Source organism: Phaseolus vulgaris, chromosome 10 (genome assembly GCF_000499845.2).
Source record: "Phaseolus vulgaris cultivar G19833 chromosome 10, P. vulgaris v2.0, whole genome shotgun sequence".
Lineage (NCBI taxonomy): Eukaryota > Viridiplantae > Streptophyta > Magnoliopsida > Fabales > Fabaceae > Phaseolus > Phaseolus vulgaris.
In genome coordinates this window covers 5,678,652-5,750,066 of record NC_023750.2, presented here as the reverse complement: position 1 = coordinate 5,750,066, position 71,415 = coordinate 5,678,652, and the positions used below count along the sequence as shown (strand labels likewise).

The window sequence follows — 71,415 nt, the reverse complement described above, 5'->3', positions numbered from 1 at the left end:
TAGCGTCGACAGATATAAGGCGCGCCTTGTCGCAAAGGGGTACACTCAGATTGAAGGTGTCGACTATTCTGAAACTTTTTCACCAACAGCAAAATTAACAACTTTGAGGTGTCTCCTCACCATTGCAGCAGCCAGAAATTGGTTTACTCACCAGCTAGATGTGCAAAATGCCTTCTTACATGGCACATTGCATGAAATTATTTACATGGACTTGCCACCCGGACATCATCGACAGGGGGAGAACATTGTATGTCGACTCAACAAATCCCTTTATGGTCTCAAACAAGCATCTCGAACATGGTATCAGAGCCATTTCGAGCCTGTCCTAGCGAGTATTTGTTGGGTTTATCAGTCCACCCGCTATCGGGCCGTTACCGGACCACCCATAACATATATCTCCACGCACGAGTTGGTAGCCTCGGCGTGAAGGGGGTGTGTTGGAAATCCCACATCGACTAGAGATAAGGACATTTCATAATATATAAATGGGTGCAAACCTCACCCCATGAGCCGGTTTTATGGGGTTGAGTTAGACTTAAAGCCCACTTCTTAACACAATTAGTATTAGATATTGGAATGGATATGTGCCTATGATTATCTCATGGAGCCACCATTCAATCATATTTTTGTTCTACACATATTCGACCATTTCAGCTAAGAATTTTTCTTGCCTTCCACTTCCATCTCCACAGAAATTATCTTTGTACTTTCTCATTTCTTTTATGACAAATGAAACTTTAGAAAAGATAAATAGAATAATACTATCATATATTTAGTTAGGATTACCCTGCATTGAAAGGAAAAATATCTTTCCTTTTAAATGTCTTTTTTGTTTCTATTTATTTACTATTTACAAAATTATCACGTTAATTACTCTATTATGCTTCTGCGTGTATTTTTAATTTTTAAATAATTTACACATCTATTTATTATATAATTAAATGGAGAAAAAATAATAATAAAATGTATAATTACTTTATTAAAGTAAAAATTATATTATATTTCTTAACTTTTGAAAAAATAATATTAAAAGATAAATAAAACTAAGTATTATATATTGACAAAATTCAAAAGAATGCATGATTAACTTCCATTTTAAATTTAATTAAAGTGACAAGATACAAGCATGAATATTGCACAAGTCAAACCATACCAAAATTTAATATATATATATATATATATATAAATAGAAATTAAAACGTAAATCATAATGCTTTAAAAGCCTAAATTTAAACATATTAAATTTTTATTTATTAATAGAACATTATTTTAACGATGGTTTGTGTCGAGTTTTTTAACAAAATAATGTTTACTGTCGACTGAAAATCGAATTAAATACTTAACAAAACTAAAAATCCAATTTAATTGTAGATAACTTAAGAAAAGGAAGAAAATACAAAGATTAACTTAATTTAGTATACAGAAGTTCGTAAGACATGAATGGATAAAACTCATACTTTTGATTTTTGTGCTTTATTTATAATAAAATACCTGAAACGAAGTTAGATGCATGAGATATCTTTGGCCAAGACATGGAGGCTGCAAGAATACATACCATTAGTGGAGTTTTGTATTATTTTGAAAATTTTTTCTTTGACTCAATTAAAGGTTTGTTCTTGATTTTTTTTTAAAAAAATTCTCTGTTCCATTAGGGGAGATTTTGTATAATTCTGAAATTTTTTCTTTGACTCAATTAAAGGTTTGGTCTTGATTATTTAAAAAAAAATTCTTTGTTTTTCTTTTTCTATCGTCTTAATCCTTTAGTCTTAGTCGGTCTTTGTTGACTTTAGTTTGGGCGTTGGAGTTTGTTTTCTTGACATGATTAGTATTTTAAGTAGTTGTCTCGAAGGTGTTATGTTGTTAGGTTATTCTGGTTTCTTTGTAAATGGATTTAATCATCTTGGAGTTTATTTTCTTGACATGATTAGTATTTTAAGTAGTTGTCTCAAAAGTGTTATGTTGTTAGGTTGTTATGGTCTCTTTGTAAATGGATTGAATCATCTTTAAAATTTGTATATATTATTTATTGCTGATAAAAATAAAAATTATCATCAAAATATTAACATGATGGACATTCATGCTTATAAGTTCTAACTCTATATTGCATCATTATCATCATCAAACTTCACTCTCTTGCGAGTGCTTTCTGCATAGTGTATATCAAGCAACCATTACATTGGCTTATTGGAAGTTTGTCTTTTCCTTATACCATACCACTGTCATTCTTCCATGTCTCAACCACAGCAGACACATGCATCATTTCCTCGTACATACATCCAAAGCTTTCTTTTCTCAGTTTTTGTTTTCAGTTCAGTTTCCTACCTATAAATATCACCACAAACTGTAACATGCACACCACACCATAAACAGCTACCCTTTTAGTTTCTTCCCAAGCCTTCTGAGTCTTCTTTATTCCCTTTGACTTTCCACATCCTTCATTGTCATTGCAGTATAAATGGCACAAATAGTTTTGCATGCTTTGCTACTATTCTTGTTCACATTTACACCAGCAACAGTGGCTGAGGGGGCAACTCCGAATGTTGTCAATTTTGGGGCCAAGCCAGATGGTGAAACTGACTCCACAAACGCATTCTTGAGTGCATGGGGTAGAGCATGCAGCTCAACAACACCAACCACCATTCATGTGCCACTAGGAAGGTTCTCAGTTGGTAAAGTAGTGTTTAAGGGGCCATGCAAGAACAAGGGCATCACAGTACGCATTGATGGTGCCCTGGTTGCACCTTCAAACTATGATGTCATTGGAAATGGTGGAAATTGGTTGCATTTTGATGAGGTTGATGGAGTTGCAGTGTTTGGTGGTGTTCTTGATGGGCAAGGAATAGGTCTGTGGGAATGTAAGAGATCTGGCAAGATTTGTCCAACTGGTGCTACGGTACGCAACCAAATTATTTTTCAAATTACTTTTCAAAAATAAAAACTAATTTTAGAGACTATAAATAATTAATTGTTATATTAATTAAATTATATACTATTTTAAAGACTAAAAAATTATTGATTTCTAAATTAGTTTTTATTATTGATAAAATAGTTTCTAATTGGTATCTAATTAACTACTAAAATTCTAAATTGACCTTCGAGTGCAAAGGCAGAAGGAAGCTTGACTGCAAGACCCACCCGTCGAGCAGGGACAAAAATCGACCTTAGTGATCCGACGGTGCCGAGTGGAAGGGTCTTCACTCAACGGATAAAAGTTACTCTAAGGATAACAGGTTGATCTTCACTCAACGTGGAACATCGACGAGAAGGTTTGACACCTCGATGTCGGCTCTTCGCCACCTAGGTTCCAAGGGTTGGGCTATTTGCCCATTAAAGTGGTACGTGAGTTGGGTTTAGAACATCGTGAGACAGTTCGGTCCATATCCGGTGTGGGTGTTAAAATATTGAGAGGACCTTTTCTTAGTATGAGAGAATCGAGAAGGACGCACATCTGGTGTGTTAGTTATCGTGCCCACGGTAAACGTTGGGTAGCCAAGAGTTAGGTTCTAAATTTGGTAGTAAAAATCTTGATAGTTAATTAAATACCAATTTAAAAATTATTTATCAATAATAGAAACTAATAATTTTTTTAATCTCTAAAATAATATCTAATTTAGTTAATATAACAACTAATTATTTTTTGTCTCTAAAATTGGTTTCTATTTAATGGTTTTCTTCTAAAATTGGTTTCTATCTAATGGTTTTCTTTTATTCATTCAAATTTGATTTGTGTGATAGTTTTTAGTATGCAAATTGTTGTGTTTTGTGTATACATGATTGCAGAACTTGGGATTTAGCAATTGGAAGAACATTGTGATGAATGGAGTGAGGTGTGTGAAGAGCCAAATGTTCCAGATAGTTATTGATCGATGTGAGAATGTGAGAGTAGAGGGTGTTAAGGTATCAGCTGCAGGAAACAGCCCTAACACTGATGGCATTCACGTTCAACTCTCATCCAGAGTCACCATTCTCAACTCCACCATAGCAACAGGTGATGATTGCATCTCAATTGGTCCTGGAACTACTAATTTATGGATACAAAACATAGCTTGCGGACCTGGTCATGGAATAAGGTATTATTTACTCAAATTTATGTGAGCCATACCAGTCAGATCTAAGGGTTTTTTCACCAAATTAGAGTAATTTTTTCACAAAATGACTATTTTTTTTATAATTTTTTTTTACAAAAATGGGTAAGTCATATATGATTATGTGAAAGTTGAGTGGAATTAGTGGTATATTATTACAAGAAAATCATGAAATAGAAACTAATTTTAGATAAAAAAAAAATAATTAGTTGCTATAGTGATTAAATTAGAGACCATTTTACAAACTAAAAAAACTTTTGGTTTCTAAATTAGTTTTTATTATTGTTAAATGATTTTTAAATTAGTATCTAATTAGTTACCAAGGTTTTTCCTACCAAATTTAGAATCTAAATAATTGATAGTTAAAACATTGGTAGGTAATTAGATACTAATTTAGAAACTATTTATTAATAATAGAAATTAATTTAGAAATCAAAAGTTTATTTAGTTTTTAAAATGATATCTAATTTAATCATTATAGTAGGTAATTATTTTTTATCTCTAAAACTGGTTTCTATTTCATGATTTTTTTCAGCGAATGATTTGTATGACTTTAGTTTAAATATAATTAAAGTTGTAAAGAGAATTACAATTTCAGTTCTATTATTTTACAATTAAATTGTAAAAGTCATAGGACTCGACTTAAAATTAATTTCAAATTTTAAATAAAGTTGAGAAAGTGTTATATGATTTTTATTTAACAAAATTTGATAAAGTGATATTATGGTTACAACTTTCACGTATAGACCTTTTCAACCTAAAGTGGTAGACTTTCACTTTAAAATCGTCTTTGATGGTATACAACTTACCATTTTCATAAAAAAAATTACCAAAACAGTAATTTGCGAAAAAGATTGCAGTACTTGCAAAAACCTAGGTCTAACATAACTCATCTGCTAAAGAATGTGTGGGAGAACATGCTATTAACCTTGTTTTTTTTTTTTATTTGTTGAACATTGGTTGAACATGGATGTGGCAGTGTGGGGAATGAATTAGAAGAGGCTGGTGTGGAGAATGTGACAGTGAAAGCAGTAACATTTGCTGGAACTGAGAATGGTGTGAGAATAAAGTCATGGGGGAGACCTAGCAATGGGTTTGCAAGGAACATCCTTTTCCAACATGTTACCATGCTTAATGTCCAAAATCCCATTGTGATCGACCAAAACTATTGTCCCCATCAAAACAATTGTCCTGGTCAGGTGAACCAAAATTCTTCTACACATAACAGCATAAAACTTCGTGTAAAACTTGAAACTGAAGTGGAAATGTGGAACACAGGCTAACTGAATTCTCTTGTTTCTTGTGAGAAATGAAAAAACAGGTATCTGGGGTTGAAATCACCAATGTAACACCCTAGAAAATACATCTAACTATTACAATACAGGTTCTACATATTTCTATACAAGCATAAAGTTTTTCAAAACATTCCTAATACATGATTAAGACATATAGAAATATAAATATTTACAATATAAGTTTCAACATCAACACCTTAAAGCTCTTCAGATCCTTAAACAAACACCTGTAAGATCATCTGCTCATGTATGTAGTACAGTCATCGCAGTTCAAACACAACAAGAAAAGCAAGGGTAAGCTAGTGAAAATAGAATTTTATAATATACACAATTAAATCAAAGAGAAAATCAAGTTACATGATCAATTTCTCAAATTATTCAATCTTCTTCAAATCTCAACAATAAAACAATCACATAGATCTCACATGGATCTACACATCCAGAATATTCAACAAACAACATCTTCCGGAAGACCCGTATTAAGTAAGTCCTACCAGAGACTAACACCTGATCCAAAGATTAACAGCGAATCCAACATAAAGGATCAGGGTAAGTTCAATACAACCCAAGCCGTGCATCTCATATGTCACGGTGTGCATGAACTCCCCCATCAGTTTCTCACCACCTGATATCTTAGTCTATGTGACTTAGATCATCAGTGAAGCTCGGAGATCTCTGTTACCACATAGGCATCAATACTTAATACACAACAAACATCAGTCCATACATTATCCCAAATGTATGAATTCAATTCCATACCATTCCGTCATACAATATCATTCAAAAAGTGATCCACAATATTCAAAAGTCTATTTGACATAAAAAAAATAACACTTTAATAATAAATCATCAAAACCTAATATTTTCACAAATTTAAATAATGTAAACAAACAACCCAATATATATAACACATAACATCCCTGCAAGAAAAATTGAATATTGGGACCACGTCCCTTCCGCATTCAGATCTTCTATCCTAGGGTGCTATTAAAAATTAAATTTAGCTTCCCTTACCTCAATTGCTTGCTTTCCAAACAACTTTTAGAATTTTATTCCCCACCGTTTGGATAAGCTTCAAGATTTACGGGCCTACTGCAAATTATCCAAATAGAACAAAATTTCAGTATATAATAGAATAAGTTGAGAGGATTAAACTTCTCAACTGACCCCACAAAGATTGATGACTAAATCCTAAGGAAAAACAGAGAACAAAGGATATTTAGAGTAAAAATGAACTTACTCTGTTTGAAAATCTGATCGGGTAGAAATGTTCCTTAACTCCTCTGCTACAGCGTGGTATGATCAGATTCTAAAATAGATGAGGTATGAAGTAAGAAATTAAGAGAGAAGGGAGAGGAGAGAAGTTGGTAGAGAGAGAAAGTGATTTGGAAGAAAGAAGAAGAAGAAAAAGAATGGTGGGGGTGGGGGTCTACTGCTTTTTTTTTAAAAAAGCGTTGTTACATTATCTCCAACTACAAAAATTTTCGTCCTCGAAAATGAATTTACCAAGATAGAGATTAGGGTATGATGCTCGTATCACCTCTTCAATTTCCCAAGTGGAATCTCCAGATGTGAGATCCCACAATACTTTCACCATGGGAATACTTCTTCCACAAAGTTGTTTCACTTGTGAATCTAAAATTCTGATTGGCTTCACTTCAAACGACAAATTTTCTTTCACTTGGATGAAATCAGACTCTAGAATGTGACTGAGATCAGGTACATACTTTCTTAGCTGAGATACATGGAAAATATTGTGAAGGTTAGCTAAAGGAGGAGGCAAAGCAATTTCATAAGCCACAGGGCCTATTCTCTTGAGAATTTGATAAGGTCCTATGAACTTAGGAGTCAATTTCTTGGATTTGAGTGCTCTTCCTACACCAGTGAACGGTGTAACTCTCAAAAAAACATGCTCGTCCGCAGAGAATTCTAAAGGTCTTCTTCTTTGATCTGCATAAGATTTTTGCCTACTGAGAGATGTTTTCAATCTTTCCTGAATAATTTTGACCTTCTCATTAGTTTGTTGTATTAATTCTGGTCCAATTAACACACTCTCACCATCCTGAAACCAACACAGAGGTGTTTTACACTTTCTTCCCTCAAAAGGAGCCATTCCTATGCTAGCTTGGTAACTGTTATTGTAAGTGAACTCTACCAAAGGTAAAATTTCATCCCAACTGCCCAAATGATCTAACACACAAGTCCTAAGCAAATCCTCTAAGGACTGGATAGTTCTCTCTGATTGTCCATCAGTTTGAGGATGGTATGCTGAACTAAGTATGAGTTTAGTCCCCAAAGCTTTTTGAAGTGTTTGCCAGAATCTGGAGGTGAATCTAGGATCTCTATCAGAAATTATGCTAGAGGGTACACCATGCAATCTGACTATTTCATCTATGTAAATCTGGGCTAACTTCCGCATAGAGATTCTCAAGTCTATAGGTAGGAAGTGTGCTGTCTTTGTCAGTCTGTTCACTATGACCCAAACAGAGTCATGCTTCCGCAAAGTACGTGGTAAGTGGGTAACAAAATCCATTGAGATACTATCCCACTTCCACACTGGAATGTCTAACTGAGTTAACATGCCTCCAGGTCGTTGATGTTCAATCTTTGATTTCTGACAAGTCAAGCAAGCAGCTACAAACTTGGCTACATCATTCTTCATGCCCTGCCACCAATAAGAATTCTTCAGATCTTGATACATCTTGGTCATTCCTGGATGTAAACTAAGTTTACTTTTATGACCTTCAGATAACACTGTTTGCTTTAGTTCATTATCCTCTGGTATACATATTCTATTTTTGAATATCAAAATACCATCCACTCCTAAAGAGAAGTCTTTAGCTTTGTCAGTATTTAATAAGCCCATGAAGTTCTTCAATTTTGAATCTTCCAACTGCTTCTCCTTTACCTTCTCTAGAAATTCATTAGTTATAACAAGTGTATTATAACTAACACAATTTGAAGACATGGAAACCTCCAAATTCATACTCCTGAAATCGTCAATCAATTCTAGCTCTCTAATCATAAGCGACGACATTTGTATCTTTTTATGACTCAACGCATCTACAACAACATTTGCCTTCCCAAGATGGTATATTAGCTGGAAATCATAGTCCTTTAAAAATTCAATCCACCTCTTCTGCCTCATATTAAGTTCCTTCTGATCAAACAAATACCTCAAGCTTTTACAATCACTGAACACATTAAAACTAACTCCGTAAAGAAAATGTCTCCATATTTTAAAAGCAAAGACAACGGCCCCATGCAACTGATCCATCAAGTCATCAATTATAGGAAGAGGATATTTATTCTTTATTGTTAACTTGTTTAATTGTATGTCATTTATGCATAGACGTGACGAACCATCTTTCTTCTTCACTAATAGCACTGGAGCTCCCCATGGAGAAACACTAGGTCGAATGAATTGTTTCTCTAATAAGTCTTCTAATTGTTTCTTCAATTCAGCTAACTCTGCTGGTGCCATTCAGTATGGAGAAATTGACACGGGGCCTGCTCTGGGAATCAAGTCTATTGCAAACTCTATCTCTCTTTTAGGTGGAAGTCCAGGAATCTCATCAGGAAATACATCCATAAACTCCTGAACTACAAACATATCTTTTTGTACTTTATCAATAACTATAGAACAAGCCAAGAGCATAAAAGATTCTGCACCTTCTCGTATCTCTCTCTCAAACTGATGAGCTGAGATAACTTGCATTCCTTCTAATTTAGGGGAAATTAACTTCTTCCGAGCACAATATATAAGGATATGATTAGCAGACAACCAATCCATTCCCAATATAACCTCCAAATCTTTTAGAGGTATACAAATCATGTTGATCTTGTATCTCTGCCCATCTATAATTACTGGACACTCAGCACACATGGAAGAAGTTACTATAATACCTTCTGTTGGTGTGGATACCACCAACTCAAATTCTAATTCTCGGACTGACAACTTAAGTTTCTTAGCACAATCAAAAGATATAAAAGAATGGGTTGCCCCAGAATCAAACAATACAGATAACTGTGTTCCAAGGATAGAACAAATACCTCTAACAAGGCTATCAGAGTGTGAAACTTCAGCTCCACTAATAGCAAAAACTCTGCCAGCAGCTTTGGGTTTTTTATTACTATTTTGTTGTACTTGCTGCACTCCGCCAGAATTTGGAGCTCCCAATTGGACACGACAATCTTTTGTTGCATGACCATACTTGTGACATCTATCACATGTCACATTTGACACTGGATGAGGGCAAAATCTAACAACATGTGGCCCACCGCATCTAAAACATCTGAAACTAGGTGGTGATTGAGAATTGGATCTTCCGCTGTTATAAGATTGAGGTCTGAAATAAGGTTTCTTTCTATCTTCATATTTAGGCATGCTTTTAGAAGGTCCTCCCACTTGAGGCTTAGCAAGTCTGCTACTATTTTTCAAACTCTCCACTACTTTTGTTTTCTCCACTAGAGCAGGGAAATCTCTAATAGACATAGGAATCACCACTTCTTTAAGTTCTTGCTTCAACCCAAACTCAAATTTTCTACATCTCCAAGCCTCAGTCATGGTCTGGGTGTAGAATCTAGCTAGGTGTTTGAACCTAGTAGCATATTCAGTGACTGAAAGATTTCCTTGTTCCAACTGCATGAATTCAATTTCTTTTGCATACCTGACACTATCAGGAAAATACTCCTCCAGGAATCTTACTTTGAAGTTCTCCCAAGTGGCATCTTCTCCTTTGTCTTCCATCATTTGCTTCATGCCTATCCACCAAAACTCAGCTTCTTCAATAAGCATATAGATGGCATAAGATAACTTTCTCTCTTCAGGGCATTGAGTAGCTTCAAAGATCCTTTCTATGTCTCTCACCCACTGGTCTGCTCCATCTGGATTTACCTTGCCATTAAACTTGGGTGGATTGTGTCTCAGAAAATCCTCCAGACTAAAGGTATGGGGTTGTTGATGAAGCTGAGATGCTTCAGCTGCTAATCTAGTAGTTTCTAATTGATGAAGGGCGGCCTGATGCTGTTGTGCCATAGTAGCACTTTGTTGTTGCAAGGCTGTTGCCATCATCTCTATTGCCCGAGCTAAGTTGGGCATATCTACTGGTGGAGGAGGAGTAGGTGGTCTACGTGCCATCTACTAAGCACATAAAGAATTGGGTTAGAAATTACTAAAATTTCCAACTACATCTTTAAGACAATTCAACTTAAAAGAAATAATCACACAAAATAGATACAAAACCAATTAAAACTTATCGCTAAAATGTATTCTAGCTACTTAGAATTAAGATAGAAAATAATCTTGATCTAGTCATGAGTGTGCACCCTCACCACTCTATCAAGCTTTCTTTCATTCTTAATACTTTCATCTTTATTCATAACAACTAATTTGACTCAAGCACAAACAAAATTTCAAGAAAACAACTTTGTGAAACATCCTATTAGAAACTTTTAGCTAAGTCTTGAAGCTAAACTTAAACAAAATCTACACGCAGGAGAAACACAATAAACCCACTACCCTCAGGTTATCCTAAGGATAAACTGCTCTGATATCATTAAATGTAACACCCCGGAAAATACATCTAACTATTACAATACAAGTTCTACATATTTCTATACAAGCATAAAGTTTTTCAAAACATTCTTAATACATGATTAGGACATATAGAAATACAAATATTTACAATATAAGTTTCATAATCAACATCCTAAAACTGACACCTGTAAGATCATCTGCTCGTGTACGTAGTACAGTCATCGCAGTTCAAACACAACAAGAAAAGCAAGGGTAAGCTAGTGAAAATAGAATTTTATAATATACACAATTAAATCAAAAGAGAAAACCAAGTTACTTGATCAATTTCTCAAATTATTCAATCTTCTTCAAATCTCAACAATAAAACAATCACATAGATCTCACATGGATCTACACATCCAGAATATTCAACAAACAACATCTTCCGGAAGATCCGTATTAAGTAAGTCCTACCAGAGACTAACACCTGATCCAAAGATTACCAGCGAATCCAACAGAAAGGATCAGGGTAAGTTCAATACAACCCAAGCCGTGCATCTCATATGTCACGGTGTCCATGAACTCCCGCATCAGCTTCTCACCACCTGATATCTTAGTCTATGTGACTTAGATCATCAGTGAAGCTCGGAGATCTCTGTTACCACATAGGCATCAATACTTAATACACAACAAACATCAGTTCATACATTATCCCAAATGTATGAATTCAATTCCATATCATTCCGTCATACAATATCATTCAAAAAGTGATCCACAATATTCAAAAGTCTATTTGACATAAAAAAAAATAACACTTTAATACTAAATCATCAAAACCTAATATTTTCACAAATTTAAATAATGTAAACAAACAACCCAATATATATAACACACAACATCCCTGCAAGAAAAATTGAATATTGGGACCACGTCCCTTCCGCATTCAGATCTTCTATCCTAGGGTGCTATTAAAAATTAAATTTAGCTTCCCTTACCTCAATTGCTTGCTTTCCAAGCAACTTTTAGAATTTTATTCCCCACCGTTTGGATAAGCTTCAAGATTTACGGGCCTAATGCAAATTATCCAAATAGAACAAAATTTCAGTATATAATAGAATAAGTTGAGAGGATTAAACTTCTCAACTGACCCCACAAAGATTGATGACTAAATCCTAAGGAAAAACAGAGAACAAAGGATATTTAGAGTAAAAATGAACTTACTCTGTTTGAAAATCTGATCGGGTAGAAATGTTCCTTAACTCCTCTGCTACAGTGGTATGATCAGATTCTAAAATAGATGAGGTATGAAGTAAGAAATTAAGAGAGAAGGGAGAGGAGAGAAGTTGGTAGAGAGAGAAAGTGATTTGGAAGAAAGAAGAAGAAAGAAAAGAATGGTGGGGGTGGGGGTCTGCTGCTTCTTTTTAAAAAAAGCGTTGTTACAAGCAACATTAAGTACCTAGATATTCATGGAAGCTCGGCATCAGAAGTTGCAGTGAAAATGAATTGTTGTCCGAAGCAGCAGTGCAGTGGAATAAGTTTGGAAGATTTGATGCTTACATATGAAACCAAACAAGCCCTGGCTTCATGCAACCACGTTCGAGGAATCGTGTCTGGTCTAGTTCAACCCAACAACTGCTTCTAATACTACAACTTAATGCCACATCTTCATAACTCTAATGTCATACCCAATAAAATACACTATGCATGCAAGTGTGTGCTCTCTAGGATTTCATATTTCCACACCATTACTAGAAACAACTAGCTAGATCATGATTGTTTAGAAGAAGGATATTTATAGGTAGGTAAACTATGAAGCTCGAACACTTCTCTTAAATGGGGACATTGACACTGGTATGATACTTGTAGGACACGTATCCGTGAAGTGTCCAATTCAAAAAATATTTGTTAGATTTCTGACAATTCTAGTACGGTTCTAACACAATTTTAAAAAGGAAGGAAAAATACATTAATTTTCTACAAATTCAAACTTTATTGTATAAATTGTTATTATGATTATAAAAATAAGAAACAAATCCTTGTGAACTAGTCATGAAAAACATCTTTCTGCTCCAAAAAATAATCTGGAACATACTTATGCATGTAAATCTTTATTGTGTCATTGTGTCCTACATTTTAGAGATTTTACGTATCTCCGTGTCCGTGTTCATGTCGTATCAGTGTCGTGTTAGTATTTGTACTACATAATAGGTAAAATAGTTTTGATTATTGATATGTTGAGAAATCTAAATTAGATCAAAAGGAAAAAAATTGATTGCAATCATTATTATTGATTCAATTAATGTGGTGATAGTTAGACAACATATTTTTTTCTATTTTTATTTAATAATAAAATATATTATTATTTTATTTTAAAATTTTGTTTACATTAATTTTGTTAATTAAATACAATATTTATTATTGAAAGGAGTTCTAAAGTGAAAGTAAGAGAGAAATATTGTGTAAAAGGATAATTTTTCATTAAGATTCAACCGTAATTAAATTATTAATTTTGACCAATTAAATTATAACAATTATATATTAAAATAGATATATTGTAGAATTTTTAAAACTATCAGACTTTGTTAAAACAAAGTTATTTCACTGGTAAGCAATAGAACCATCATGGTATCATTTGTTTTTTATTTTTCAATTTTTAAACTTGTCGACCACTTGCTGTGATAGTTATAAAATAAACCATCATTGGAAGTATATGTATAATTTGTCGAATATGTATAATTTATTTTCTAATATTTGTTCTGTTTTCTATGACTATCTTAATCCACATTCAGTTAAGTACCATCAGGGTGCATAATTATTCAGAACTTATTCTGGTTCACATCATTTAAGAAATTAAAAAAGAAATTATCCAACACTATTTTAAATCATTATATTATTTATGCATTAAAAATTATTACGTAGTAAATAAAAACTAATTTTAAAAATAAAAATAATTAATTAATATATTAACTAAATTATATATTATTTTATAAATAAAAAATGATTAGAGTCTTTTGTGATGTTGAGTAGGCACTTGACTATCTGGTGCAATCATTTCAAATTTGATCTATTGTTGGTTCACACTTCTACAACACTGACCTGGTCTTTACTTTGCTCATTGTGTTTCATGTCCTTTCAAAACTTTACTTCTTCTTTTTGTTAATCAAAGTGTATATTCATTAACTGATTAGCACATGCATTGTTCATATACAATCAAATTGAAGAGTATGTTTCATATAATTGTTATTCCATATATTATATATATATTATATCCATCTATCACTAATTATATTAAATTATTGTTATACACTTTATATATACATTTATATGAAAAATATAATAATTTCAATACAAATTATTATATTTTGTTTTTATTTGAACATGTTTTGGTTAAACAACTTTGTATTTTTCAAATTTGTGTCTTGAATTATGGATTGATGTTGTGACTAAATCCTTTTCCTTAACTCATTTCATTAACAAACTAAATGTGAAGATGTTTTTTATTAACTTCTCCCATTCAGTTTGAGGGAGGTTATTAGTCTAATTAAAGTTGTTACTGAAGACTAACAAATGTCTTTTGGTTAGACTTGTCTGTAAAATAGTGTTGTTAAACTTTGTTTCTAAATTATTAAGAATGTTGTGTTGGAATTAGTTATTTAAATGTAATAATGTTTTGAAATTTGAAGTATAGAATTACATTATCTTACTCTTTATTTATTATTTATACATTTTTATTATGATAAAAATTTATGTTAAATTTGTTAAATTAAGTTAAGTATATATAATATATTTTTATTTTTAATGTAAATTAGATAAAATTACACTACCAAAAAAATAGATTTATGGATGAATTTTTACTTACATACCTGAATTTGTAAGTAAATTCAATATTATCTACAGATATTACCTACATATTTGAATTCGTAGATAAATTCAACATATCTACAGATATAACCTACATATTTGAATCCGTAGGTAAATTTGCCATTACCTACCGATATTACCCACGGATATGAATCCGTCGATAAATTCATCATTATTTACAAATATTACCCACAGATCTATACACATAAGTAAATCTTACATTATCCACAAATTTATATATAAAAATAAGCTCAATATTATTATTAATTATTAATATAAATATTTTTATTAACAATATCAATAATATTAAGAGTATAAATAATTTTAAAATTTTTATTAAAATATAAATAATATTAATCATAATAATTATATATCTAAAATTAAAAATATTTTTATAATATAAATAATTATAAAATTATAATAATATTTATAAATAATAATAGTGAAAATAATTATAAATAATAATCATAACTAATAGGTATGGATACTATTAACATTATAAAATTAATAATATTAATATAATAATCTTAATAATAATATTAATATTTTTATTAATATTAATAATAATATTAATATTTATATTTATATTATTTATAATATTAATACTATTTATAATATTAATAATATTTGTTCTCGAACGGGTGTTGGGGCCTAGAGAACGATTGCTCGACTCCTCCCTTTGGTCGGTCGATGTCACTTTAAGCTTCTTACTTCGCCTTCCTCCTCTCGATCGTCTGATCTCACAGGTTGGGACGGTACCTACAGAAGGTACTCCAATGCTCAAGTCAGTTACGGTGTCGGCCCTCAATTGTTAGAATACTGTAGATAATGACGTACCTGGTTCTTGGAATTTGTGCTATTTATATTAACTTAATGAGCCTTCGTTTGTGAGCCAAATTAAGGGGTTGGTTCATGTTTAGGGCTGCACTAAACAATTCTTAATTATGGATTAACCCTACTGACTTGGTCAACCCATAGCTCGTCTGTCACGTGTCGTCACATGACCTTCTCAAGATGGTCGAGTGGTTGAATGGTCGAGTTCCAGGCCGACTCACTAAGTCGTTCGATCGTGCCAGTACACTTGCCCCCCAGGCTCGAGAGCTGATAGGCCGAATAGTCTGAGAGTTGGGTATCATTCGGTGGTGTGATAATGGGTGAACTGACTGGAGGCGGCGCCTGAGCGGGTGATGTGACGTGCATTTATGAGGGATTTTTTGGGCGCCAAACGATGTGGACCGTTGGATCAAGCACATGCAATGACATTTAGGCTTTCGAGACGTCTTTGGGCTATAAATAGGGGCTGCGAACAATGACTTTTCACGCTTCTTGATATCCATTGAGCTCCGATACCCGAACGACTCTGATCGATCTGTGCTGGTATCTTTGTTCGTCCAAGGTTAGTCATGTCTTCTAATTCTCGTCCCACGTCTTCCTCTTTGGTCGCTCGGTCTCCCCTTCCCGAACCCCCTTCTTGTTCGTCTTCTTCATCTTCTTCGTCCACCTCCTCCTCTAGTAAGATTCTATCGGTTGGGGCAATTGAAACCATTGCCCCTGGGATGGAGGAGGTGAGGGGTGATGACGCGGACAATGTGTCAAATCGGTCGAGCGCATCTTAGCGGCCGCACCATCATGAGGGCCCTAACTGGGTCGATCCCAAGGTGTTTGGGATCGCGTCCGTCTTCCATACGAACGCCATCTGTTGCGGATTTTTTGAATAGGGTCCCTGTCCTCAAGGCTTCAACCAGGGATTCTTTGTTGTCGTTCAGTCCTTGCTCGTTGGACAATCGTGTACACAGGGAACGATCATCTACCGAACCCCCTTCTTCTTCATGTATAGCTTCCTTTTTTTTGACTTGCACGTGTCGCTTCCTTTCGACACGTTCACGGTGGGTGTCCTTTAGGCGCTCAATGTGGCGCCGAGTCAGTTGCACCCGAATACATGGGTGTTCATGCACACTTTTCACGTTGTGTACCAAACGTTCGGTGTACGTCCTTTTGCAACTTGTTTTTTACGCTTCTACACCTCTCATCCGTTTGACCCGGTTGGATGGCATTCTTTAGTCAGTCAGGTGGGTAGTGTCTTGTTCAAAGCCTTCACGGCCTCCTACAAGAACTTTAAAGAAAGATTCTTTAAGGTGTTTATGGAGCCGGCAGGCACGCCCCATTTCTTTGACGCAGTCGACCGGTCCAAGTTTCCTTTGTTTTGGACAAGGAATCCAACAAAGATAAAGGATTGGCCACGTCCGGTCAACTCAAGTGTTGGCGAGCGGGAGGTTTTCGCTTTGTTAGATAGCCTTCCTAGAAACCTCCTTCTCGACCATTGATGTCCTTGTACACAGAGTCCGACTAAGAAGCGACATTTGAGGGTATGTTAACACCTTTAGACCTTCGGACGTTTGCTTTGAACCTATGACTAACACTTTGATTTTTGTTGCAGCAATCGCAAAGAGGGAAGTCCCACAACCGAGTGAAATGTTGATGGCCTTTAAAGACCGTGTCAAGCAGAAAAAAGGGGGGCGCGGGCACCGAGGCCCCTCAAACTGAGGCCCGTGCGGGGTCGTCCTCCAAAAAGTCCAAGGAAGAGGATGAGGAAGGGCGGCAACATCGCCCGAACCTATCATTCTCCTAACGAGATGCCAGTTTCTCCTCCAAGTCGGGCGCCCATCAACCTTGACTCCCCGCCACCCGATGACTTCAATCGGCCAATCCCCGTGGTTGCTATGTCGATGGTAACCGTCCAATAGTCACCACTATCGGTGTTAGGGGTGACTTACGTTTTGCAAGGGGGGTGAACTTCAGCCTGCCCCCGAATACTGAAGAATTGATCCAAGCGGTCCCTGAGGACGACCTGCTCAAGGGTGGCATCGAGATGATGTGTCGTGGCCTCATACTGACCCACCATGGGGCAACAGCGCGGGCAACGCGTGGAGGAAGGTTTGCGCTTGGAGCACGAGCTCCAAGAGGCATAAAGCAATTTGAAGCAACTTGTTGAAGCCAACACAACTTATTAGAAGAAGTTGTGTGATCAAACTGTCGAGCGAGAGCTCAATGCCACTCAAATAGCCGAGTTGGAGCGTCTCCAGGGAGATACCGTGACTGAGAACGCCCTACTGAAGAGGGCCTTGGAGGAGGCCGACCTTAGGGAGGCATCTTTGGAAGCCGAGGTTGTTTCCCTGAAAAATAGGAAAAGGGGCGGTGGAGGTCAAACTCGAGAAGACCATGGACGACACCATGGTCTTAATCAGTCAGAGTTTCATCCTTGTCATTCGGCAGGTTGGGGTGTTAAATGGTGGGCCTCCACCTTCTAATCAATTTGACTACGAGATGGAGGTCTTTGAAGGTTGCCTCGCCCCCGCGGACGAGGTTCAAACTTTTCAGAGTGCCGACTAACTTGTGCCGAGCGAGGATGTTGAAGACTGTAGCTTAAGTTTTTAGCTTTTGTAGCCTTGTTCGTTTTGTTCCCTTGAGGTCGGGGTGTGGCCTCCTCCTTTGTTTCGAATGAATGAAAATCAGTCGTTTTCTCTTTTAAAATTTGCACAAGTTAATTCCTTCGATCGGTCTGTGCAGTGTGAGTTAAAAACAACAAATCTAATTAACCCAATTGGTGTATGGTAATCCCCTCGATCGATTAAAATGTCAACCATTACTAGTTGAATTGGATAGGCGGTCGACGATTGAAGCATAATAAGATAATCAAACATTTATTTAGACAAGTTAAAACACTCATTCAGTGTAGCGCCTTAGTCGGTGTAGAGCCTCATTCGGTTATGGCTAGCGATATCGGGATGGACTGATACACTTAAATGGGTGTTGGAAGGAAATTCCGGTTAAGGCTACATCCTGGTCGAACCGTGGAGACAAGGTATTGGGAGGGTATGTCGTTTAAGGCTTCGTCTTGGTCAACACTTGTATTTGGATCTTGGGAGGGTATGTCGGTTAAGGCTTCATCCTAGTTGAACCATGTGTGTGAAGTGTCGGGAGGGTATGTCGATTAAGGCTTCATCCTGGCCGACACTCGCGTTTGGGTCTTGGGAGGGTATGCTGATTAAAGCTTCATCCTGGGCGAGTCGTGGCTCTTAGGTTGATTTTATAGTTTGCATTTTGTTAGACGGAAACGTCTCGTTAAAACCTCTGTGACCGTTGTTGTCGCCCGAAGCTTGCACGCGGCCTCGCGGATCTTGCGCTTATCACGAAGCTCATTGATGAGGTCAAGCCCGACCGTTAGGCTTTCCTAATTGAGAGATAGGTCAAACAACGGTCGCCTTATGGACGGTTTGCCCACTTCCACTGGGATCTTGGCTTTAGTGTTGTATGTCGTCTCTTGTGTCATCGTTTAAGGCGTGCATCGATATGCCCATAGGACCTCAAGTAGTTCTATTGTTCATCTTCCCTTTGTCGCGCCAAGTCTCTTCTTCAACTCGTTCATCAGAACTTTGTTAGCTGCCTTGGCCTGACCATTTGTCTGAGGGTGTTCAACCGAACTGGTCACAGATTTGATGCTTAGGTCATCGTAGAAGGTTTGGAGCCCTCGGTCGATGAATTGTCGTCCATTATCTGACATGATTATGTTCGACAAGCTTAATCGACACATAATATTCTTCCAAACAAAGTTTTGGACATTTCTGGCTGATATAGACGTTAGAGGCTCGACCTCTATCCACTTTGTGAAATAGTCCACTGCAACCAGTAGGTGCTTTGTTTGACCTTTGTCGAGCGAGAAAGGACCGATGATGTCCATTCCCTATATGGCAAACGGTCAGGGCGATGTCATGTTGTGGAGCTCTTCTGGTTTTGAGTGGTGTAGGGGACCGAACTCTTGACACTTCAAGCATTTCTTCACATATTCTGCACAATCGCCTTGCACGGTGGCCAATAGTACCTTGCTCAGATGACTTTGGCCGGCATGGTTCTCGCGCCAGAGTGATTACCGCATGCTCCATCATGGATTTCTTGCAGCACATACTGTGTTTGTTCCTTGGTAAGACACTTCAGGAGTGGCGTTGAGTATCCTCTTCGGTATAGATCATGGCCGATGATGGTGTACCGGGTTCATTGCAGTCTGATCGTTTTCTCATCGCCCGGTTTGCATGTTCCATGCTCTAAATATTAGATGATTTGACTCATCCAAGTATCGGTTTCAGTGATGGTCAGGCATTCAGCCTCCCCCACACTTGGTTACTTCAAATGGATCTAAACGACTGAACGGTGATGATTTTGCTTTTTGATGGATGCAAGGCGAGACAGGGCGTCCACTCGTTCGTTGTCTTGTCGGGGTATGTGTTCGATACCTTATCGAACTTGGCGATTGAATTGCCGACCGTGTGATAGTACCGCTGGAGTAAGGGCTCTTTAACCTTGAATTCTCCTCTGATCTGGTCGACGAGAAGCTGCGAGTCGCTCTTGCATATAACCTCGCGCGCCCTAAGGTCGTGGGCGAGGTTGAGGCCAGCCAGGATGGCTTCGTATTCGGCTTGATTGTTTGTTGCCTTAAAGGCAAATTGCAGTGCTTGCTCAACCAACAGGTCACCTGGTCCCTCCATAATGACTCTTGTGCCGCAAGAGGTCTTGTTGGACGACCCATCAACATACAACGTCTACGTGGTGGAGACATCAGATTGTGGTGCTAGCTCTGTCGATAAGTCTGCCAAGCACTGAGATTTAATGGCACCTCTCGGTTCATACTTGATGTCGAATTCTGACAGCTCGACCGATCACCCTATCATTCGCCCTGTAAGATCAGGTTTAGACAATATTTTATATATAGGGTAGTTGGTTTTTACCGTTATGGCGTTATTTTGGAAGTACGATCGCATCCTCCTTGTGGTCAGCACCAGCGCTAGCGCTATCTTTTCTATCATTTGGTACCTTGTCTCGGTCGCATGGAGCGTGCGTCTGATAAAGTACACTGGGCATTCTTCTTTGTCGATATCTTATAACAAGGCGGAGCGACCGCCTCTTCTGAGACCATTAGGTATACTATGATTGGTAGATCCTGCCTAGGCTTCTGAATGGCGGACGGTGATGACAAAAATTCTTTGAGTTGTTTGAAAACACTTTCACATGTCTCATTCCAGCTGAATTTTTTAGTCTTTCGAAACATTTGCGCCATTGGTCTGATTCATTTGGCTAACCGAGGGACGAACCTAGACAATGTTGTCAACCGATTGAGCAGCTGTTGCACCTCTTTCAGATTTTTCAGGCTCCTCATTTCAATTATGGCTTTACATTTTTCGAGGTTGACATCGATTCTCGTGTGGGTCAACATAAAACCCAGGAATTTTCCCCCCTCGACCTCGAACGCACACTTCTCGAGGTTGAGGCGCATGTTGGTCCTCCTCAGAGCATCAAAGACTTCCTACAAGTCTTTGATGTGTTGGTCGCACGAGTCAGATTTGACCACAATGTCATCACGTAAACCTCCACTGCTTCGGTCGATCATCCCTTTGAAGATCTTATCCATCAGTCGTTGGTAGGTTGCCCTCGCATTCTTCAGGCAGAACGACATTACCTCATAGAAGTAGTTTGAACCGTCGGTCATAAAAGTTGTTTTCTCCCTGTCCCTATGGTGAATGCTTATCTGGTTGTAGCCATAGTAAGCGTCAATATCTTGTGTTTGACCGCCACATCGATGAGTCGATCAATGTTAGGCAGGGGGTAGGAGTCCTTTAGGCATGCCTTGTTTAAGTCCTTGTAGTCAATGCACATCCGTCACTTGTCGTTGGACTTGGTGACCATCACCACATTGGCCAACCAGGTGGTGTACCGGGCTTCTCAAATGAACCCGACTTTTAGGAGCTTCTCGGCCTTTGCTCTTCCCCATGGTTTCTCTTCTTCTATGCGACCGACGTGCTTCTTCGTAGACTGAGAGTCTGTGGGTTATGACCTCAGGGTTGACGCCTGGCACCTCAACGATCGTCCAGGCAAAGGGATCAACATTTTTCTTCAAGATGTATGAGCTCGACGTCAGCAGCTGCCATGGTTGTGCCGACACTTGTGTACCGTTCTTCATCCATGAGCGGGACGTGGCGTAGCTCGTCCTTCTCTTCAAGACTTGGTTCGACCTCTCGTTGGTCAAGGTCGATCATGGCAACCGCATGCTCAGCTGGTCGTGCATGCCTTCGAGGAGACCTCCCTCGCCCAGACATCTTATGCCTGGGTGAGTGATTGTCAATGACCTTCTACCAAGTGGGCTCCACTCACAGGCTCTCTGCGTAGCACTCCCTAAACTCTCTTGCAGGGTTTAGGGTTTAAGTCCTTATAGTCCATGCTCATCTGCCACTTGTCGTTGGACTTGGTGACCATCACCATATTGGCCAACCAGGTGGTGTACCAGGCTTCTCGAATGAACCCGACTTTTAGGAGCTTCTCGACCTTGGCTCTGGCCGCGAGCCTTTTCTCTTCCCCATGGTTTCTCTTCTTTTGTGCGACCGACGCGCTTCTTCATATGCTGAGAGTTTGTGGGTTATAACCTCAGGGTTGACGCCTGGCACCTCGATGGTCGTCCAGGCAAAGGGATCAACATTTTTCTTCAAGATGTATGAGCTCGACGTCAGCAGCTGCCATGGTTGTGCCAACACTCGTGTACCGTTCTTCATCCATGAGCGGGACGTGGCGTAGCTCGTCCTTCTCTTCAAGCCTTGGTTCGACCTCTCGTTGGTCAAGGTCGATCATGGCAATCGCATGCTCAGTTGGTCGTGCATGCCTTCGAGGAGACCTCCCTCGCCCAGACATCTTATGCCTGGGTGAGTGATTGTCAATGACCTTCTGCCGAGTGGACTCCACTCGCAGGCTCTCTGCGTAGCACTCCCTTGCTATCTTCTGATCCACATGGATCGTCAAGATATCACCCGACAGAGATGGGAACTTCATCGCCAGATGTGGGGTAGACACGGTCACTCCGAGCTTGTTCAGATTCGACCGTCCCAAAAGAATGTTGCACGAGGTGTTGGCGTTAATGACCAAATACATGATCTTCAAGGTTTTGCTAGCCTTATCTAGGTCGAAGGTGGTATACAGCTCGATGTACCCCTTCATGCCTACCTGCTCCCCTGAGAAGTCGACCACGTGGTCGTCGTAGGGCGTCATTTCCTCTATTGGAATCCTCATAGCTTTGAAGGTCTTCCAGTAGAGGATATCGACCGAGCTTCCCTGGTCCACCAGGGTTTTCATGATAGTGAAATTATCAATGTCCTGATATAACCATTGGATCATCCTAGGAGGGGTCTACCCCCTCAGTGAACGTGATGGGTGGCATCCTCGGCCGAACGGTCACGGAGTTGACTTGGTGTACTGCCCGTAAATGCTTCTCTTGGCGCTGTTGGAACTTCCTCTCCCCGCAAATCCACCAGCTATGGTGTTTATGACCTCGCGCCCCCTTCTTCAGTCATCTTTCGGAGGGTCGTCCCTCCGCGTGCGACGTTCCTGTCGCTGATCGTCTTCCCTTGCCCTTGGAGGCATATGGTCTCGTTTCCTTGTCATCTCTTCATGTCGTGGGGAGCGGCTTGTGGTGCAATCGCCCTGCACAAAGCGGCGTAAGTGTCCGACCTGTATCATTTCTTCAATCTTGTCCTTCAAAGCTTAACACTCCTCGATCTAATGACCAGTGTTTTGGTGATACCGACATTTCTTGTTGCGGTCAGCATTGTCGGGACTTAAAGCCCTCATGGGAGGTGGTAACAACTCTGCGCTAAGAGCTTCTTGTAAGATTTTCCCTCGATTGGCATTGAGGTGTGTGTATCGTGAGAACCGGGGACCACGATTATCCCGTCTAGGGTCTCCTCATCCAGACCCACACTTTCCTTGTTGTTCCTTATCGTCCTTCTTCTCGCCGCTCGCCTCTACTCGAGCTTGATTTATGAATTCGCGCAACTCCTCCAGTTGCATGAACTTGTCGGCTCAGCGCCTAAGTTCGTCCAAGCTTGCAGCAGGCTACATGCACAAGTTGTCCACAAAAGGACCCGGTCGGAGGGTGGTGAGCATGTATCGCAACATCGGGACTGAGATTGCGGATGCTCATGGCAACCTTCCCGAACCGGTCGATGAGTTTCCTTAGTGACTCTCTTTTCTCCTGACGGATGCTGACCAGGGCGATGGACGTCAGATGATGGGGCCGACTGGTAGCGAATTGGACATCGAACTTGACCTCCAACGTCTCAAAACTGTCAATGGAGTTAGGAGGGAGCTTCATAAACTAGCTCAAAGCACTTCCTTTCAAAGAGGTAGGGAAGACCCGACATAGGATTGCATCATCCGTGGTATACAGACTCATGTGAGTGGTATATGCGTCCATGTGCTCATCAGGGTCGGTTGTTCCATCATAACGGTCCCTGTTGAACCCCTTCCACTTGTCCGGCAAGGGAGCCCCCATGACGAAGTCAGTGAAAGGGTGACGACGATCGGTCATGCCAGTGTCGGTCGTGTTGAGTGACTTATTGGGGTGAGACTCGCCATCCATCTCCAAAGTCAGAACCTTGTTCCTCGGCTCCCTCTTGGCCTGAGGGTCGATAGCGATGGCTAAGGACCTTCCAACCTAATTGGTCGGGTCCACCGACGGTCCTCCTTCCACAAGTTTCTTCATCTCCTTGTTCTCCTTTCGGAGGTTCCTGATCTTCTCTTCATTCTTCTTGGTGGTTTCCTCATGCGCCTTCTTCATCTCGGCCAGCTCTATCTAAAGAGCCATGAGCATCGCCACCTGATTTACCTCTAACATCCTTTCGCTTGTCATGCTACGGGTTGATACCATCTACTGTTGTTTCTTCACACTATCCTCTCGGTCCCATGGTGGACGCCAATTGTTCTTGAACGGGTGTTGGGGCCTAGAAAACAATTGCTCTGCTCCTCCCTTCGGTCGGTCGTTGTCACTCTAGGCTTCCTGCTTTGCCTTCCTCCTCTCGGTCGTCTGGTCTCACAGGCTGGGATGGTACCTGCAGAAGGCACTCCAACGCTCAAGTCAGTTAGGATGTTGACACTCGGTTGTCAGAGTATTGTAGATAATGGCGTACCTAATTCTTAGAATTTGTGTTATTTATATTACCTTAATGGGCCTTCGTTGTAGGCTGGATTAGGGGGTTGGTTCATGTTTAGGGTTGCATTAAACCGCTCTTAATTATGGATTAACCCTACTGACTTGGTCAACCCATGACTCGTCGTCATGGGTCGGCCGGTCACGTGTCGTCACATGACCTTCTCAAGATGGTCCGAGTGGTTGAATGGTCGAGTTTCTGGCCGACTCACTGAGTCGTTCGGTCTTGTCAGTACAATATTTAATAATATTTAGTATTATTTAATAATATTTAGTAATATTTAATAATATATAGTAATATTTAATGATATTTAGTAATATTTAATAATGTTTAGTAATATTTAATAATGTTTAGTAATATTTAATAATATTTAAAAATATTTAGTAATATTTAGTATTATTTAATAATATTTAATGATATTTAATAATATCTAATAATATTTAGTAATATTTAATGGTATTTAATAATATTTAGTAATATTTCATAATATTTAATAATATTTAATAATATTTGGTAATATTTTATAATATTTAATAATGTTAATAATATTAAATAATATTACTAATAATATTAATTATATTATGAATATTAATAATATTAAAAATATTAAAAATTATATTAATATTAATACTAATAATATTATGAATAATATTATTAAAATAATTAACCAAAACAACAATATTATTAAAATAATTAATAATGTTTTTAGTTCGAATAATAATAATAATAAAATTAATAATATAAATAATATTAAATATATTAATAATATTAATAATTTTTATATTATTAATTATATTAATATTGATAATTATATTAATAAGTATAATAATAATTATGAAAATAAAATTTGATTGATGTTATGGTTGAAGTTTTTTAATCACTTAATAAATTTGATTTTGAATATATAGACATAATAAGTGGATCTATTTTAACAATTGATTTCTGATGTTGATCTCTTTCCAGTTTTATATCAAATGATAAAAACACTCTTCAATAGAAGAGAATTGTGGCTCAAAATTTAAAATCTTTTTTTTCAAAATATAATTTTCGATTTGTTTTTTTTAAACATATCTCTTTTTCCTGATATACGTTTTCAGATCTAATTTTTCACAACAAAAAATTTCTAAAATATCATTTTTATATTTTGAAATTATTTTTTTCAGAATAAGATTTTTATTTTTAAATTTTATTTTAGAATTTCACTTCTGAAACCCAATAATCTATTTTAAATTTATCTTTTTATTATATATCTTTTTTATTTCAAAATTTCAATTTTCTATGATGAAAATTAATTAGAAATTAAAATATATATACATATATATAATGCAGGCCACAAGTTTTAGGATAACAATACATGTTAGAGCTTTCACATTCAAAGTGTGGCCACATGTTAAAGTTATGACCTTTTACACTTTGCATCATCATTTGTGGCCATAAATAATAATTTTTGTCTAAATCAAATTAAAGTTAACAACTGTTTTATCTTATACAATAATTAAATTAAGTACTGTAAAGCCATTTTCAACAAATTAATACAAACCAAAATTAATTCTGATCCTAAACAATTATAAATATAATAATCGTTAAAATAACCTAATTTACATTTTTTTTCATAAATATATTTAATTTAATATCATACCAAATAAAATCGTATTCATAATTGTCTAAATCTGAAACTAATTTGAATAATTCTTTTGTAAATGTTAAGTGAAGACTTTATAACTAATAAATTTTTCTTAATTTTTGAATGTCCGATGCGGGACCCAAAATTGAACACGTAGCAATGGTTTGCCCGTTGCAACATTCTACGTCGATGTTCACTAACAACGTTACGTGAGCAGTGATCACACATTTCCCATTTCATCGATTTTCCCATTTCACACTCTGCAATTCTCTCTATAAATGTCCTCGCTGTAAGGGAATAATCTCGAACAATTCACTTTCTCAATTCTAAGAATTTCGATGGCAGAAGTGAGGAACAAGCAAGTGGTTCTGAGAGACTATGTGGTTGGTTTTCCCAAGGAATCCGACATGAACACTGTCGAAGGAAGCATAACATTGAAGGTTCCAGAAGGTTCCAATGATGTGCTCCTCAAAAATCTCTACCTCTCTTGTGACCCTTACATGAGAATGCTGATGAGCAAGATAGACCAGGAAGGATTTGGGAGCTACACACCTGACTCTGTAAGTCATGACAAAAAAAAATCGTTTAATTTTGTGGTATTTAATTCATATTGCTATGTGTTAATGGTATATCATGTCTAGTTTTTCTTCTCAGTGTTAAATATTTGATGAAATTGTGATAAAGACCTAATTGTAAAATTGAAAAAATAAAATATATAGCTAACTCAATTCCATTTGAAAACTTTTGTTATATCTGATTTGGTATGGTAGACTGTAATTAAACGTTGTTGTTTTTGGTTTTGAAAGAGCAGTTCAGTGATGAGAATGCTACTGTTCAATGAGAAAGTAGGTTCTGGTGTAAGTAACAAAGTTTGATTATATGAACTTCTTGATGGATATTTTAAGGAGAAAAAAAAAGATGGAGAAATGGAATAATATTTTTCGTTAGAATCTAAAATTAACTTCCTCTGTAGACATTGTTGTCTTTTATTAACTTTTGCAAAATCTGTAGGTGGCTTTGAAAAATGCATTTTTTAGTCAGAAATTTATGATGGAACTAACAGTTGTGTAAATGCAGCCATTATCAGGATATGGGGTGTCAAAAGTTGTAGAATCTGGACACCCAGATTACAAGAAAGGTGATTTAGTTTGGGGAATTACGAAATGGGAAGAATTCAGCTTGGTGCCTGCAGCTCAAATACGAACCAAAATTGAGAACACTGATGTCCCACTTTCATATTACACTGGTATTCTTGGTATGTATATATTCAAAAAAACTTAATTTTGTGTTCTTTCTTATTCAATCATATATGCTCCTCATGTCAATTTGATGTGCAAGCCTTAAATTATTTTGTTTTTGTTGTTTTACTATTTTCTGTTTGATAATTTTGCTTCTTCAAGATGAATCGTCATGCAAGCTTATGGATGCATGTTGTGTTGGTTTCTTCTTTGAACACAGGTATGCCAGGAATGACTGCTTATGCAGGTTTCTTTGAACTAGGCTCTCCCAAGAAAGGAGAGAATGTTTTCGTTTCAGCTGCTTCTGGTGCTGTTGGTCAGCTTGTTGGTCAGTTTGCTAAATTGACTGGTTGTTATGTGGTTGGAAGTGCTGGAAGCAAAGAGAAGGTATTCATCTAATTGTTGTTATTTTATATGTCTATGCCTGCATGAATGGTAAATCAGCATCAACTTTTTGGTTTATAATTCTACTATTTTGAGTTAGTCTAAATATTTTGCGGATATGCTGTTGCCTATTTCCAAGACAGTGAAAACTTACGTGACATGTTTCATAGTTTTGGCATTTTCCAAGATGTAGAATTTGTTTTCATGAAAGGGATCAAACAATAACCTTTTTTCACACATCAGAAGTTGCACTTGCAAATTTTGTTGTATACTTGATAAAATTGCATCAATGTTGGTTCTTTGCTGAAGTTTGTTTACAGAAGTATCATGTTATGTATCCAATCTGCTTAACCCCAAAAATAAGCCTTTAAAATTTTTTAAGAGAATTATGGCATACACCAGCATTACTAGTCTGATTAAGAGGACCTGAAATGAAATCCTTTGAATTTTTTTTGCTCACCAACTAAAATATATAGTTCTCCTCTCATTTGAACTGTATTTTACAACCAGGTGGATCTTCTGAAGAATAAATTTGGATTTGATGAAGCTTTTAACTACAAAGAAGAGTCAGATCTCAATGGAACTTTGAAAAGGTTAGGATTTAACACTTTTGTGATAGAGAATTTTGAGTTTATCTATCCATACCATAAATGTTAATGATTGCTGCATATCAATGTACACATCAGATACTTTCCAGAAGGCATTGATATTTACTTTGAGAATGTTGGAGGCAAGACACTTGATGCTGTACTCCCTAATATGAGACTCCATGGTCGCATACCTGTTTGTGGAATGGTCTCACAGTACAATCTCATAGAGCCTGAAGGTGTAACAAATTTGACAAATCTCATATTTAAGCAAATTCGAATGGAAGGTTTTATTGTTTCCAAATTCTATCACCTATATTCCAATTTCTTGGAGTTCGTCCTGCCTCATATTAGAGAAGGGAAGGTTGTGTATGTGGAAGACATTGTTGAGGGTCTTGAGAATGGCCCTGCAGCCTTGGTTGGCCTCTACACTGGTCGAAATGTTGGTAAACAAGTGGTTGTTGTTGCTCGTGACTGAATATGCATATGTCTTTGTTGGACATTGCTGAGTTTTTTTAAGTTTTTGATTAATATCCAAACCTCTTTGTATGACTTTTGGAATGATTTTGAATTGTAATGTCTATTACAACAGTGAGTAGATGTCTGTTGAAATGCAATTTTCTCAATTATATAATTCTCTAGCTAGTAAAGAGTTAATAATTGAGAGTTTACAACATCAAATTTTCACATCATTGGCGTTTTATGACCATAATAAAGTTTTATTGTTTTCTATGATTGAAGAGCTTGCTAATGCCTATAAGATATATATCAGAGAAATAGAAGAAGAGAAAATTGATTGCTTTTTTTTCGGATATTACTAACATAATGTTATCTCAGTATGATGCTGATTAAGAATAATTTGTATTGATTAATGTCCATATACTTTTATCATTCAAGTAAAATGTTTGAACCAGTATTTGCATGAAATGGTACGGAGAGGAGGACGTGAAAATGGAAAAGATATGAATTATTTATATTTATTTGAAGAAAAGGAATAGGAGAAAAAGAACTAGGAAAGTAAATTGCTCTTCTAAAATGATTTACATTATTTTTTATTTGTCTCTCTCTTTTTTTTCTAATTAAATATTTTTAACTTTTAATTTATTTTAACATTTTCATTTACCTTTTTTATTTTCATTTATCTATTTTTTCTTCACTTAATATAACTAGACATTCTGTATTTTATGTAAAGAAAAAAACTCACTAGAAAAGTTGTATTATGCTAAAGATATTCCAAACTAACCAGAATTACTTTATGCAGAAGACAGCTGGTTCAGGAACAGAAAGTGAATAATGTATTTTTAAAAGTTTCCTTTCTTCATTTTCACAAAATAATAAAGAATGGTCAAAGGTACTGTTAAAGAAACATTGAGAAATTCTATAAAATAACTGTTGTGTACATCAATTTAAATAAAGAACCCAAACATGTTACAGATAACTTGGACCCAAAGTTCAACAAAAGAAAAGTGTACCAAAAAATAACCTAGGATGGAGTACATGGTCTATGTCCCAAAGGAGTCTCACTCTCAACTTCTAACTTCCAACTGTCAAATGTTAAGATAAAAGCTTGAAAGAGAAAGTTAGCTTGGTTGAGATGTTTGGTATTGGCATTTTCCTGGAAACAAGAATATCTTTGGTTGGAAGCTACCTAAACCAGGGTAGCACACTCTGAGAAAACAAGGAAATGTTTGGTATCATATCATGGCTGGGACAAATCTTCTTCAAGTTACTTGGTATGTGTTCTTGCTTACAAACATCCTCTATACTATGTTTCTCAACAATAAATATAGATGTGCATGCATTCTGCATTTCATTTCATGCTTTTTTGTTGTTTTAAACATGAATAGAACCTGGATCCATTGCTTATACTTTCCTATTTTCCTTCTCAGTTATTCATTTCTTGTCAACTTCTGCTCTGTTGCTTCCATTTTCTGATTTTCTCTTCCTGCACCCTTTTCATCCCCCCACTTGTTTCATTTCTTCACTACTTCAGATCAAGATTCTCTACAGTTAAATTTAACTGCAAAGATCTGCACCCTTTAAAACATGCTCTTTTTATGCACATTTGGATAATATCTTCATGAATTACAGGTCAGTTTTAAGCTCTTTTGGATCTAACTCCGTTTAGAAGGCCTATGACGATGACCATGTTAATGATGATCGATGTCATGAAAAGTATATGTATATATATATATATATATATATATATATATATAGAGAGAGAGAGAGAGAGAGAGGAATACATAGATCTGGGTCATACAACCATGTAGGAATTATCAATATTAGAAGTCATTTAGTGGTCATATGATCACTTTAAAAAGTTAGAAGCATCTTTCTTTTAACCTTTATTGTTCAAATATGATTTAATGGTCTGTTTCTTTGGTTTTCAAGTCTCACAATAAGAAGTATCATTTAATACACATTTAATGTGATAAAAGTGATAGCCAAATCTAGATAAGAAATTGAAACCAACTCCAACCAAAAACATTAAGAAAGTGGATTTATGATCTTCTTTTTAATATGTTGCTTAACTTTCTTAGACTCACAATTGGATTTCTAAATGTCCCATCACTTCAATGTATGCACATCAAACCCTGTGATTTTAAGTTTGGAGTTGGATTTGGCTCCTCAATCATTGACAAATCAACAGTTAAAATTCCAATATATGTATCATTTGTTTTGCTATTAACGGTTAATTTTCTCAATTATGATTGAGATTACTTGGTTTATCTATTGAGAAGCAGATCCCGTAGAGTTTGATTACTTCACATGTTTATCTGTTAAGACTAACTCTTAAATTATTAATATTTTTGTTAAACATAATTGTACTTCATTAAACCCACCCACTTCCTTTATGGTTGAAAACAATCTTAATTATTTCATTTTTCCTGAAAGTGAGGTAACTGGATTTCGTTGTTGGTATTTAGTTTTTATGCCTTAATTAACTGCATGACATTCTTTCATGTGTAACTGTAAGATGCAGCACAATAAACATAGCATACAGTTGTTGTAGTGCTGAATGTCCTTGCTTGTGTGTACACAGGTACGGAGTGGAGGAAAAAGCAAATTAAAAAGATAACAGACCAAGTTTTTGACCAACTCAAGAATGAAGAGCAATCTGATAACTTGAGTTTTCGAGATATCTATATTGCTACTTTACTTGTGTACAAGTAAGAAACCTGTGTTCGATATTTTGGTGGCCTTGATAATATTTTTTTGAAATGCTAAATAAATTTTGAACAATTCTTCTAAAATGAGATGTTTTTACATTGTAGTGGTATCAACAAGTATATTCCTGGTCCCCATTGTGATCCTCCTTCAAAAGACACAGTCAAACAATTCATTAAGGTGCTTTATTGTGGCATAATGGGATCAAACTAAGTATTCTATTTACTTTATAAATATGCAAATTTTAGACTGGAAATAAATCTATACTAAGGTGCTTTCTGTTCTAACCTTGTAATACACTGTACACTGTACACATTTCTTTATCTTTGTAATCATCCGTTACCAATTCATTTGCTTCAATTTAGTAACAATGGATGGTTTGAATCTGAGAAGCAACCCTGCTTCGTATATTAACTTGTTTATGCTAGAGTTTTGGATTCACTTGAGAGATAGTTGTGTTGTTTCAGATGTGTTTTAAGTGTTTATTTGGTGAAATCAACAATTAGAAGAGTGTGATGACTCACATTCTGAGGGAAGGAGAATGTAACAAAGACTATTCTATTATCATGTGCTCAAATTGCCACTAACTTAGATGATTAGGGCACATATGGATGAGTGTGTTGAGCCAGTTTCTGAGGGGAGGAGAATGTAAGTAACCATTTTGTTCAATAGCTTATGGTTTTCAAAAAGATTTGAGTTGTGTACTAACAATAAGTTATAAGTTATTCGGTGAAACTCACAATTTAAAATGTAAATCATGGAATGACAATAGAACACAAAACATTAACTAAAATGCTGCAAAAGAAGATCATCATCACTAGGAGTGAACAAGATCACACAGAAATGCCTTAAAAAACTTGGAATTTGTTACACATAACATTTCAGAACTATGAGTGATTCAGCTCCCACTGGATAGTTTCAATACCATGAATTAGACTTGGCATGTCATTGCACATATCATTTGACATATACTCTGTCAGACTTCATCTTATAAAACTATTTGACATAAACAAAGTTGTCTAATAGATATATAAGTCACAGTTCAAAAGTTGAACAAACAATTTAGACTTCCCTAACATATTCCACTTTCCATTAGAGCTTTACTATATTTTCAACAAGCTAGCTGTTGTAATTCATGCTTTTCAATCAGAATCACCATGGAACATTTTTATCATGAGAGTTCTCATTTTTCGAAGAATCTTCTTTCTTTTTATGCTTACTTAGTGGAGTCGTTTGATATATGGTTATATCAGCTATATGAAGATGAGTTAAATGCACAAATTTGTTCAGAAAAACATAACTTGTCAATAATTGCATAACTGCATTGAATTTTTTTTCCTGTATATTACAATCGATGGTCTATGGAATTTAGTGTAATTCATGAAATAATATGCAGAAATGTGATCACAACAAGGATGATCAAATTGATCGTGATGAATTTTTCGGTTTCATTAAGCAAATGGCACCTGAAACATTCAATGTTGTTCGTAGAAAACTTGTAGCCACTTTGGTTGTTGCACCAACAGTTGCAGCAACAACAAAAAAAACTACTGAACATGTACCAGGTGTTGGGAAACTGGTGCAAAGGTTACCTAAAGCAGTTTATGTTGCCCTTTTGACAATTGCAGCTGTGTGGTTCCAAGAGAACAATCAGGATTCTTAGTCATTCATTGCTCACTTGTGTGTTTCACAGGAAGATAGAATTTTCTTCATTGTTGTACACAAAGGTTTCATTGCTTATAAAGTGGCAGTTGATGAAAACAATGATTCCTTTTGGCATTTTGGACAAAAGTCCAAATATTGATTTTTATGTCAAAGGATATGGTTATGCATGTAAATGAACTGTCTTCAATGAAACTGAAAATTATTTTCTTTCCTTTACTCATATGTCTTCATGATTTCTATCATTACTTTGATCTGACTGATAAATATGTTAGAAATGAAATCTCACATGACTTCATATGAGTTTTTCATAACTTGCATTGTATAGATTTTACTATTCTTTTATCATGTTGGGAATAACATGCATAAGAAGTTGTTTGAGTATATCTACCAATGCCAATTCTTGATAGATAGATAGATAAGATTCATCAGCATGTGATGCTCATGAAAAATCCTGAATGTAAGGATTTTGGTATGTATATTACTTTAAATTATTCTAATTTTCCTTTCAATTTGCTTCCTTCATACAATGCCCATTGTGCACTCAATTGTTTGGAATTTGCTTAGTAGATTCTCAAATTCTCCATTTTATTTTTTAGCTTCACACACTCCTCGATGTTTGAGCCGTTTCTTCCTGCACATCATAGCTTCTCCCGGCACCCATAGGTTAGATGAAAAAACCATTTTATCCTTAAAATAATACATTCTAGATTGTACAATTTGGAAGGTATTTTTAGATCCGAAAATATCTCCAGAATTCTACAATCTGAATTTTTTTTTTTTTTTCAATTTACACATTCTGGATTGTAGAATCCATCAGGTATTTTTGGATTCGGAAATATCTTACGTGCATTCCACAATCCAAAATGGTTTTTTTTTTCTTAAAAAAATACATTCTAAAGTTCCAAAAATAAAATTCGAAAAGTATTTCTAGATCCCGAAATTCTATAATCAAAAGTTTTTCGGATATCCATCCCAAAATGAAAGACATCAATAGAATAAAGAATCTTTTTTTCTATATTTTAAGAAACATGGGGTGCCAAAAGAAGTTATGGATGTGCAGGTAGAAACAATCGAATATTGTTAGACCTTTGAATTTAGTCCGGCCCATTGGACTTCACATAGGGTCAAAAAGTGACTGTTTCTTCCTGCACCTCCATACCTTCTTCTCTCACCTCCATATATTTTCAAATTTTCAAAAATGTCCCTCTATAATATTCTGGATTACTTAATCTGGAAGTCATTTTCAAATTTATAATTAGCTTCTGGATTATGTAATCCAGAAGACTTTTTTCAGATGCATGATTACTTTCCGGATTACATAATCCGGAAGTCTTAATTAGCTTCCAGATTATGTAATACATTCTAGATTTAGAATTTGGAAGGTATTTTTAGATCCGAAAATATCTACGGAATTCTACAATCTGAAATCTATTTTTTTTTTCAATTTACACATTCTGGTTGTAGAATCCATTAGGTATTTTTGGATTCGGAAATACCTTATGTGGATTCCACAATCTAAAATAATTTTTTTTAAAAAAAATACATTATAAAAATCCAAAAATACCTTCTGAATTATATAATTCAAAATGTATTTATTTTTTAATTTACATGTCATGCATTGTAAAATTCGAAAAGTATTTCCAGATCAAATACCTTCTAAATTCTATAGTCAAAAGTTTTTCGGATCATCCATCCCAAAATGAAAGACATCAATAGAAAAAAAGAATTTTTTTTATATTTTAAGAAACATGGGGTGTCAAAAGAAGCTATGGATGGATGTGTAGGAAGAAACAACCGAATTTTGTTGTTAGGCCTTTGAATTTAGTTCGGCCCATAGGACTTCACATGGGGTCAAAAAGTTCATGTAAAAAAAGACACAAAAGAAAAAGTTTATAAAACCAAAATGTTCATAAAAATCTTGTGAATAAGGTCAATTCTTAAGTTTTCCTTTTAAAGTAAAAATCATATTTAAAAATGAAACTTTCAAAATAAACATTTATTTAAAAAAAGTTGATATTGTTAATTTACTCCAAACATTTACATTCTATAGTTTAAATTGATAACACAATCAACTTAAAATAAATTTAAGTACTGTGAAAATCAATTATCTTAAAATTAAACCCTATCATAATTATAAATATTAATTATTATTAAATTTGCATAGCAACATTTTTTAGTTATTGTGTAAATTACGTTTATTATTAAATAAATGAATATATATTGTACACAATAGTTTATATATAACACTAATGATGTAAAATTATATATCTATATGAAACGGAAAATTGTAGTTTAGTTCGTGACAAAAAAAAGAGATTTTTCTAATAAATCTCTGAATAAATAAATTAAAATGAAAACTTAAAAATAGTGGTTTTGCTCTACTTTTTTATATCTTAATTTATTTACTTATAGTTGTGTGTTAGGTATACATCAATATTTTATTTATAATGAAGAAGGAATTAAGTAAAAACAAAGAAATCAAAATCTAATAATAAGAAATATTGGATAAAATATATCCACATCAAATCATATCATATTTCTTTATTTAATAAAATATTGAAATCATATCTCTATCATAATCAAATCATATATTTATAACATTTGTTAAAACTTGAGTATACCTATGAGGCAAGTTTCTTATAAATGTCATTAAATACAAAAATGGTAGAGGGAATCATATCATCAAGTTGATTATTTAAAATAAAGTAATTAATGATAAATGATATTTTTATATTTTTAACAATTTTCTTAAATTGCAGCATAAGTATTAAGTGTCAAACTTTTATAAATAAGTTGTAGTATATAACATTCCATTAACCCTTACATTAGTATTAAACTAAACAATTCATAATATTTGTATTTATTAAAAGAGTTATAACTAGAATTATCACTATCATAATTTTTTTCATCTATATCACTTAAAAAAATTTATTTTTCATTTATCTTTGATGTTTTTTAAAATAATTTTTCTTTTTGTAACATCGTTTTTTAAAAAGCTACATAGCCCCTCGTACCTTTCATTTTCTCTCACTCTCTCCATATTATCTTCTCTCCCTCTCTCTTAATTTTCTCTCCCAATCTTCATCTATTTTAGAATATGATCGGGCCACGTTGTAGTTGGCGAATTAAGGAATATTTCAACCCGATCAGATTTTCAAACAAAGTAAGTTCATTTTTACTCCAAAAATCCTTTGTTCTCTATTTTTTCCTTAGGATTTAGTCATCAATCTTGGTGTGGTCAGTTGAGAAGTTTAATCCTCTCAACTTATTCTATTATATACTGAATTTTTGTTCTGTTTGGATAACTTGCATTAGGTTCGTAAATCTTGAAGCTTATCCAAACTGTGGGGAATAAAATTCTAAAAGTTGCTTGGAAAACAAGCAATTGATGTAAGAGAAGCTAAATTTAATTTTTAATAGCACCCTAGGATAGAAGATCTAAATGCGGAAGGGACGTGGTCCCAATATTCAATTTTTCTTGCAGGAATGTTGTGTGTTTATATATTGGGTTGTTTGTTTATATATTATAAATTTGTAAAAATATTATATTTTGATGGTTTAATATTTAAGTGTTGTTTTTTTATGTTAATTACGCTTTTAAATATTGTGGATCACTTTTTGAATGATATAGCATGACAAAATGGTATGGAATTGAATTCATACATTTGGGATAATGTATGGACTGATGTTTGTTGTGTATTAAGTGTTAATGTCTATGTGGTAACAGAGATCTCCGAGCTTCACTGATGATCTAAGTCACATAGACTAAGATATGAGGTGGTGAGAAGCTGATGAGGGAGTTCATGCACACCGTGACATATGAGATGCACAACTTGGATTGTATTGAACTTACCCTGATCCTTTCTGTTGGATTCGCTGGTAATCTTTGGATCAAGTATTAGTCTCTGGTAGGACTTACTTAATATGAGTATTCCGGAAGACGTTGTTTGTTGAATATTCTGAATGTGTAGATCCATGTGAGATCTATGTGATTGTTTTATTGTTGAGATTTGAAGAAGATTGAATAATTTGAGAAATTGATCATGTAACTTGGTTTTCTCTTTTGATTTAATTGTGTATATTATAAAATTCTATTTTCACTAGCTTACCCTTGCTTTTCTTGTTGTGTTTGAACTGCGATGACTGTACTACATACATGAGCAGATGATCTTACAGGTGTTTGTTTAAGGATCTGAAGAGCTTTAAGGTGTTGATGTTGAAACTTATATTGTAAATATTTGTATTTCTATATGTCTTAATCATGTATTAGGAATGTTTTGAAAAACTTTATGCTTGTATAGAAATATGTAGAACCTGTATTGTAATAGTTAGATGTTATTTTTCGGGGTGTTACACTTTTCATAAATAATAATATTATATTTACATACTTTCAACAATAAAACTATAATTCAAAAATATAATATATATATATATATATCGTTTTATATATCTTCGTCTTATATCTACTGAGATTTTCCTCCTCTAACATTATCTGCTCCCATGTAACACAATATCATCATAGTTGATATAAGACAAGGTAAAATCATAAACACACACACATAACAATCACCTCTCATTCATATATTCAGTCACTCAATCATTTAATTTAAATCAAGTGTTAAACTCTCAGTCCAACTAGCTATTTCTCATGCCATACATCGCAAATACTTGACTTTACTTATGGAAGACATGTGCATTGATTTAGACTCAAAGATTTACACCAATCATATTATCTTCACTAAGTTTTCACTACAATAAAGCTACATGATAGAACATCTTTCCTCTCATGTGGTAGGGTAAATCCCTATGACCTACTAGACAAAGTTTTGTTTTTCACACTGCATACTAGGTCATATAAATCTTCTTCAACTCTCATCCCCTGATATTTTGTTCTATGTGATTCCAATATTAATAGTCAAAATATCTCTAATTCAATACACAACCTAAACATCTCAATATAGTATTTCTTCCCTTAAAATAACTATGTTTATAACTCATCATATCAAAACTCATCACATAAACACATAAAATAAATGTTTCATGTACATGTATAATTAAAATTTACATATAAATCAATTAAAACAATAAACAACTAGCAAAAAGTTTTACAAAAGAAAAATTAAGCAAAAATTATCAAAAAGTAATTGTTTAAATAAAATATGATATAATCTTAAAATTTAGACTTAAGTCTAAGTAAATCCTTTCTAATATAAAAATTACTTTCCACTCATAAGAATTTTAGCTTTTGGTAACTCAATTTTATAAAATGATAGTGTGAAATTTATTTATATACTTTAAAATTTATCTTTAAAATCATTTTTAATTATTGATACTATGAAAAAGTTATATTAAAACTAAATTCGAAAAGTATGGATTTACTATTTGAGTTTTTTTTATTGAAATATATCCTTAAAATTTGTTGGAATAATGAATTTAATAAAATAAATATAAACCTTTATTCGTAAAAGAAATAAAAATGGTAATTAAAAGACATGTATAGATTTAAAAAATTAGTATTAATTAAAATAGATTTGTAAATATATGTACTTTCTCTTCAATAATATATTCAAAAATTTATTATTATAAGAAAAAGCTAGTATTAGAAATTTAATATTTTACCACTTATTTTTATCATTTGCTGTATACAATCTATATATAATTTAATTTAACCTTTAAAATATTTGAATTATACATTTTTCTCACGTCAAGATCATAAAACGCTTAACTTATTTTTTTATTATCATAAAGTGCTTTGTCGTATAAATAATTTATTATTTTCTAATTTAATGATAAACAAATAAACCATTCATTAAAATTATTGAACTGAATCAAAATAATTGATGAATATGAGAATTTATCAACATCACTTTAGCCATATCTAACTTCAGAAAAAAATAAGTCTAAAATTTTGATGCCACTATATCAATTTCTGATAATGTTAAGTGTCATTTTAATTTTGATAAGTGTACTCAAACAATAATTAGAAATACTAAATCAAATGCTATTACTCATTTTAAAAAATAAATATAAAATGAAGTAGGTATATTTAATATAATAATTTTTTTTTATAGTTTTCCATGGTTGACGTTTGCCTTTTAAGAGTTACAAATACAATCGTAAAAGTAAGTAATAATTAGTTTAATACAAAATGTGTATGATATTAATCTTTTTTACCTAATTATAATTATAGTCTTACAAAACATCATGAACTTTTATTTTAAAGTTTCCTAATTAATTTTTACGAAGAAAAAACCCACTCAAGAATTATTAAGTAAGAGAATTTCACGCAGAATTTATTTAAAAAAAAAATTAAATGAGAAAATTGTATGTGACAAAGTCAATTTTTTTTATGAAAAATCTATTTTGGACCAAAATGCCTTGGTATCGCTTGTTTTTATATTTTTTAGTTTAATATAAATTTTAATATTTTGAATATTTTATTTTGATTTCTTAAATTTTTTCTTGTATTAAAATTTTCACTTTTTATTTATCAAGTTAGATGTAGTTTCAAATAAATATTTTTTATTTCAATCGAAATTAATTTCTTTTGGTATATTACCACAACCATAGAGACAAAGATTCAAATGAGACAGAGTAACCTTGTTTCAGTTGGTTGGTATCACACCATGGGACAAGTCTTTGACAAGTTAGATGGTATTCCTTGTGTCCCTTCTCATTTGTTCTTGTTTTTACCTTCTCTTTTCCTTCCATTTTCTGATTTTGAGTTCCTCCACCTTTTTCATTCATTTGTTCTCTTCTTGTTTTTCTCTGTTTTGGAATTTCCCTTTTGTGCCCACAATTAAGGGTCGTTTGTATAGTGAACCAAATATTAATTAATAGTAATAATAACAAGAGATCAAAAGCTTGAAACTTGAAACATAGATTTGTTTTTTATACTGTATAAATCCACTTATCTCTCTCACGGTGATTGAATTTATTGCTGTGTTGTGCTATGGAAGAAAGTATGAAATTGGGGAAGTTGGGGTTTCATGCTGTACCAAATATGGTATTTTTGAAGGAAATGATAGTGCTTTTCAAGTGGGGTGTGGATTAATTTGAATTTTTGATAACTCTGGTAAAGTAGTAACAAGACGGTTGTTCAAGCTGTTCAAAACCCTTATGTTTGGTTTCTGCTGGAAATTAAGCTTTTGAATTGGGAAGTTATGTAAATCCCATTAAAGGGGTTGTTTATTTGTTGAATCATGCTTTGGGGGTGTTTGATGCTGTGCTTTTGAAGTTTAAAGTCATGCCATTTTTTGGGATACGTTGTGGCCAGTGACATCATTTGTTCCCTGTGTACAGCAAAGGCTGTGATTTGATGGCCAGAATGTGAGAAGTTTACATGTGTAAGATTAGAGGACAAGAAAGCTCAGAGTGAGGGAAGACTAAATAAATATTTGGATTTGGTTATGTAACCCAACTTGAGATGTAAGATAGAAAATAAACCATTTTAAGAGAGAAAATGATAGATGGGAAACATGGAAAATGGTTAAGAAAGTATGAGAGCAAGAAAAGTTGCTGTAATATTAGGGTCTCCGTCCAGGAATTGAACACTTTTGAATTTTACAAAGTGATTTTTGACAGCTAAACCAAAAGTAGCCTAAATTCAGGCAGAAGATATTAATTTGATATTACTTCCAGAATCTTTCAAACTTTTAACTGTTAACACAAACCCCTAAATTATTAATTATTCTGTTCAGCATAATTGGTATTTCTATAAAACCACTTTTTGATGGTTGAAAACTTTCACTCTTCAGGAACGTGTGGTAACTGGATTTAATGGCAATTCAGTTTGTATGCCTTCATTAACTGGACATGACATTCTTGCTTATGTAAGATACAGCATATTAAAAGTAGCACATAATTGTGTGGTCAAATTACAGTGCTCAGTTGCTAATGTTTAATAGCTTTGCATTTTACACAGGTAAGGAGTGGAGGAAAAGGCAAATAAGAAAGATAACAGATCGAGTTTTTGACAAAGTACAGAATCAAAAGGAAACTGAAAACTTGAGTTTTCAAGATCTGTATATTGCTGTTTTACTTGTGTACAAGTAAGAAAGCTGCTTCATTGTTATTTTTGACATTTTGGTGGCCTTGATGATATGTTTTTCAACTACTGAATACATTTGATTATTTCTTCTAAAAGAGACCTGTTTCTATGTTATAGTGATATCAACAAGTATATACCTGGTCCCCATTTTGACCCTCCATCAAAAGCCAGAGTCAAAGAAGTCAAAGAGGTACTTTGTTGTAACATAATGAGATCAAACTATTTATTTATATATGTAAAGGTTTTGCACAGTGGAAACGAATCTAAGCTATGGCGCTTTTTGTTATAGTCATGTTATGTACTGAATGAATTTATCTTTTTAATAATAGAATACTAATTTGGTTTTTCCATCATGATAACAAAGGAGAGTTTGAATACCAGTAGGAATCCTGCTTCATCTAATAAATTTTTTGTTTGAGTTTTGGTTCATTTGAGAGATAACCATGTCAGATGTATTTATGGTTAAGTGCATACTTGGTGAAAGTTTAAGTGATAATGAGAGAAATTCAAAATGGCAAATGAAAATTCTGATTGTATTAAAGCATGTTTCAAGTCAAGATATATAAATCATCATTGTATTACAACATATCTCAAAATGGAAGTCAAGTAATGAATCTTAGTATACAATTTGAGAAGGACTTCAACATTCTGGATTTCGTGGCTATTAAAGTTATATAAAATTTAGGAGCACCAGAAACTTGATGGTTGAAGGGTGAAGATGAAAGGATGCCTCCTTGTTTTCACTAGTGCTCACATTGATTTTATGGAACATAATGGAATAATATACCCATTCTTTTTTTTAGATATGTTAAGATATAATAAAAAATATTCTCTTTCCTCTCTCAAATAGGGGAGAATAAAAAAAGGATGGAATAGGTCGCACTAATTTCCTTTATATTTCATACTCATCTTACCAATTCATACAACTTAATGCAATAAATATTCCACTCCATCTTCTTTCATCAACTCAAACATTGCCTGAATGTCAGGGACTTGTAGCGTGTATGACAGACTATAATCTGTGGGCAGGATAACATAACTGACTACTTTGGTTCAAAGCCCATGGTTTGTGGTGTGGTTTGAGTTGTGTACTAATTGTGTGCTATAGTGTTCAGTGAATAGGTTTGTTTTCAATCCCAAAAGACGTCATAAATTGTAATACTATTTTCTAACCGATGATGGATGGGAATACATCACAAAACATTAACTACAAGCCACAAAGTGTGTTGACTTCAATTTTGCAAGTATCAATAAGGTCACTATATTCAAAGTATTGTTTGTTTTGATGTTCAATGCTCTATCATGGTTTTGTCCTTGTTAAAAGGCGTCTTTGTTTATTAGAGGAGGAGGGTATTTTTAAGTGATGTGAAATATTTGTCGTATTGGAACACAAGGAAAATATCTTGAAATTTGATGGATTCAAACATTGACAATTTGCTTATAATGTTTTGAATTGTATCTTTGATATGTTGATCATCATTCTGCCTGGAAGGTACTGATTTCTAACTTAAGAAGCTTATCAGTGTGGTTATACATCTTAGGGGAAATGTAATAAGATCCTTTGTCAGTATTGTTGTGTAAGGTTGCATCATCTGCATGATAAGTGAAAACCAAACAACATATTTCAAATACATAAATCACGTTAGTAGAATGGGGTAAAGTAAAGAAGATAAACTTTTCCTTGGGTGAAGATCATGCAGAAATACCTTAGGAAACTTGAATTCATTCCACATCACATTTCAAAGATAAGTCAAGAGTGATTCAGCAGTGCTACTGGAAAGTTTCAATACCATGAACATGGTTGGAATACAAATGTAAGTTTTGGTGATGCGGATTCTTAAATTCTGTTATTTTGTAGAAGTGCACAAGACACTCTGGTTTGTGAATTTCTGAGTCTAACAATTGTGCTGGACATGCCTTTCATGCAAATTATCAAAGGGGTTCTGCATTTCCCATTAAAGCTTTACTTTATTTGCAAGAAGCTAACTATTTTGATTTATGTTGATTTACCCTTTTTTTTAACAAGAATCAACAAAGAGGCAAAATCTATCATGTGCTAGGAATTGAGAGGCACCTTTTCATTTTTCTTCAAATGGTCTTTTATTGTTTATGCTAAACTATGTTAAATGTAAAAGTACAACTTTGTTCATACCAAAAGAAATTGTCATAATACTTCAGCTACATTTGATTCTTTTTTTTTTCATGTATATTATAATTATTAGTGTGTTGGAACTAAAAAGTGTGATTCATATAACAATTTACAGAATTGTGATATCAACCTTGATGGGGATATTGACCGTGAAGAATTCTTTGATTTCATTCTGCAAATGACAGCTGATACATTCACTGTTGTTAGCCAAAAACTTATTGTCACTTTGGTTGTAGCACCAACAGTGGCAGTGGCAACAAAGAGAGCCACTGAGGGTGTTCCAGGTGTTGGGAAACTGGTGAAGAAGATACCCAATTCAGTTTATGCTTCCCTTGTGACCATTGCAGCTGTGTGGTTCCAGAAAAAGGCTCAAAGTTCTTCACTGTAGCCATTGCTCATCAAGTCTATTACACAGAATGGTAGAATTATATTGATTGTACACATAGGATTGAAACTGTTTCCATGTTAGATATAAACTGGCAGTTGATAAAAACTTTATTTTTTCTGTCAAAGGTTATATAAGATGCATGTAAATAAACTTTGTTCAATAAAATTGTATACAATTATTATCTAAAACCATTTCCTTTCTTCTATTACATTGACTCATCTCTAATATCTTGGTTTCTGTAATGAGCTTTATCTGACTGATAAATATGTTTGAAATGAAAACTCATAGGACCTCATTTGGGTGAAGGCTACCTTATGAGCTTTTATAGGTCATACCATATGTATAAATTTTACTTCTTTTCTTTGAGCATAGAAAGAATAACATGCATTAGTAAAAATTGAGTTTTTTTATTCTCAATTTCTTTTACAACAATGCCCCATATGTCTTAGTGCCCCTTCTTTCTTTTTCATCTTAATCTTTTTTTATTAAGTAAGAGGAGATTTAAGTCTAAGTCAACCTTACTTATTTCATCAATCATGGCTTGACATCGATCAGGATGGGTTAAAACATCACTTACAGATTTTGGAATGGATATAGAAAAAATAGACGAAAAACAAGTATAAAAAGTACTTAATATTCAGCCATAATAGTGAGATATTTTACAGGTTTAAAAGCTTATAAATACCACCACAATGAGTATTATTCTCAAACTCAATATCTCTCATTCATTTATTACTCATATTCTTAAACTCTCACTCACTTGAGCGTCATAAAGTATTCTGCAGGTGAATCATTATTCGTTTTTAACCATAAAAAAACTTGACAATCCTTAAAAAAAAGAGTCAATCAATTTGTACATCTCATACATCCACCTCAAATCATTTGTTATTTTTAATATGTATGCATAGGATTTTTTTTTTCAAAGTGGTATTTCACTAAGAATTGTTTTTTTTTCACTTTATTGTAATTCTTTTAAGTTGAAATATGTACTTAGGTTTATTTACGATGATAATGTTTATAAGGAATTTCTTTAAATTAAGTTTAGTTTTTTTATTGATGTAAAATTAAAACATAAGAAATTTTAAAAAAATATCAATTTTAAGTAATTCTATATTAAAGAAAAAGAAAATAAATTATTATAACATATAATTTTCATATATACTTATCACACCTTCGTTATAGTACAAAAATCATGTATTTGGCATATTTAATTTTTCCATTTTATTATAAATATGACTAATGTATCATATTAATCTGCACTAATATCTAAAAAGAAAGTAAAGTAATATACTATAGTACCCCTTCTTTATAATAACTACTGGAAATACTTATCTACACTGTTGTGTATTTATTTATTTTTATGGTAATAAAAAATAAAAATAAAACTCAAAAAATAGATATTACAATATTTATTAACATAAAATAAAATAATTATTGAAATAAAGTTATAAAAAAATTAATATAAAAAATAACAAATAATTACAAAAAGAAATATTTTTATCAACTTTTATAATATTGCAATTACATAATAATTAAAGATAATTATAAAATGTATTGATAAAAATGTATGCATTAAAAATGGTTACAAAAATTCTTTTTTATTATTAAAATAACAAATAATTATCATTTATGATAAACTATGAGATCAGACACACGTATTGGTGTCGCCACTCATATGACACTCGAAGAACTCTTATTGGTGAAATGTTCAATTCAAAAAATATTTATTCAATTTCTGATAATTCTAACACCATTTTAAAATGGATAAATACAATAATTTTCTAAAAACTCAAATTTATTGTATAAATTTTTATTATAATTATAAAAATAAGGAATAAATTCTTTTGAACTAGTCATGAAAAGCATCTTCCTTGCTTCCAACAAAGTCTGAAACATACTTATCCACATAAATATTTATTATCAATTTATATAATTTATAATTATATAATATATAAATTCGTATTTCCGTGTTTTACATTTTAAAAATTATACGTATTTTTGTGTCCGTGGGTCTAAGAGTATTTGTATTCGTGTGTGTGGTACATAGATGATAAGTATTTTTTTGTAAATTAAAATGTGTATACTAAAAAAATGATTGAAAATTTTTCATTATTAATAATTACAAATGATCCTACATAATGGGTAAAACATTGTACTGCAAAAGATGTTGTTAATGTGAAACTGATTTGAGGAATAGCGCATTTAGCCACTGTCACTGCATGATTGATTTAGCTTTGGTTCTTCTCATCAAAGTTGAATTGTTTCATTGTTCTTTGATTTTCACATAACAATCACTTTCAGAATGCTGATTCCGACACCAAATTTCTTCCTATCTCTTCTCTTAATATCCTCACTCTTTTGCCCAACACTCCTTGCCAAGTCTTCTCACCCAATCTCCGTAAGCCTCTATCCCTCTTTATTTTTGTGTTTTCTGTTACCCTTTTCGTTTTTCGACTGATTTTAATATCTGGGTATCTGGCAGGATTCCGAAGTCAGGAAAAACAAGATGCAGTGCTACGCTGATATCGACGGGTTCGTAAAAAATATAAGGAATTGGGTTGTAGAATGTCTTTTAGAGTGAATTACATTTTCATGCTTAACGATGTTACACTTGTTGTATTGGTCCCAAAAGTTTTGTCTATGCAAAATTCGTATCCAAAGGGATGAACTTGTTAGGTAGTTGAGAATATGGGTAGAGTGACTTTGAAATTGAGAGCAAGTTCATAATTTGTGTTGGGTAAATTTGATGTCAATTTGACAATTTGGGTAGTGAATTTAGTAGCAAGTTGAGAATTAGGGTAGAGTGAACTCAATAGCAAGTTGAGAATTTGGGTAGACTGAATTGATAGCAAGTTGACAATTTGGGTAGAGTGAATTTGATAGCAGTTTGAGAATCTGGTAAGAGTTAATTTGACAGCAATTTGTGTAGAGTGAATTTGATAGCAAGTTGAGAATTTTGAGGACTAATTTGTATAAACAGAAACTTTGGTGTTTGGAGGACCATAGCAAGTAACATATTTTCAGGACTACATTGTATATTTACTAAATTTGTTATTAACCTATTTACCATTATAATTGAAAGCGTGTTCACAGCTATGCTGATATCTATAGTCAAGTGCACTTGGTTTTGCTGTTTCTGGTCTGGTTCTTATTTCGTGGATATTTAATTGGGTTGTAGAATTTTTGTGATGTTCAGCAACTGTTGTTGATACATATTCATCCTTGTTGACTCATTTCTTTTACCATTATAGTTGAACCATATCTGTTTCTAGTTCAGTGCTATTCTTTGTTGTTGTTGTTTGGTGTTCTAGGGTGGATTTTTTTTTTGGAAATTTAATGAATTTTGTAGAGTATGTGTGATGTTTGGAAACTATTGATCTACATTTATGATTATTTCTTTTTGGTGGTTAGTGGGTTGTGGGGTTGGTCGTGCAAATCATCAGCGATAGCAAGGGAGAATTGTGCTCTGCGATGCCTTTCACCAGCTTGTTATGAGCTCATCTATGAGAGTGACCCGGTGAGGAAATTTCTTCGTGTGATACCTTTTTCAATAGAGTTCAGATACCTTTTTCAATAGAGTTCAGATACCTTTTTCAATTGAATTGAATTTTTTTTTTCTTGTAGCTTGAAGAGGGAGAAAAAGACTTAACTCGCAGTCAAGAGTACAAATACTGCATGCATAAGTACGTATAGTTTGTGCAACTCGATGCTTGGAATTTTTTATATTGGAAGGGTTGAAGTTTTGCAGTGCATGGACTTTGATTTTACATTTAGTTGTGGCCCTTTTTCCATTATTGTAACATATCATTGAATTCCCAAATCTGTAAATAGGACACATAATTTGCTTGTATGATTAAGCCAAGTAGTCAACGGAGAGCCTAGGGAAGTAAATAAGTTGGATCATGAATCACTTTTATTAGTTAACTTTAGTTTTATTGTTTGGTTGGGATCCATGTGTTGATACGTTGACTATTGAAAGTAGGGATAGTGAAAAATGGACCTCAGAAGATCATTGTTTCTTAGGAAAGTCATATATCGTTACTTTGAAGTTTTATCTGATTTTGGAGGGCTAGTATAAATTGAAGGACCCTGATATGTTTGTGCAGAGAGGATATAGCCAGAGGGAATTATTTATAGTTGCAAGAACAGGCCAGATTGGCAAGGGACATTGATGAGGGAGGTAAAATAAGCAAAATAATAGTCTCAATCTGGATAAACTTTTTCATAAACAGTTATAAGAGAAGAAAAAGGGAGGTAAAATAAATAAAACTTTCCCCCAAAGTTAAAATCAAGTTATGCACTTCAACTTTTGGAGTAGATAAACAGTGAAGCTTTTAAAAATGTTGAAGTGCATAAGTTGATTCTAACTTAAAAAGAAGTTTGATTCATTTTACTTTTTCATTTTCTTCTCCTACCAGCACTTGTTGAGAAGTTATCTTGGGTTGATGTATAATCAGTAACAGCAATATATGCGTGATAATTATTATAATAAAGAACTTCAACTGTCTGGCGAAATTTAACAGATATTTTTAGGTTGTCGATGAGAACTTGAATGTTTTGCTCAGAGTGGAAACAATAGATTAACATCATCCTTGGCTTCAGGCTAGAAAATTTATTGGTTTCTTTTCTACAGTGCTGTTTTGGGTAAAATGGACAGAGATTTGAAGTGTCATTGATTCTAGTTGTAGTGTTGATATAGGTTGTTGGATGACAGGCAATAAGAGTAATTGGTTTGAAGTTAAATAAGAAAACATGTTTGATTCATGTTTACCTTTTTAATCAATTTTATTTTCCTTTTCAGTATATACATGTTAAAAAACTTATTATAATTTGTTGGTGTTGAGGAATAGAAGGTAGACAGCAAAATAAAGGGAAAACAAAGCAGAACAAGTTATTCTTGTGAACAGAGAATATAACTTTTATTCCACTGTTGCTTTTCAAATGAAAATACAATCTCTCTAAGTAGTCTCACAATAGACTTCTCAAATTCTACTTTCTCTCACATAAAACCTATACTATAAATTACATTTAAAATCATAGTATAAATGACATTCAAAACTAGAATTAAAGATAATAATTATTGGCTATTCAATTTCAAAATAAAACTGATGACGACTTTGAGTTTAATGCTAACATAATTGAACCTTGATATGCTGAGAGAGCTAAATGGCATGTGTGGATGAAGTTTTTAGTCTAAGCATTATTTTTTGTTTACCTTTCAGGTCGTCCTTGGGGGAGAGCCTTGAGGGTGTGAAGGGTGCCTTTAGCAACTAATCATTGTGAAATTTCTGAATTGTACCTTCTCAGCTTTTAATTCACCAATGATCATTGCTCAAGTCAAGGGCACAACAAGCCACTTTCTGGTTATCTTACTGAAATCTTATTGGCTTCTTGATATGTTTCTACTTTCTCTGACATCTCCTTAATGCATTTTGAGCAATTACTCTAAAAAGGGTTTGAGTATAGCTAGAGATACTCTTAACCTCCCAAATACTTGAGATGGGATATTGGAATGGGCAAAAAGTTTATGCCTTTGATCCTCCTTAAGTGCCAATTCCCTTTGAAAAAAAAACTATTGTTTGGTCTTTAAAACCAACATTACAAATAAACAAATTTACCCTGTGAGAGCTCAGTGATCATGATCAAATGTTTTGTCTATTTTGAGTATAAAAATATTGTATTGTTAATCAGATAGAAATCATGTTTTTATACTTTTGAATATAATTATTAACAAAATGTAAACAAGATAGTGTAATCTACTGCAAAGGTATGAGTGAATCTTTAAGCCCCAAAACATTGTTGTTCTGTGTCAATTTGGTTGTCCATTTGGATTAACTTGGTATACAAGAAGATTATATGGTTGTTGGCTTGTCCTTTTGATACCATTTATCAATATATCATTTTTTTTTATGTCTTTTGCTCTCTATGATATGCAGTTTTTAAGTACATGAAAAGCCAGTTACTTAATTTAATGAGTTTGGACATTAGATTATTCAATAATGTTCTGGTGTTGTATCAGTCCTATTGAAAGTATGTTGCTTTGCTTCTTCTGAAGGTATTACTTTTTGCACTCCTTTTTATTTTAATTTAGTTTGCAATATCATTCAACTGAAACACATAAACTAATTCTTCTTTTGGAGACTTAGTGATATGATATCTCAAGAGCTTTTTCATACACATAATCATGAATTGAATCTTGACAACGAATCTAACTATCTATTTTGGGATTTATTTTTGAGAACTTGAATAATTATGTTTTGGAAGGTAAAAACTAAGTGTGTGTATTACATCCAAGATTATATTTTTTAAAAAAAAATTTAATGGATTTATGTATTAAATGTTTTAGATTTTAAATGATTGTCAATATAAAAATATGATTTAATTCCTCATGAAAAGTTATTAAAGTTTCCTAATTAATCATTTTTGTGAGTGTTTATTATTTTCAAGAATCAAAGTGTAAATTTCCAGTAATAATTTTACTAAAATGAAGAAAAAAAAGATGGAAGACAAAATGTAAATAATAATATATTTCCATGTGAAAATATTAAAATGTCTAGTATATAAAATAGATAATATATTTATTAAACAAAAACAAGTAATATATTAAAATACACTATCAATAATACAATGGGTACTTTAGTAAAGTTGCACTATGCTATCTTAATTTTTTAATAAAAGCACATGTTAGAGTTATCTAACTTATTTTCTAACACTAAATTAATAGGAGCTAAGTATTATGTGGGGTTGGGTCAAATAATAATAAGAAATTAACATTTAATATTTTGATATGTGTAAACCTGATATTAGCTATTGATAGTCTCGTAAAATTAATAATGTTTATTTTACAACCTAAAATATTCATTTTAGAATAGTGAAAATCCAAATTGAACAAGTGAGGGGATTGTATAAAATATATAGTGTATAAAGAGAAAGAGATAATGAAATAAATATGCAAGAATTCTTTATTATTTCTAATACCTAGTAAACTAAAATCGGTAATTAAAATTATGTATTTAATTATAATTTTCTATTTAATTATAGTTCTCTTTGATTTCCTTTCTCCTTAACAAAATGATATGTATTTTTTTTATTTAAATACACATTTGGAATTGTTAAATTTAATTGAACTTATAATTAGAAAAATTGCACTTATTTTTCCTCAAATCATATTAAATAATATTCATATATAAGGTGAATACGATATTTGTAGGTGAAGTATGTGATTGATATTAAATAGTTATCTTTAATGGATACTCTTAGATAATAGGTATATGCATTTTAATTATGTGTTTGTTAATGGAATCAAGTGAATTTTATTAGTGAATTTTATTTGAGTATTTTAATAAAATCAAGTGATCAAAATATGGTCACGAGTTGACAAATGTTTTTATTTTTGTTTATTTTAATTCTTCTTTGACCTTTGATCCCTTAAATAGATAGAGAGGAGGGAGAGATAGTTTTTTCATGTTGTTAAATAGTTAAACAATGAAAATATTAGTGTCTTTTTGTTGCTTTGTCTGGTTTAATAATACTACTTATCCCAATGAGTTTTATGGACTCATAGATCCAGATCAAAATATGGTCTTGTTGAGGTGGACAAACAAAATTATTAAAGTTACATGAGGTCGTTGATGGATGGAAGAATGCCAATGAACTCGACATAACTCATTATACATAGGTGGATAAGTACTTTAATTGAAATAAAAAAGTGCTTCTAACTTCTCAAAACACAAGAAACCTAGGAAGGTTGTTTTCGGGGGTGTCCAAAGTGGAAGGTAAAGTTAGGTTTTTTTAATATTGTGTTTCATTTTGTTTATTTTTTGAACTAGTTTTTTTTAAGAATGTGCATTAAAATTATTTTGAGTGAGATAATTTGAATGATGAGAAGATTGATGAAGTTGATAGAATGATTTTGGAAGCATAGGAAGAATATTTGATAGTTGCAAAAGTAACTAAATACAAAGAGGATGAAAGCAAAATATCTCATGTTATCTATTGTAGTTAGTTGAATGGTGAGCATAATAGTTTTGTTTGTATATATTAAGAAATGTAATAGGGTTAATGCATATGAAATGTGATAGGATGAATATGATAAATGAAGTGATTGGTTGTTTAGGACAAACTAATTGTTTCGTGTTCCTTCATATAAATTGTTTTGTAATGGTTGGATGTATATAATTAATGAAAAGTAAGTATTTGAAAACTCATGATTCAATCTCATATTTTATTGTTGTTACGAATTTATTCAATTTGTTACAACGATTTCTTTGAAATGAATATATTTATACGTTCTTTTACGAAATTCTTGTATGATTCTTAAAGTGTGTAAAAAGAAAAATGTTTGTGATTTCTTGTCTTTTTTCTAATTATAATAACTAATAAAAAAGATTTTGAAAAATAAAGGAGTTTGTGAGTCAAATGCTTTTGTGATTGACAACAATTATGGCCCACATGTCTTATATTGAAATAAAGGCAAATAACCAAGTTTGATATCAAATACATTTACAATGTCCAAAATAGGATTAGATTTATATCAGTTTAACATAACCAACATGAAGTAAACTAGATCATTAGACCAAAAAAAGAACTCTAAGAACATTAAATGAAACAAAACCCACAAAAAAGTTTCTCCAACTATAATTTGGAGGTCTTCTTCATCAACTTTGACGTTGACACAACTTTTAAAATCTCATCAAATGCTTTGTAGGACTCTATAATCGCCTTCATGTTATGTCAGTAACAATGTTGGTTCTACTTCTAGTACCTTGAAACCAAACAAAACTATCCAAACAACTTCCTAAGTGCGTGTCATTAAAACTATAAAATTCCAAAATTGAATTATTAAAATGATCATGCTAATTTTGTTCCAGTTTTTACCATTTATGTTATTAGGCTAATTCTTTTTTTTTTTTTTTACTTTAGAACTTATTAGTTTTTTTCACGAGATACCATTATTTATGAACTAGGTACAAATTGCTCTATTCAATAGGTGATAATTTAAATTAACTCTGTCCAAAATGTATTGGTCCACAATGTACAATCCTGTATCGATTTTCTTCGGTTACCTAAATACTGGGGTTAGGTCATGTTAAATTATAAGTAACAATATGTGTAAGTCTAATGAATAATAAAATGCAATGGGCTTACAAATGTTGAAAAAGTTTGACTACTTAGTGGTTGTTCATCATCTAATTCAATTGAAGTTTGTTGTATAAAAGGGACCACAATCTTGTAACTCTTCTACTATAGTTATTGTTGTCACATTTTGTACAACTTGACACACATACGCACACACGCACATACACACACACTCACACTCACACTCACACTCACACACACACACATAGATGGGTGCAAAATTTCATATTTTAGAGTTGATTTTGTGAGGTTAAGTTAAATTTAAATTCTACTTTCTTAACAAAAGTAATATGAATGCATATTTTCTAGTTTTCTCCTAATAAAATTTATTAGTGATACAAATTCCTACATAATTATACTCCACGAATAGAATGCATAAGTCTGTGCTTGCAAATCAACAACAAATTTGTCAATAAATAAGTAGTCAACTACTAAGTGATCCATTTGATTGAAGGTCATCCAACTTGTTTCTTTTAACCTCCTTATTTAATTGATTAATGTGTGCAACAAACAATGATAACTAAATATGTAAAAATAAGAAATATTTACAAGCATGCGTGCCAAATTTCAAGAAGAATTTTAGAAATTACAACTCAATTGTTACTCTCTTAGTAAAGTGAATGATTTCTCACAATGTATACACATTTAGTCTCTAAAAACTTATAACAACAACCTTCGTCATGATTTACACGAGGTATCTATATATAATACATAGATATAACTGAAAGAATATTCACTGCCCCTGGTTGAGATTCTTGGAAGCCAGGAGGGAGTTTCATATAAACCTCATCATCAAGATCACCATGGAGAAACGCATTGTGAACGTCCATCTGATGAAGCTTCCAATCTTTTGCGGCTGCTACTGCTAGAGTTGTGCGAATGGTTACCGTCTTTACGACAGGAGAAAACGTCTCGTTGTAATCCAAACCCTCCACTTGATGATTGCCAAGAATTACCAATCGAGCCTTGAATCTTTCAATTGTTCCATCCGAGTTGTATTTGATTTTGTAGATCCATTTACACCCAAGTGCCTTCTTTCCAGGAGGGAGAGCGGTGAGTTTCCAGGTGTCATTGAGTTCGAGAGTATGAATCTCCTGTGCCATAGCATCATGCCACCGGGGTTCTCGGACCGCTTGAGAAAAGAACAGGGGTTCCTGCTCGGTGTGTAAAGAGGCAAGAAAACTTTGATGATGTTTAGAAAAGGAATCACAATTCACAAAATCATGTATAGGATACGAAACACCTGAGGATTCTGTTGAAGGAGGTGACGGAACAGAGGGGCTTGACGGTATCGTGGTGGTTGCGACAAAATCGCGTAACCGTACGGAAGGCAGCTTCGCGCGATGCCCTCGCCCAAGGGGAACCGCGGCCGTCAGAGGTGGTGAAGAAACCGACGGCGCCGTCTCCGTCGGACGCGGCGGTGGATCCGCGGGTAGCGTCGAGGCTTCTATACACGGATCGGAGTCGTTGATAGTGTGGTCGAAGTCATCTGTGAGGGTAGCATCCTCCTTGGCTGGGATGGGAGATGCAATGGGTTGGTTGACGATGCATTCATCTAGGTTTGAGGAGGCAACTTCATGAAGAAAATGTGGGTCCGTTCCAGTTTCTAAAGAGTTGGCAATAATTGGGTTTTGCAATGGTGGTGCAGTGTCCATCTTTTTGGCTTCAAAATATGGAAATTTATTTTCGAAAAAATGTACATCACGAGAGACAAAGAAAGTTTCTGTTTCCAAATCAAATAATTTCCATCCTTTTTGGCCATATGGATACCCGACAAACACACATTTTCGGCTACGACTATCAAATTTATCCCGCTGTCTATTTTGATTATGAGCATAACATAATGAACCAAATACTCGTAAGTGCGCGTAACTGGGTACACATCCATGGATCACTTCATAAGGGGTTTTTCCTTTTAGAATGGAGGATGGTGTGAGATTGATTAAGTAGCCTGCAGTCAAAACGCATTCCCCCAAAATTTAATGGGAAGATTGCCTTGAAACCGTAATGACCGAGCAACATTCAGAATATGCCGATGCTTGCGTTCGACGCGTCCATTTTGTTGCGGGGTCTCGACACAGGAAGTTTGGTGAAGGATACCTTGTTGAATGAAATATTGTTTTAGACACATGAATTCGGTTCCATTGTCAGAGCGAACCATTTTAACACATTTGTTGTATTGCCTCTCAACGAGTGTGAAATTTTTTTTCAAAGTCACTGATACCTCTGTTTTTTCTTTTAACAAATAGATCCAAACTGTCCATGAACAATCATCCACAATTGTCAAAAAATATGAAGCACCACAGGATGAAGGAGTTTTATAAGGACCCCATAAGTCACAATGAATTAAATCAAAAATATTCAAAGCTTGATGCGCACTTAAGAAAAACTTATCTCTCGTTTGTTTCGATTTTTCACAAACTTCACAAACTTTATTCAACTCATCACGAGTACATTTCCCACTTATATCAGGAAGCATTTGCACAATCTTAAATGACGGATGTCCTAATCTTTGGTGCCAAAGTGCTAGTTGATTTTCCATCTTGACATGACATGCTTGAGTCTTCCGTACCCCACGATACCAATAAAGCCCATCTTTCCGTTCACCTGCTCCAATCAGCGTCCTCGAAGTGCGGTCCTGTATAATACACAATTTATCAGTGAATGTTACAACACAATTTTCTTCATCCGTCAATTGAGGTACTGAAAGTAAATTGCATTTTAATTTGGGAACATAAAGGACATTTTTCAATTCAAGTCCTTCTTCAAGAGTCACTGTTCCCTGTTCGCAAGCTAGAACACGTTCACCATCGGGTAACCCTACGGGGCACCCTTGTATAGTTTCCTTTTCACTCAAATTTTCCAGTGACCCGGTCATATGGTTTGATGCCCCACTGTCAATAATCCACAAATCCCAAATGCTCTTACCAGTCATTTTCTCTGATTCATTTGATTTTTGTTTGCTGATCATATCAACCAGTACCTTGGTCAGACCTGCCATCTCAAGTTTCTTGTCGTCATTGTTGGCTTGACTGTTGCTTCCACTAGCGTGTGCCACATTTGCACGTGTCGGGTTACCTTTGTTTCGCATCCCTTGGCGTCCCCTGCCGTTCCATTTGCCTTCACTTTTTGGTCTGTCACCCCACCATTCGGGATATCCGATCAATTGGAAGCATCCCTTCATGTCGTGACCATTTTTACCGCAATGACTGCACGTCATTAATTTTTCTACCATATCTCCACGCCCTTTTTCTTTGTAGTTGGCCTGCATCGCGAGACCCATGACCAACCCCCTTTCTTCCGTTGATTTGGCCATCATTCTCACTCTTTCTTCTTACCAACATAGCATATACGCGGTTCAGAGACGACAATGGGTCTGAGGCCAGAATGTTTGATCTTACTGTCCCGTAGCTTGCGTCATCCAACCCCATAAGGAGTTGATGAACCTTCTCCTCCTCCCTTCGTTTTTCCAACTGAGTACCAATCCCACACTTGCATCCACCACACGTACAAGATGGAATTTTGTCACTGTTAGCAAGCTCATCCCAAAGGACCTTCAATTTTCCAAAGTAAGTTGCCACCACCATTCCCTCCTGCTTGCATCTTGACAAGTCCGACTTAGTTGTTGAATTCTAGGTCCATTCACGACCGAGAATCTTTCTTTAATGTCTTCCCACAAGTTATGTGCAGTCTCAGCATATGCTACTGTGGATCGTAAGCTTGGTTCAATGGTGTTTAGAATCCAAGAGACAATCATGGACTGCACGGTCCACCAATCTTCAAGGTCGGGTGCCTCATCTTGGATATGTGTTCCATCAATGAAGCCCCATTTTCTCCGCTCTTGCCCATTCGTCGTAATTTTCTCTGCGCAATTGGACTTATGTTTCCGGGATTGTCACTCGCGTTGAGATCATATGGCGAGTAGGTCTTCTTAGCACCTCCTCCTTCGTGCTCTGCTTTGTTGGCATTATTCTTTTCTGGTGCATCTGCCATGGTTGTGCACCGTTGCCTTTGCTTTGTGTTTGTCGGTATCAGAGTTTTGTGCTCTAATACCATGAAAGAATATTTTCTGTTTTATTCAATCTGTCCTTCATCGCAATGATATATATATATATATATATAACCATAGCATTAGAACCGTACAGATTCTTTTTCTCACATAACATCGGTAATTAAGACTAATTATAGACCCATTAATAGTGATTATATTCCTATAATTAAGTCTAATTATAGACTCATTAATAGTGATTATATTCCTGTAATTAAGTCTAATAATGATTTTGTCCAGTAATAATAACGAAATCCCTTAGAATCATGTTATGTATTAATCCACAAAATCTATGACACGAGAGAAGTGTATATGACACTTAAATGTAGTGGAAACACTTTAGACTCACTACCCAACAATAGACACAATTGCCTTGTAAGATATCTTCCACCATAAGAGGATACAATATGTAATCTATTAGATGGGTATGCAAGATAACTTCACCAAATGAGACACTTTTTACTCAATAGGTTTATCATATCCCCTGAAAGAGTAAATGATCCTGAAAGAGTAGATGACCATAAACTATTAAACAATTATGTGTCATTTTACGATTTATATAATTTATAGGTTTCTTTTTACTTTTTAAAATTTGTAAGAAAAATTATTATTGGTATCTACAATAATTAATATAATGATTTTTTAAACTTTTTTATTTTTTTCTTTACCAAATTACCTTTATAAACACAAAAACCTTTATTAATTTAATGATATATAAAAACTACTTGTATATTTATTTTGGTAGAAAATTATAAATCTTTTTATATGAAATTGTAACATTATAAAAATTAATAAAAATATTTATTTTATAATCTTTTATATACATAATTTTTATAGATTTAATATAAATTTTTGCAACTATTTTTTTCTTGTTTTGATAATTACAAATATTTCTTTTCTAAAAAAAAATAAACTAGTTATTGCTCGTAAAAATATAAGTAGTAGTATTAGTGTGTTCATCTTTTAAGACTATAAAAGCATATAATTAAAAAGTTTATTATAATAAAAATTAGTTGTTATTATTACTATTAGCAAAAATTATATACGTTTCCAAGCTGTATTTCTATACCTAGAAAAAGTATAAATGATTAAGAAATTGTAGTTATTTTATTCTTCTCTATATGTAAAAAAGTATGACTGGCAATAATATAAATATTTTATAAGTATAAAAATTAAGGAATGGTATAATTATTTTTGCATATAGAAGATTATATATTTTATCAAATAATAAAGTTATTTTTGATTCAATAAAGAATAAAATTATTATCTAATTAAAAATATTAATAAAAATATTTATCTTTTATATCAATTATATAGATGTTGGGAAGTTAAAAGTAGTGAGAATACAATTATATTGAATTTATTAAAGTTAATTAATTGTTTTAGATTGTTCTCATTTTTATTTTATTTTATTTTACTTTCCCTCAGACACCAAAAACATAAACAAGAAGCAAAACCATTATCCAGTGAGAAACATAACACAGAAAAAAAAAACAGAGAAATGGCGTTGTTGAGTGGTGGCACGCCATGGTCCAAGCTCGTTGCTCCTCCCATTTTCCACCGCTCTCATGCCCCTCGCACCTTCCTATTCTTCAAACGGCGCCGTTTCTCAATCTCTGCTCTCTCCGAACAGCCACCCGTTCGCGTCCGTTTCGCTCCGTCTCCCACCGGAAACCTCCATGTAGGCGGTGCTCGAACGGCCCTCTTCAACTACTTGTTCGCCAGGTCCATTTTTCATCATAAAAATTCAATTTTAGTGGTGGGTATTCGTTGGTTTTGAGTTTTCTGCTCTGTGGTATGTTGGGGGTGCGGTTTCAGGTCCAAAGGTGGGAAATTTGTGCTCAGAATCGAGGACACTGACTTGGAGAGGTCCACAAGGGAGTCTGAGGAGGCCGTGCTCAAAGATCTCTCATGGCTTGGACTTGATTGGGATGAAGGTGAGCGAGTGAGTGTGCATTCAACAATGTTTGATGATATATGAATACCTCTATAATAGGCAATTTTAAGTAAAGTAAAATCTGCTCATCGAAATGGAGATTTAAAAGAGATAAGACAATTGAATCTCTGAATGACATCGTAGATTGGGGGCAACGGTAAAGTTGTACCTTGGTGACTGGTTAGTTATGAGTTCAAATCTATAAACAGACTCTTTTTTGCATATGTAAGGATAAGTTTATGAACAAATGAGGAGCCTTCTGACTTTGGGGTACATTAGTTTGGTAAAAAGTCTATCTTGCAGCTAAATTTGCAACACCATAGTTAATTAGTACATGATTAAATAACAGGATGTCTAGTGAAATGATAAACAAGATGGTTTGGACTTGATTGGGAGGAAGGTTAGTAAGTGATTTGCTCTGAAGAGTGATTCATGGATACATTTATATTATAAAATTCCATTTGGCACCCTTTATTTGTCTATCTCTTTATATCATCCCCAATTATATCTGGGAATATATAGTGGACAGGTATATTAGAGTGGGTTGTATGATATGATAAGAAGAGTTAGAGAGAAACAAGAAGTGTTGATGGAGTGTATGACATGGGAAATTCATTACATCTATATTTCTCTCTTTATTCCTCTTGGTGTCACAAAACATTAGGCATCCACTAATCGTTTACCTTGGAGACCAAGAATATCTGACACCCTTTTTATGTCGTTCTTCTTGTCACAATAATCTACTATATACATCAAAGATGATTTGCAGACACCTTAAGACATTTGACACAGAGAGATATAGAGAGAAGAAAGAGAAATGTAAGTATGGTGGGTAAGTTGATGTGAAAGGAAGAGAAAGATAGAGAGAAATGCCGTGTTTGAAATGATATGGTGTTCATGTATCATTACTGACAAATAACATTAAGGTGTTCATTAATCTTTTTCCTTGGGCAGTTTTAATGGTTTTTCTTTGGTGACATTTTTGTTGATAGTTAAGTGTGTATATTTGTGTGTTTTGGTGAATTTGCTAGGGCCTGGTGTTGGAGGGGATTATGGTCCTTATAGGCAGTCTGAGAGGAATTCTTTATACAAACAACATGCGGAGAACCTTCACCAATCTGGTCATGTTTATCGCTGTTTCTGTTCTAATGAGGTATGTTTGGAACTTGCTTCATGTGAATGTGATGCTCTGGACTCTATGATATTTGTAACCTTTGATGATTTAGCATGTTTGCATGTATTTGGGAGGATTTTAGTAGTGCACTTTGTTTGTGTCTGTGTATTATGGAAGAGGGGACTTTTTAATTTAAAATTGTTTAGAAGATTTTATGATAATTGTGTAAATTTTTCCAAACAATTTAGTACCTTTTGTCATAGAATTGCCTTTTTTGAAGCTTGAAGAAATGTACCCATATTATGAGAAACAGCTCCCCAGAAATAGAAACTTAAGAAGCTGCCAAAAAAAAACATTTTCCTGAAATAAACCAATATGAAGCACACACTTAATAAAGATACGAAGTGCCAATTTTGCCCATGTGCTTCAAAAGGTGTGCCATGAGACAGTTTTCCCTTCATTGCATGCCATCCAAACTTTTAAATTTGAAACAGAAAAGTGCATTGGCTGTCCTTTTTTGAAAGAATTGACCTGACGTAAAAGCTTCCTCAGCTTCAATTTTTGGTTCAGTTTATTGAAAACTGCTTTCACCAAGGTTTCTTATTTTGGGATGTGTACCACTTATGAGGTTAGGCCATTGGAGTTTGGTCATTTTTTACTGAACTAGTTTTGGTGCTTTTATATCTTTGATCATAAATGTGTTAGGGTTACCTATTAATCTTGACTTTTGTTTATTTCACAGGATCTAGAGAAGATGAAGGAGGATGCTAAACTAAAGCAACTGCCACCAGTGTACACAGGTAAATGGGCCAATGCAAGAGATGAGGAAGTAGAAGAAGAGCTGGCAAAAGGGACTCCTTATACATACCGGTTTCGAGTCCCTAAAGGAAGCTTAAAAATTAATGACCTAATACGGGGTGAAGTGAGTTCTTTCCATCCTTTTCAGATTTTTCTTTCATTCTTTGTGAGTGATAGAAACAAATTCCTTTATTTCTTTGAATATACAGAAATCACTGATATCTTGGAAGTATTTTATTGTATCCTATAATTTTCTATCAATGATCCTTATCGAAACAGAATATATTTATGATGCTGTGAATTTAGCACTTAAATGTTTTTTGTTCCAGAAAATTTACCAATTTTGATATTTGTGCCTAAAATTTTTCGGCTAGATTCTTAATTTTATTGACATAAAAAGCCTTTAGCCTAGAGGATTATATTTTCTCAGTTGTGATCTGATACATAGATCACTTACAGGCTTAACCTGATTGTGCCATGTGACCACTTTACAGGGGATATCTAAGGACTAGATGCATTTCAATAAAGTTAGGGATCAAATTCAAAACTGTTAGTCGTTTGGGATAACTTAAAATTGGTTAATTTTCAGAGAAAGCATATTTACGCCTTTTTATTTTTTCGCACATTTGAGCTGTGCAAGTTATAGAACAAAATATGGAAAATGATGCAATGAGATTTCTTTCATTATAACATTTACTGGCTATTAACTTACCGTGGTAGTATCTTGAAGGTTAGTTGGAACTTGGATACACTTGGAGATTTTGTAATAATGAGGAGTAATGGTCAGCCTGTTTATAACTTCTGTGTAACGGTGGATGATGCTACCATGGCAATTTCCCATGTTATCAGGTAGTGTGATTATAATCCTTAGTTAATCAGAATGTTTCAAAAACAAATTCACTAATTTATTCTGTTATATATTTTGAATTCAGGGCAGAGGAGCATTTACCAAACACTCTAAGGCAGGCATTAATATATAAGGTAAAGTACAAGTCATATAGTATATCTAATCACCTTTTGCAGCATCAGTTTTTCCTTAAAGTTCAAAGTGAGTCTACTGTAGTTTGTTTCTTAATGCAAGCCAACACCAAAATTAAATTTGAATTTAATTAAAATATTGATTGAACTTGGTATTATTTGGCCTATTGATCGTCAGAACATGTCTAGATCAGTATGTATGGTATCACTTATAAAATTTAAGTTGTACTTTTATAAGTGATTCATATATTATTAATTGGGATGTCAATGTGGGCTTAAACCATTGGTTAAGTTTTACTTAAAATTTTCCTCATTCATTTGTAATTCTCACTTTTAATATTTTTTTCTTAAGTCATTCAATAATCTAGGTTACTGATTAAGGTTTGTTCTGCATCTGAACATGAATGTGTTTACAGGCACTAGGATTTCCCATGCCTTACTTTGCACATGTTTCCTTGATTTTAGCTCCTGATCGGAGCAAATTATCAAAACGACATGGAGCAACATCAGTGGGTCAGGTGAGGTTGATTTATCATTTTTCTGTCTATTATCCATCTTAAAGTTATGTTGTGACTTATGAGGTCTCACTTGATTCTCTTTCCTTCATAATTTTACTATGTAAGTTCCCAAAAAGTTTCTTCTCTTGTAATGATAATTAGTTTCACTCTAATAACTGCTCACTCACAGTTCCAGGAGATGGGATACCAACCAGAAGCAATGGTGAATTACCTAGCATTATTAGGTTGGGGAGATGGGACTGAAAATGAGTTTTTTACGCTAGATCAACTTGGTTAGTGATTTTTGTTACTCTACTTTTTGAGAATACTATCATATTAATTGTACTATTTGTTTTCTAAACAGGAAATTGTCTTGGCAATTTTCTAACTTTAAGAATGCTTTTCTTGTTGTGCAAACAGTTGAAAAATTCACTATTGAACGTGTTAATAAAAGTGGTGCTATCTTTGACTCAACGAAGTTAAGGTAATTTCTTACTTTTTGCCTACTTCATAAGCATAATCGGTGTATTATTTCTACAGCTAGCCTATATCCTGTATTTTGAGCTCAAATGGGTCAAATTTCTTACAATTACTAAATATACAGGCAGGTTTTGTTCTGAATGGAAAAATATTGCTTTTGTTTCATCAATTCTAGGATGACGAGTGCTAGCAGCATATTCTCTAACACACTTTCTTCAACACTCTTTTATTGTTACTACTTAACTAGCATTTCTCTTGCAGAGTAAATGTTGCATTTTATGATTGTATTGTATGTACAATAACTTTATTTAGTCAAATTGTAATATTAGGTTCTATAAGTGGTTGTTCTCAGGCATTGTTGATAAAAGTAAACAAGTATTACAATTAATGTCCCTGAATATCCTTTATGCCTTCAATTTAGGTGGATGAATGGTCAACATTTAAGAGCACGTCTGTCAGAGGAGTTGACCAAACTTATTGGAGAGTACTGGAAGACATCTGGCATACTCACAGTATCAGCTGGACCCTTTATTGATGTGAGATCTAATTGCATGCTTTCTTGATTCAGACCCCTTATAGATACAATTGGCTTAGCTTAATTTTCAGAAGCATAGTGATTTTTTTTAATATGGTTTTGGTCCCATCTTGCAACAATGGACTCAAGTTATTGATAATACATGGTTGACTAACAGGAAGCAGTTCAACTACTCAAGGATGGGATTGACTTGATAAATGATGCAGACAAGGCCCTTGTTAACTTGCTTTCTTATCCCTTACATTCTACTTTACAGAGGTGAAAATCATATTCTTCTAAAAGGGTATTTTTCAATTGACCTTATAAAGTGAACAAGGCTGAAATGGGCAAGCTTTTGTGTTTGCAAGTCTGAGGGTCACAACTTGTTACTGGCTATATAATTGTGTATTATATTTGTTGATCAGTAAGTGTTGATTTGTAATGGCAGTGGTATTTTCATTATTAATAGTTACAAACTCTCTACATGTTGCTGGCAGTGATGAGGCAGAACCTCTCTTGCAAGATAATCTTTCTGGGTTTGCTGCTAGTCTCTTGGCAGCCTATGATAATGGTGATCTGGTGGCAGCACTTGAAGAAGGCCATGCCGGCTGGCAAAAGTGGGTGAAAGGCTTCGGCAAATCGCTTAAGCGAAAGGTGAGTTGAAGTGGACAGTCTTAAACATCAATTGCATTCTCACTACAAGAAAATCATTAAATAGTAACCAAATTTAGAGACAAAAAATAATTAGTCACTATATTTACTCGATTAGATATCATTTTAGAGACTAAAAACTAATTGATATCTAAAATGATTTCTATTATTAATAAAATATTATAAAATGGTTTCTAAATTACCTACTTAGGTTTTAGTTATTAATATTTTAGATTCCAAATTAATCTTAACTAAAAAGTTATTGCTGTCAAATTTTTTTTCTATTATTAATAAAAAATTATTAAATGATTTTTAAATTGGTATCTAAATTAGCTATTTAGGTTTTAACTACTAATATATTTTTAGAGATTAATTTAGAATATGAAGTAGTTAGTAGCTAATGATTATATATCAATCTATAAACTATTTTATAAATTTTTATTAATAATAGAAATCCCTTTAAATACCAATATTTTTTTAATTTATAAAATGACATCTAATTTTGTCAAATAGTAACTAATTATTTTAGTTTCTATCTAATGATTTTCTTGTAGTGTTTGTTGATAAAGTATTTTGGAAAAATGTGTTCTTTTAGTCTTAAATTTTGGTCAAATGTGTTTAAAGCCAATTGTACTTTCATAATAAAGAATTTGTTGATGAAACTAAACATCTCCACTTTGATGTTGAAGGGAAAATCGCTTTTCATGCCTCTTCGAGTTCTGTTGACTGGAAAACTTCATGGACCTGACATGGGGGCAAGTGTTGTATTGCTGTATAAAGCTGGAAGTAGTGATGTAGTGGCCCCTGAAGCTGGGTTTGTGACACTGGATCAAAGATTCAAAATGCTTAGGGAAATCAACTGGGAGACATTGTCCAAGGATCAACCTGTCAAAGAGACTGCTGCTCCTGTCTAACTCAGAAAGGTCTATCAAATAAAACCATGGTTTGGTTTCTTACACTTCACTTTCATGCAAATTTTAGTACAGAAATCTGTTTTTGTAATTTTCCCGAGGGATCTTGTTCAGGCTTAATAATGAGTTTAAGATTTTTTTTATATAAAAGTTTTTGTTTCAATGTGACTAGATATATTTCCTTTTATTTTGATTTGGAAACATGGATATTTTGGAGTGATGTTTTTTTTTATAACTATTTGAATATCTATTGAGGAGCTCAAATGTATGTTTAGTCTAAGCTGCTATGATTATGCCTCAAAATTATTTAAATAACATTAAGGATGCTTCTTCCTGCACCTCCATAGTTCTTAAAGCACTCCATAAGTTTTATAATTTCAAAAATACCCTTTTGTAAAAAAAATAAAATGTTTAAAGGTTTGGTTATGGAGGTGTCTTTTCTGTCTAGTCCAAATTGTGTAATACGGTGATTCTCTTGAATTAATCGAAATGTTTGTATTTCTTTCGGATTAAGTAATCCATAATTCATAACTTTTTCCAACTTTTTCCAAATCTAGTAAAATGTTCAAGATTAATTACTTAGTAATGTAAATTCATATTTTGGATTATGTAATTTGGAATGTGTTTAAAAAATATTATAAATTACATAATTTAGAAGTCAATTTATGATAGACTGAAAGTATTATTTTAAAAATATATTTTAGATTATATAATTTATAAACTCTTCCTAAATTTTGAAAAAAATACATTCCATAAGTCTTTTCTCAATTCTGGAATAATTTATGAATTATGTAATTTATAAAGTATTTTTTAAAAAGATTTGGATTTAAAAAAATGTTTCTGACTTATAATCTAGAATTATTTTTTTACTAATGGATAAAAATATATTTTCCATGCAAAGGCATAGAGATGCAAGAAGAAGCAGCCTAACATCATTAATGTATCAGAAAGTTGGGCAAGCATGTCCTCGAGGACCACGGTTTTGAAAATGTATAAAATGTATTAGACAGTATTGAAGGAAATCTATATAAAACCGAGTAAACAATCGTTCAAGGGCAATCTATTCATGCATCTCCACAATTTCAACCACAAATAAGTAAAAAATCATTTTATTTTTTAAAAAATACATCTTGAAATTTGTTCGATTTTATCATCCAGAAATGTATTTTTTCTATTTACATGTCCTGGATTGTATAATTGTGTTTCACTTTGAATAAGATATTTGATAGAATTCACTTTCCCAACAAGATGTAAAAATGACTACTTGTTTTCTCCAAACTTTTCATGAGATACAAATCTACTTCACTTTTATTAACGATGACCAAAAGTTGAAGAGAAGAAAGACAAGGCAAATAGCTTATGATAACAGTGAAGTTGCTAGACAAGAAAGGTAAAGCAAGGCTTATCATATGTTTTCAATTATATTTTTGAATTGCTTGATTTTCAACATTTCTAACCTCAACCTACTTTCAATGTCACAAGTTGATTATCTCTTCCCTCACTGTTTTGGAATTCACAAACTTCAATTACAAGTTTTTAAACGCAAATCAAACAATTAAAATAGAAGTTAAACTTGATATGAATGGTAAAACAAAGATCTGGATACTTCAAGTTATAACAAATAAACAAGACATGCTAATGTCAAATTAATAAATATTTTATTTTAGTAGCTTTAAGCCATTTAAAAACTTAATTCTATCAACTTAAACTCTTGAGCCTATATTTAACTTGAAGAAATATGGCAGACACAAGCCTCATCAATTCTAACTTTAACCAACTAACTTCTAATTAGTCATGGACATGTACTTTCACTTACTGCCAAATTTACTGTTATGTAATTACAATACTTTTGGAATTTTTGTTTATCTCCATTGAGAGCATTATTCAGTCAATAATTAGAGACTAATCATATTGTACACAACTAAGAATTAAATCCTGATCAGAATTTAATTTTAACTACAAAATTTTATGGCGCATTCTCTAGGCTCTATATCTGTTTCATAGCAATGTATTCTTCTGTTTGATCAAGATGCAGAGGAAAAGCCGTGATACAAATGCAAACATTCTCTATTCATTGAAAAACACATTAACGAAGCATTTAAGTAGAAAAAAAATATTAAAGCATCATGGCATTGGTTATACTGAAATGAAAAAAATATAAGGTTTCTTTCTTCGCAGAAATATCGATCCCTATAATGTCTAACATGAAAACTTTTATAAAAAAAAAATAAATACCGATCCCTTTTCTTCAGGACCATGCAACTTGCCATGTAATGAACACGTTGAGCTTCAATCCACGTTAGACATTCTCTTGTCAAAAGGCATAACCTAAGATCCAAAAAAAAATAGTTTAATAAGAAAAACCATGTTCACACCAAAGGCTGAGCAACTTAAATTCTAGGAAACCCACCAGAAAAATACAAATATTGACAGAAATCATGTATTTAGTTGCTATACAAACAATCTGTATACATTGTTATCTTCATAGGTTCAACTGATTCATGTTGGCTTGTAAATTTTCAGGAAGAACATCCTCTGAGAAGACGAAATACTTAGTTGTACCAAACATGCTGGCTAAATTCAGAATTACACTCTGATATGAGTAACTTGGTTGCAGGACAGGCATCGGAAGAGAAGGGACACATGTCGGAAGGAATTTGTTTTCATTGTAAACTGGTGCATATAGGGTCAACACTGCCTGACAAAATATGAATCTGAACAAAGTGGGAAACAAACTTGGCATGAGAACACAACAGTTGCAAACATAAAAACACAATTCATGTGAATAAAAATTATTCAATAGCCTGTCATTCATGATGTAAAAGTAACTCAACGCTCCAGAGATTTGCAATAGAAACTTTAGGTATCAGTTAAGATTTAAAGATTTTAGTTAGTTGAGACTAACTCCAAGTTATCCATTGTTAAAAAACAACCAAAAAATATGGGAAGATTGAGTTTGGATAATTTGAAAAGGTAATTCAAGTGATTTAAGAAGTGTTGCGTAGTGTATTGAGATCTCACAACAGTAGAAGGGTCCAAAGACATTCTTCAAATGAAGCATGACCACACATTGAATCAGAGTCAAGTTTTTAACATAATGTACTGCACCCTCACAGCAGCAGAAGAAACTAAATTTCTTCAAATAGAGCATAATCACACATTAAAATCTGTGGTGTTCTTAACAATGGCCTCCTCAATCTTCAAAATTGTGATAAATCCTCAACAAAAAATGAATTAAGGCATGGTAGTACTGATCAGAGAGGCAAGAGAACTATATGGCAGATAATAATACATGTTAGAACAGGAATGGAGTGAAGTTTTACCTCAAAAGAAGCCTCCTTATGAAGGGATCACCTAAAATCTGCCCCCAAACAGGATTAAGTGTGTCTGATATTGCCAATGCTAGCCCCCAGTTATTTAGTGAAGATGTGAGTAACGTTTCAGCTTTGTTGAATGTGTCCTGAAGTCAAATTTAAGTTGTTTGTTGAGCATATAAACTTTCCACTTCCAGAAAATGAAAAAAAAATTTCTTAAAAATGGAACTTGCAAGCATGAAGGAAGAGGCACTAATTACAGACCAAATCAATATCAGTGCCTGAAAGTCCTATCAGAAGACAGAAAGCTTGCAGCGGAGCTGTAAGAAACATGGTGAATAGGCTCCCATTTGAATGATGTGAGCAGTCAGACACAACAGGAGAACAGCTTGGTGAAAGGAGCATTGCAACTGGCTCACCCTTTTCTGCGTCTGCTATGACCTGCATATTTTGATCAATTACTTTTTAAATGTCATAGAGCAATCTGATCACAGAATCCGAAGAAGGAAAACAGTAGCAATGACTTCTTCCAGACTAACCAACATTTTTCCATTATACAATTCCTAAAACTTGTGCTTGACATTCAAGAAAGCAAAACTGTCAATACCAGATTGCAGCACAAATTGCCAACACTGAAAATGCTAGTGGTATAGCAGATAGAAAGAAGACCACCGTACCAAAGATTATGGATGCAAGATAAATAATTATTTATTCTTGTAAATACAAGTTGAATTTATTCCTTTGTGTAATTGGTATGTGATAAGAACCCTGGGAGAACCACACGATAAAAACTAGCTATAGTAGTTGGAGAGCCCAAAGCCTTATTATTAGAAACTCCACACTAGAATTCCATACCTTATTGGAAACCCAAAGCCCGGTTATAAACCCCACACTTGAATCCTAACAGTATACTATTGCCAAAGTGTAAATCACTTGGGTTGATCGGGAGATTCACAAGGACAAAAAACAGAACCATTGACTTTCCTATGGACCATGATGAATGTTTGAGAAGTGCTGAAGTCACCAAACCAAGCGGAGGATAATGTCGAATACCAACAATGGGTGACATGACATGTGTATGCGGGCACAGATAATAACTACCTGTTACACGCTTCATCTAAAAAAAATTATCTCCTTAGCAACTGGGTACCCACAAATTAATCAAACCCGTGGATATCCCTAGGTACTCGTGAATATTTTTTTAATTTTAAATAAGATATTTAAAATTATTCATTAAAACATAAACTTAAATAAAAATTGATTTTAAAATATAGTCCAAGTAAAATTGCATCACAGAATATTAGTACAGATAAAACTAGTCTTTCTAAAAAAAATTCAAATAAGTAATTTGCACCACAAAATATAAATTTAAATAAAATTAGTCTCTTTAAAAGTAATTTTAATTCCATAAATCTAATTAAAAACATAAATCTATAAAAAAAAGTATAAACAATTATTTAATTATTAATATTTTCCTCACCAATAACTTTACTTTGATCACTTGATTATAAAATAATATCTAAATAAAAATCACTAACAATGTTATTAACAAGTTGGTAATTAAAAGATACCCGTTTGGTATCCATTGCATATTTATACACAAATATCTGTGGATGTGGACCTTTTTCATCCCTTATACCGACCCAAACTCCCCGCCATATTATTGTAGTACTCAGAAGTCAGTTCGTGTACTTTTGCAAATACCGTAGTTAACTGTTGTTTTCAATTAGTTATTTCCCAGCTGTGTCTGTAACTAACTATAAAGAGGGGTTGGTATTTAGGTGCTTCATCTGTACAACTATAAACAGCTGATCATTCATTGTTTGTAACTGGGAATTCATTTTTCCAGAATACAAAAACTTTTTCCTAAATTATCTATCAACTTTAACATGGGTATCAAAAGCAGGATAACTCTAATCCTATAGATTCTATTCATAATCCTTCGCTGCCCTTACATGCACAACCTATACCTTCCCCCTAATTATTAGGTAAAGTTTGCATATATAAATACTATAAACACAAGTATTAGATACAAAAAATTGCTTAAAACAAGATTGATGCGATAAATATATAAAGTATCTGAGGCTTGCCTTAAATGCTTGGCTGTTGTCATTATCAATGACTAAAAGAAGTGGTCTTCTAGTAAATGGTAGAAAGTCAGAAGGATATATGCAGTTTGATCCTGAAAAGGGATTGAGTTAAAGTATTCTGCAAATCCAACAAAAATAATGTGATATGAACACTGGAATGATTATCTTTATGCAAATTTATTAGCTACAGACCCATTGAGATATTACAGGATTTTTTTCAATGTATACCCATGATCATAATTAATGTCTTCTCATCAGTTTGCTTGGACCTATTTCAGAAAAAAATTATAATGTCTTCTCAACAGAGCTGCTTGGCCAGAACCTTCTCTCGCACAAAAAAAACATCAATCTCTGTGTCTAGTACAATTATGAAAAAATGGATTGCGAGCAATGACTACAACACTTTGATTGTGTTAGGATCCCAGGAAAAAGCTATCAAGAAACACAAAGACACAGACAATTCACTGAATATTCCTCTGTTTATTGTTGTTTCACTGTTACAAAAAGAATGCCTTCAAAGGGAACAAACTCCCTTTCACACAGGACTACTCCTGTCCAGAATTCTAAAATCCAAAGAATCCAAAAAGCTCCCTTTCCCAAAGCTTGTTGGTCTTTATTTAAAGACCAACCATACCCAACCCCCTAAATAACCGCTCCCTTCATGGATCCTATTTTTATTTCTCCTATGATATACCTTCCATGTATTTTCCTTATTCTTATTCTTTGTCCTTACAATACTCCCCTATGTCAAAACAACCTTGTCCTCAAGGTTGAAGTTAGGAAATTGTTCTTTGATTGTCGTCATGTCCTCCCAAGTAGTTGTGTCCAAGGTTATCAAACTCGCGAGTCTACGTAGCGTGGGAGCTCTGTAGACTCGACTCGCAGACTCAACTCGTAAGAGTCTACTTTCAA

General features: G+C 33.6%; 7 protein-coding genes across 8 annotated transcripts in view; 6 read left to right on the top strand and 1 right to left on the bottom strand.

Moving 5' to 3' along the window:
• Window positions 1-2,455: 2,455 nt before the first annotated feature.
• On the top strand, window positions 2,456-12,540 carry LOC137813251 (polygalacturonase-like). The gene is made up of 6 exons (XM_068615391.1): window positions 2,456-2,893; window positions 3,781-4,070; window positions 5,065-5,284; window positions 5,407-5,415; window positions 11,351-11,361; window positions 12,342-12,540. The coding sequence occupies exons 1-6, from the start codon at window positions 2,456-2,458 to the stop codon at window positions 12,538-12,540; spliced, it is 1,167 nt and encodes a 388-aa protein (XP_068471492.1).
• A 13,986-nt stretch (window positions 12,541-26,526) lies between these two features.
• On the top strand, window positions 26,527-29,349 carry LOC137818465 (2-alkenal reductase (NADP(+)-dependent)-like). Its single transcript, XM_068621912.1, has 5 exons — window positions 26,527-26,965; window positions 27,483-27,660; window positions 27,864-28,030; window positions 28,538-28,620; window positions 28,714-29,349. The coding sequence occupies exons 1-5, from the start codon at window positions 26,744-26,746 to the stop codon at window positions 29,090-29,092; spliced, it is 1,029 nt and encodes a 342-aa protein (XP_068478013.1). The 5' UTR covers window positions 26,527-26,743; the 3' UTR covers window positions 29,093-29,349.
• An 815-nt stretch (window positions 29,350-30,164) lies between these two features.
• Window positions 30,165-33,666, top strand: LOC137818466 (uncharacterized). The gene is made up of 4 exons (XM_068621913.1): window positions 30,165-30,347; window positions 31,658-31,784; window positions 31,890-31,962; window positions 33,179-33,666. Exons 1-4 carry the CDS (start codon window positions 30,299-30,301, stop codon window positions 33,443-33,445), a joined length of 516 nt encoding a protein of 171 aa, XP_068478014.1. The 5' UTR covers window positions 30,165-30,298; the 3' UTR covers window positions 33,446-33,666.
• Window positions 33,667-39,988: 6,322 nt separating this feature from the next.
• LOC137818959 (uncharacterized) lies at window positions 39,989-44,239 on the top strand. Its single transcript, XM_068622628.1, has 4 exons — window positions 39,989-40,101; window positions 41,372-41,498; window positions 41,615-41,687; window positions 43,762-44,239. Exons 1-4 carry the CDS (start codon window positions 40,032-40,034, stop codon window positions 44,032-44,034), a joined length of 543 nt encoding a protein of 180 aa, XP_068478729.1. The 5' UTR covers window positions 39,989-40,031; the 3' UTR covers window positions 44,035-44,239.
• A 1,935-nt stretch (window positions 44,240-46,174) lies between these two features.
• LOC137818917 (uncharacterized) lies at window positions 46,175-49,681 on the top strand. Its single transcript, XM_068622573.1, has 5 exons — window positions 46,175-46,432; window positions 46,517-46,566; window positions 47,446-47,551; window positions 47,659-47,717; window positions 49,257-49,681. Exons 1-5 carry the CDS (start codon window positions 46,337-46,339, stop codon window positions 49,306-49,308), a joined length of 363 nt encoding a protein of 120 aa, XP_068478674.1. The 5' UTR covers window positions 46,175-46,336; the 3' UTR covers window positions 49,309-49,681.
• Window positions 49,682-58,652: 8,971 nt separating this feature from the next.
• On the top strand, window positions 58,653-65,270 carry LOC137818464 (glutamate--tRNA ligase, chloroplastic/mitochondrial). Its single transcript, XM_068621910.1, has 13 exons — window positions 58,653-58,945; window positions 59,039-59,157; window positions 60,188-60,309; window positions 61,013-61,192; window positions 61,799-61,917; window positions 62,001-62,049; window positions 62,463-62,564; window positions 62,734-62,836; window positions 62,964-63,027; window positions 63,445-63,559; window positions 63,716-63,816; window positions 64,035-64,191; window positions 64,878-65,270. Exons 1-13 carry the CDS (start codon window positions 58,722-58,724, stop codon window positions 65,100-65,102), a joined length of 1,680 nt encoding a protein of 559 aa, XP_068478011.1. The 5' UTR covers window positions 58,653-58,721; the 3' UTR covers window positions 65,103-65,270.
• A 1,878-nt stretch (window positions 65,271-67,148) lies between these two features.
• LOC137818463 (uncharacterized) overlaps window positions 67,149-71,415 on the bottom strand; it is an 11,952-nt gene continuing 7,685 nt past the window's right edge. The window contains exons 7-11 of one of the 2 annotated variants that reach the window (XR_011082076.1): window positions 70,504-70,595; window positions 68,678-68,854; window positions 68,423-68,559; window positions 67,510-67,813; window positions 67,149-67,427 (exon numbers count right to left, since the gene is read on the bottom strand). Coding sequence is in view for 1 of the 2 variants with exons in the window: in XM_068621909.1 (XP_068478010.1) it covers window positions 67,582-67,813; window positions 68,423-68,559; window positions 68,678-68,854; window positions 70,504-70,595 (638 nt within the window). In the remaining variant the exon portion in view is untranslated. The remainder of the gene's footprint in view (window positions 67,428-67,509; window positions 67,814-68,422; window positions 68,560-68,677; window positions 68,855-70,503; window positions 70,596-71,415) is intronic. The other variant, XM_068621909.1, reaches the window with a different exon arrangement.

Excerpts from the sequence above, each read along its gene's own strand:
- LOC137818917 (XM_068622573.1), top strand. The coding sequence starts at position 46,337 with ATGCTGATTCCGACACCAAATTTCTTCCTATCTCTTCTCTTAATATCC. Across the intron at positions 47,552-47,658 it reads TCATCTATGAGAGTGACCCG|CTTGAAGAGGGAGAAAAAGA; the intron begins GTGAGGAAATTT and ends TTTTTCTTGTAG. Across the intron at positions 47,718-49,256 it reads TACAAATACTGCATGCATAA|GTCGTCCTTGGGGGAGAGCC; the intron begins GTACGTATAGTT and ends TTTACCTTTCAG.
- LOC137818466 (XM_068621913.1), top strand. The coding sequence starts at position 30,299 with ATGTTTGGTATCATATCATGGCTGGGACAAATCTTCTTCAAGTTACTT. Across the intron at positions 31,785-31,889 it reads GCTACTTTACTTGTGTACAA|TGGTATCAACAAGTATATTC; the intron begins GTAAGAAACCTG and ends TTTACATTGTAG. Across the intron at positions 31,963-33,178 it reads CAGTCAAACAATTCATTAAG|AAATGTGATCACAACAAGGA; the intron begins GTGCTTTATTGT and ends AATAATATGCAG.
- LOC137813251 (XM_068615391.1), top strand. The coding sequence starts at position 2,456 with ATGGCACAAATAGTTTTGCATGCTTTGCTACTATTCTTGTTCACATTT. Across the intron at positions 2,894-3,780 it reads TTTGTCCAACTGGTGCTACG|AACTTGGGATTTAGCAATTG; the intron begins GTACGCAACCAA and ends ACATGATTGCAG. Across the intron at positions 4,071-5,064 it reads GGACCTGGTCATGGAATAAG|TGTGGGGAATGAATTAGAAG; the intron begins GTATTATTTACT and ends TGGATGTGGCAG.
- LOC137818959 (XM_068622628.1), top strand. The coding sequence starts at position 40,032 with ATGAGACAGAGTAACCTTGTTTCAGTTGGTTGGTATCACACCATGGGA. Across the intron at positions 40,102-41,371 it reads AGTCTTTGACAAGTTAGATG|GTAAGGAGTGGAGGAAAAGG; the intron begins GTATTCCTTGTG and ends CATTTTACACAG. Across the intron at positions 41,688-43,761 it reads GAGTCAAAGAAGTCAAAGAG|AATTGTGATATCAACCTTGA; the intron begins GTACTTTGTTGT and ends AACAATTTACAG.
- LOC137818464 (XM_068621910.1), top strand. The coding sequence starts at position 58,722 with ATGGCGTTGTTGAGTGGTGGCACGCCATGGTCCAAGCTCGTTGCTCCT. Across the intron at positions 59,158-60,187 it reads TGGACTTGATTGGGATGAAG|GGCCTGGTGTTGGAGGGGAT; the intron begins GTGAGCGAGTGA and ends TGAATTTGCTAG. Across the intron at positions 62,837-62,963 it reads TTTTACGCTAGATCAACTTG|TTGAAAAATTCACTATTGAA; the intron begins GTTAGTGATTTT and ends TTGTGCAAACAG.
- LOC137818465 (XM_068621912.1), top strand. The coding sequence starts at position 26,744 with ATGGCAGAAGTGAGGAACAAGCAAGTGGTTCTGAGAGACTATGTGGTT. Across the intron at positions 26,966-27,482 it reads GGAGCTACACACCTGACTCT|CCATTATCAGGATATGGGGT; the intron begins GTAAGTCATGAC and ends GTGTAAATGCAG. Across the intron at positions 27,661-27,863 it reads ATATTACACTGGTATTCTTG|GTATGCCAGGAATGACTGCT; the intron begins GTATGTATATAT and ends CTTTGAACACAG.